The following is a 70,911-nucleotide window of genomic DNA, read 5'->3' on the forward strand; positions in this document are numbered from 1 at the left end:
TTTATTTTTAAAAATTAAAAAAATATTATTTTAATATATTTATAAGATATTTTGATCAGATAAAATCTTGATTTCCAAATTACCCTCAACTATTCAGCTCCCATACAAAAATTGAAAGGAGATTGGCACTCCAAGTCGATGGAATCGTTAAAATCTTGCCCGATTTCAGAAGATTCTTGTATAATTTCAGCGAAGCTGGATTTTTATGTAAACTTGCTCGGAAGTTGGAAGTCACGACGGTTCTTTTCGGAACAAGATGATGGTTGATTCTTTATATGGCTGGGTTGAAACTTGAGACTAGGGAATCAGACCGTTTTCCATAATTAAGACAGCACAACAATAATTTTACAAGACAAAAACCCAGTTGTGTTTCCAGAGAGAGAGTTCAGCGGTTGTGTTCCGGTTAAAGGCACCATGATAATGGATTAACTTAAAAGAAGTGCAAGCAAGGAGAACCAAATTTAAGAAAGTGCCTCGGACCCAGAAAAGATTCCAGTAGCCCAGTTAAGCTGGGCCCATTATCTAACACATGTTGCCTCGATTTATTTGCGTTGGGCCCGAGAGTTATGATCTGGGCACAGCATAAACTTTACGGTTGTTCTTGTATTGTATTCAGAGCCATGATCACCTCTCTGATTGTTGGCCCAAATACCAGACTCCAAAGAGTCCATCGTATCCATATTATATCGGCATTTTCTATGATCGACCCAGAAAACAACCGTAGGGGCTCGAAGGCACCTCCAGTCTACAGTGTGACATGTAACGGAGGGTTTGGAAGATTAATAGTAGTTGTATTTTTAAAGTGGTTTTTTTTTTTTTTAGAAATATATTAAAATAATATTTTTATAATTTATTTTTTATATTGATATATCAAAACAATTTAAAATTATTAAAAATTAATAATAAAATTTAAAAATTTACAAAACTCTTATTGAAACACAATCACAAACATCTTCATGTTTCTATCATCGCATGTGGTTTCAATTTGTATGAAACAAAATTATCTGAATGGTTTGATCAAACTAATCCTCGATGAAAATTTTATTGAATATCCACTATTATTCACGAGAAAAAGTTTAGAAAATTACAGCTAAACATCAGTGGTTTGTTCCCATAACTGATATAAAGACCCGACACCAACCCTTTTCCACGAGATTTTTATTTTATTCTGCTTCTTATTTTTTAAAAAGATGTTTTAATAAGAATTTTGTTGGCCAGCATGACATGACATTCTGTGAGAGCACTCATAGCAGCATGCTTAATTCTATTTAGCTGGAGAGAGACTTAGCACTTGCTGTGCCCTGTGTGTTAGTGCTGGCTTTGTATGAGAACTTTGAATCCCTGTTGGATTGGCCTGGTTGGTTTTTTCCCTGAATTTTTCTTCCGGTCTAATATTGCAAGGTCGGATCGGAGATGAGAGTCCGATCAATCCTTGCAATGATGAGTCGGTGATGTGCTTTTATAAAATTATGTCTGAAACCTCGTTTAATAACTTATATATATATATATATGATTATTTAACACTTCATTAAAGGAAGATGGCTACTTTGTAAAATAAATTCACCATTTGCCCCGTTTGTTTGTCGGCAAGTAATTTTTTTTTAGAAAGTGAATTACGAGAAAGTGAATTATTTTTGGATATTTGGTAGTGTAATGAAAAATTTGGAAAGTAATTTTTCAGAAACCACTTTCCAAAAAACAAATACACTCTTTATATTTTGTTATAGGCTGAATTTCTTGGTATAACATACAGTCTAAGCATTGTTATTGAGTTCTTACACTTTAATGTCTATAACTCAATTCATCTTATTACTAAAAGGAATATCAGTTATAATACCCATTATCCAAAAAAAATCCCTTCTGGTAGCATTGACCTTTTATCCCACTACTTCTCTCCACAAAGAATCCTTGCAATGCTGAGTCAGTGATGTGCTTTTATAAAACCATGTCTGTAATTATTTAACACTTCATTAGAGGAAGATGGCTGCTTTGTGAAGTAAATTCACGGTTTATATTCTGGTCATAGGCTGAATTTCTTGGTATAATATACAGCCCGAGCATTGTCATAGAAGACTATATAATATACAAACACCATGCTAATAATCCCGAGGGGTGGTGGGGGGCGACAAGTTATATGAACGTGCGCCAGGCTTTTAAAGTGGAAAAGTTCATTGAAGCCATCAAAAGCAAGCCATGAGACATGGGCAAACACACATGACTTTTGTTACATTGTTTTTTTTTTTTTTTTTTAATGCTAATAGTTCACAGCTCAAGCTGAGATGTTAGAGAATGAAAGAATCTTATCAAACACCTAAGAATCATAAAAAAAATAAAAAATTATTGGAAAGAAGAGCCACAGCAGATCTGATAATAACGTTGTTCTGCAGCAGCTACTCCCTTCTCCTTTCGTTATTGCCAACTAAGTGCCTCCCTCTTATCCAACCCTTTTAAGGCTTTCACCTGTGCCGGCCGTACCTATTCGACAGCCAAGCAAACTGTCTTTGTAACATCAGTTTATATTTTTATCATATAGTCTCCATTGAGCATATATAGAGCACCGTTTGACCATAATGGAAAAGGAGAAAAATACTACGAGAAAAATAATAATTCAAGGTATATAATTCAAGGAGACGTTGAGCATGATGCCAACATCGCTACTATTATGTAGAATATGTTTGTGAAGGTGATATAAGTTGTTTTTTAAAACAATAAAAAATAATAATTTTAAATTAAAAAAAAAATCTCAATAATACAGTTAATCTTCAAGGCCAAACACCGCTTTAGCCTCACTCCACTACTCTCAGATGGCTTCGATTTTTCTCTGTCTGAAGCCCCTTTTTGTACACTAACCTTATCATCTCTCTCTTTTTTTAAGTTTTTATACATTTTTTAATAAATCTCCGACGTACCAAAACTAAATTTCTTTTTAACTATTTCAAACATGAACCACTGCACCCAAAATACGGTAAATAATTTATTTTTTGGCTTGCCATAACCGCTAATCAGAAGGCGTGGTTTTATCTCTATGAAACGACAAGCTGGTCGTTGAAGTAAATTCTTCAAGAAGCATGAGGTGGCAAGTGACAACGAATCAAACAAAACTTATAAATTCTTAACGACAACGATCAATTTGTTACTGTAAACACCAACTAGCATGCGGTTGTCAAAGAGGGCATTTTGGTCTTCTTGTCACGTGAGTTTCTAGCATGCCAGTTGTAAGTGGGCCCCACTCAATACGTAGGCACGGGATGCGATGATTCTTTTGTTTACATTGACTAAGGTTGATCATGTTACCATGTGAAGCAAACACAAGGGGCTGTAAGATCATCGTGTACAGCTAACGTGTATGGAAGTGTATGTACCTGCGTTAGGAGGAGCAATGGATGGGGGTTTGGACATGATAGTTGGGACCGTTGTCATGGGACCCGCCGTGTTTGGTGGGAAGATGTGGGCAGCAGGTAGGCCCACCGCCTGTGATTGATGGAAGTGATAAAGAGGGTACATTGGCATCAATGTATTGGCACCCACCATAGCTTGCCCTGGATACACCTGAGAGAAATGCCCATTCATGTAGGACCCGCCGGTGTAGCTTAGCTTCTGTGGACCATCCATCACAGCAATACTACTTCAGCTCATAAGAATTGTAAGACTAATGAGAAGGGGGGAATTTATGTTAATGGTTGGTTCTCAGGAAGTTTTTCTGTTGGTTTTAGAGAGAAATTATTTTAAATTTGAGAATTTCAACTCAAAATTTAAGCAGATATCTCATTAATTAACTGAACTTTCAGCTCATGATCAATATTTAAGTACGATACTGAAGTAATATTATTATTGGGTAAATACATAGGAAGCTAATTTAATTACTGGGATTTCATCAACTTGCATGATTATTCATAAATCATCACAAGAGTGTAGAACCACTTACATGATTGTAACTGATATCTGTGGCAATGTAAGCAGGAGAGTACCTGAAATTAAGAGGTAACTACAGCATAAGGCAAAGTCCATCTTCCCATTTCATACCACAAAATTAAGAGCCATGAAGCCATACAAACTGGATTACCCATAAAAAGGAACGGCTTGGTGATGCTGATGGTGAAATGGTGACGCTGCAGCTGACCCTGCCGGATAATACCACTGGACGTGATTTGCTGGCGGTGCTGGCGTGGACCTCGGTCCAGCGATGATGTTAGGTCCTTCATGATTAAATTTAATTACAGATATTAGCAAGCTACACATGATGCTCATGTTTACTAACATCCCATTGTGTGTTAGAGATTTATTTCTCGTATTTATGCGTGCACCATGGTCTTTTTTGCCTTTCGATGAAGAGTAAGTTTATATATACAAATTAATTAATTGGAAAATTATACCAAAATTTGTTGTTAATATGCAATGAAATTAATGCAGTGGTTTTGTAAATTACTTTTATATGGTAAGTGATAATACCATGCATCAGACGTTCGTCATATTTTTAGTTTGCCAAATTTATCAAGCATATGTGACTGTCCGTGTGTACAAGGACCCGGCTTTGTTCTCTTTCTTCTTAATTTCCATATATATACCTGAAAAGGAAATATTCCTTTTCAAGGTACATGTTTACACACATATACGTTTAAATATCCATACCTTGCTGAGGAGGGGCCGGTGTTGAAGACCTAGGGCGGCGTGCACCAAGGGAAGCCAGGTTGCAGTTGGCACGGCGGCCATTGATGATGGGTGCAGCATCCTCGCAAGCCTTATTTGCCGCTCCAGCCTCCTTGAACGTAACCTAATTGATTAATACAATCACCAGAGCTAACATTAGAAAAACAGTAGTAATTGACAGTAATATATGATCTTTATTTTCCTAAAATGAAAATGCAGTAGTGAAATTACAGTGAAGATTAATCAAAACTTACAAATCCGTAGCCCTTGGATCTACCAGTGATTTTATCAGAAATAATCACAGCCTCCAAGATCTCACCATACTTTTCGAAATGCTCTCTCAGGGCCTCTTTTGGTGTTTCCCACGCTAACCCTCCAACAAACACTTTGGTCAGAGTGGTATCACCAAACTGCCCTACACCGTTGCTCATTGTCATTCTCTTACTAGATCCCTCCGCAAAAATTTAAATTCGACGCACTATACTCCAAACCAAAACTTTTATCTATTTTCACGACGAAACGTGTAATTTTTTTGTGCTCAGGGGAAGAGATAGAGTGGTCAGTGATCAAGAATGGATATTTAGAAGGGAGAAGAAGAGAGGGAGGGAAATATAAGGAGGAGAGTGAGGAGGAGAAAGAGTACAGGGTGGTAATGGAATAAAAGAATACAAGAAAAACAATGGAGACAGAGAGGCAGACAGATGGACTAACTGGTGCTGAGGCTATCAACAACGTGATCACAGTACTAACATATATACATAATAGCACTTAGCGATCGACGACACGTCGACACCCTTCTCTTTAATTAGACAACCTCTGTATCTTATCTCTTGGCCAATGACTGGATACTTAGCTTTTAATATGTTCTGTTTTTGTTGATATCATATTTATTAAACCTGTCAATTTAGATTGAGTTTCAATATAAATTTATTTAAAAATTAATATAACCAAACCCGAGTAAAATCTAAACCATTCAATTTTAATTATTTTTTAAATTTTTTATTCTAAACAATGGCGTTGCATTCTAAAAAACAAGATGATATCTAGGACTGTAATGATATATACAAAATTTTAATTTTGAGCTTGATTGTTTTTATATTTTAAAAGTATTTAAAAAATAATATTTTTATTTTTATTTTTATTTTTTTTGTTTCAAATTAATTTTTTTTATATCAGAAATAATTATAAAAATAAAAAATATATATTATAAAACAATTTCCAAACATAACTTTACAGAACCGGTTGAGAGATGTATATTAAGTTACTCGCGCTCACTCTTACGCGCATCGATTAATTAAGAATGTATGATACGCCTCGTATATATTATGGTTGGATAGAACGTGATCTGAGAATCTTTCCTACTGCATGCCCTAGATTTGATACGTTAATCTTTTTACTCTGTTCTTTATAATTGATTTTTTTTCCACAATATAATTTTAAAGCCAAATACAATGCTAATTATATTAAACAAGGTAACTTTAATTTGCATTAAAAATAATTAATCCCATTTGTACCATGCGTGGTCGTGCACAGAAAAAATAAAATTTTATTTCATACTTTATTTAGAATATTTTATTCTATCCAACCCTTTTATAAAAAAGTATATTTTCTTTTCTTATCAATGATTTGTAAACTTTTTTTTAAATTTTTTTGGAGACTTACCTAAACACTTGAATTTTTAAATTACAATGACATATATATATCTCGAGACTTTACTTACATAATTTAAGTTTTAAAATTGAGTTTTTCATTGACAATTAAAATTACAAATTTTTAAGTCATTAATTACCAGCTGTTATTTCATCGGAAATAATTGTATGATCTATCTGTAATTCGGATAGCTGAATCATATGGAGGGGCAGGGAAAGTGCAAAGAGAAAAGAAATTAGAAGAAAAACTCAAATTGCTAATATGACGGAGCGTGTTCTGACGCGTGGAGTCGGGTAATATAAAAGGGACAAAAGACAGCTAAACACCGTACATGGACTGAGAGAGAGGGTCCGACAAAGTTAACGAGCGCGTCGTGCAGTCCTAAGAATTCCAAGTCTGAATTTGAAGGGAGGTCGTTAGGGACAATAATAATCAGCCACGTTGCTCTGCAACTCGCTCTCATTACCCAAATAACCTTCATGCCTTGCCATATTCAGTCAAGCTTGTATTAACTCTCGAGGTTAAAAAGGGAATATGAAAAGAGAAAATATATTATTCCTACAAGTACAAAATATAAGATTAATGTTGGATTTAAATACACAATATAAAAAAGGCTGCCCAAATCACTATATAACTACGGAGATTTTACAAGAGAAATGGTGACTGGAAGTCTTCTTGTTGCATCCAAAAAGGGAAATATAATATCGGGATTAGGCTAATATGGACAAAAAATGAAGCTAAAACTCACAAATACAATAATAAAGGGAGAGCTTGTGGGTGCAAAATATGTATTAAATTGAGGGATATATCTAAAAGAATAAAGGACTGGACAGTATTTTTCAAGAATTGAGAGTGTCAGGTCCCCACCCCTCCGCCCGTGCTTGCAGTCGCATGGGGAGATAAAACTCAGGCAAGGATGTCACATACGCACGCCACATTCCAGGGTGGCTAATATGGCTTCTGCCTTCATTTGTGTTCAGTTTTTTCAACCATGAAAAAAATAAAAATTAATCATGGGCTACGTGTCAATGACTTGGTACCCATGGCTGGGAAGCACAAACACCGAGTATATACAGTACCAAACCACCAGCGGAGTAAGTCTCTATCCGTGGGCTTTTATCACCCTGAACTTCCAGTACATAGATAATATTATGAAAAGATTTTGGAAACAGCCAAATGGTCAAAGTCAGAACTCAGAATTCCGACTATGTAGATTAAAAATAACTGGGAATTAATTTAATATATAATTTATATTATTTTTTAATATATAATTTTAAATAAAAAATTTTAAACTTAAAAGTTACACAAACTCATATTATTTTATACATAATTTTTATCAAATAAATAAAGATAATAATATTCGAACTCATGACCACTTGATCATAAAAACTCTGATATCATATCAAATAACCAATTTAATTCAATAAATTAAGTTGTTAAATTTCAAAATATAATTTTCATCATTTTTTAAGATAAATCTCGACGGGAAAACTGAATCGCCTCCACCACCACTCTATCAATACAAAATATGCACAAGCTGCACTGAGGGTCTTGGCCTGGCGGTGGGAGGGGCTTGTTTCCTTCCGCTGCTCCTGGGTTCGAGCCCTCATGTGCACGCCTGTCACCCCTGCGGTGTCTTACATGCCCACTGGGTTTGCAGGGTGTTCAGTGTGTCGTGGGATTAATCGTGGTGCGCGCAAGTTGACCCGAACACCCACGTAAATAAAATATATATATATATATATATATATATATATATATATACAAGCTTGTAGCCAACTGGCTGGTGTATCCAAGTGGGTTGGAAAAAAAATCATTAAATGTTTAAAATGAAAAGTACGGATCACCCCTCCTAACTATATCCATGCCACTTATTTATTTAATTATTTATCAGCTTTTCATATTTGTTCTTTGTGTTTGGGTCGGTGACGGTCAGTAATTTTGTTGAACTAATTAACACCTTACGCATTACATCCGACTTGGACGTTTAAATCAATCGGAGTATCTTTTTCCTAGAGAAGAAGTGAAGAACGTACTGATACTTCAAATAAAACCACTAACGGATACATTTATAGGCGATGCAACCACGTGACAACCGTGTAGATTATTATCTGTACAGTGTTGCAGGTTTTGTTTATGGATTGTACATAGAACATAATAGATTCAGCGTCTAAACAATGGTAATCAGTACCCTAATCCTCAACCCTTTCCCTTTTCTCAAACTGGCAGCATGTTCGAACACTGCTTGGTTTAAGCTCGATTTGTTGGGTTCATGATCATGGGGTCCCACAACAAATGTCTTTGGTGTGAAGCTGGTTGTGCTGTGCAAATTGTTTTTGAGGTGTTCGCATGTTTGTTGTTAATTCGGCAGGAGAATCTAGGAATCGTAGAGATGATTGGCTGCACGTAGCAACCTACCTAATTAGAAACTTTAATCAGCTGGTTACATGGTATAGCACTTTGTTTTTCTTCACCGCGTACGTGATTAACGGGTGGTTTCGCTGAAAAATCGAGGCGCTGATTGAGGGGATTTTGACGATCTCGTACCGAACATGAAATGTCTAACATGTTCGGTTTATTTGTCTCCGTAAGGGATTTCGAGGTATGTATGCCTGGCAATGTAACGTAAGGGCTTCTATGAAAATATACAAGAACAACTTGGATTTCTTTAGATATTAATACGTGAGTGACAAGTATGCAATTTTCTTTGTCAACTTTGTAATCAATCTGTTTATACATCCATTTTAATAACAAATTAAAAATGTTCGCTGATTTTCTGTGCCAAAATCAATATAATGTTCGATGAGCCGCAGCTCTCCTTTAAATCTCGATTTTTTGAAGTTTAAATTCTTTTACTACAAGAAGTAATTTTACTAGTTACATAATAACATGCCACTGCCAAACAGCACTCAAGTCTGCTGTCATTTGGCCCACAACAGCAGGGTTTGTTTCCTTTGGTTTTCAACAGATCACACACAGTGAAAGCCCTCGGTTTTGCGATGGTATGGATTCCGAGGTTCTGACGAGGTGAAACAAAAGAGTAAGGATAAATGAAACCGAAAAAACCATTTTATTTGCTGTCATATTTGTTGGGGTCTTTATTGATCGTCGAGTGGCCACCACAAATTCCACATCGATGACCCTCGGGAAAAATTCGTTTTTTTTTTTTTAATTTTCTTTATATATTATGAATTGTTTAAATTAAAAATGTTTATGATATCACATATATATTCTATGTTATTTCTTGGTTATGCAAATCATTGATATAATTGTGAAATGATTTATATTTTAATTACTACTCAAAACGTTGTTATTTTTAAATTACTATCATTGACATTTTTTTAGTCACTCATAAATAAATATCACTACACAATATATATAAGTTTTATTATTTAATTGATTGGTAATAATGATGATAGCTTGTATTTACTGGCAACAATTTATGAAACAAGTTGTTTGTTTTAAAAAGTGTCTAAATGATTTAATAAAACAGTTTGTAACGTGTTTTAGTTTTATAAGAATATTAAACATATATTAGTATAGTTTTGATTGAAAAAACTATGAATTAATTGAGATTTTAATCATCAATAACCTCTAAAAAGGTTAGAAAATAAATGTCTACAACTAGCAATCTAATTGCATACCATGATGACCAACAATGATAATAAGTAGGTGGGTCAGATGTAAGAGCTTGAGATCAAGAGATTTACTTTTCCTGTAGTCTCAGGTTCAAACCCTGTAGTTGTTAATATGATGATCACTGGAGGCTTATATAATCGTTAACTTTAGGGCCCGTTGGATTAGTCGAGGTGCGCGCAAGCTAGCCTGGACATCCACATTAGTAAAAAAAATTAATGGTATCTTGAAACAATCTTAAATGAATGAAAACAAAAAATAGAATCTTTTGATTGTTTTGTTGATTCACTCTAGAATATACCATCATATTCTAAAGTATACCAGCATATTCTAGAGTATACCAGCGGTAATATTTTATTTTCATAGTTAATTACTTGGTTAAAGTAAAGGTGCCGTGTAAGAGTTCATCGTTTATAAGTTATATTATAATGATATTAATAAATTAATTATCACTGTAACATGGAGCTATGACAACGTGGCTTTAATTAATCTCGAATTCACTAACAATTAATAAAATTAAAAAATCTCAATTTATTTTTCATCGTTAATTTAGTTGATAATTACGTTAATTTTATCATCTGATTTTGTTCCGTTTTATGTGCTAATAACAGCATGAAGTATAATTCAAAATGCTTAATAAAAATAATAAGAACCAGAATCGAATCGAGTAAATATTTTTCGTTATAGTTGATGAATGTCGAGTTCACCTCTTGAACTCGTCAATTTTAAACCACCCTTCGATATAGCGCCTCAATTTGAAGGCATTAATTACTATCAATATCTGGCTTCCAATTTTCCAGCTGCTTTTACAGCAAGCGCGTGTCTAGTAGCAGTCAAGCGATGGAAACAAGAGAATAAAAGGGTCTGTGCTTGCAAATGCACTTTGGGTTCAACCAGCACTATTCCACGTGAGGATTGGCAGATGTTAACTGTCTCACTAGCTCTCACTCACTTCCCTGAATACTACAACGTGGCCAGCTGTATAGCAAAGGGGCTATAACCCTGGTTTGACCATGGAAAAAACAGACCAGACAGTACTGAATTTGATGAAGATCATCACTTTATTTTGGTTTTGGGAGTAAATTATGGAAGGAAGGCCAGGAGTATTGTGTCAGCAGAGACGAGATATTATGAACAAACATATGAGGATGACCCAACAAGGGGTGCTGGTGATGTTAGCTGGACCATTTCTGTGCGTGAGTTGGCAAAGAGCAGACATGGAGACACTTGCCTCTTCTACTAACATGATTGTACGTTTGACAAATGGGAATAATATCTCATGCGTACATGAATCATGGGGTATCAGGATTAACCTAACACAAGATGTAACCAGCAAGAAAAAAAAAAGGCGTGGTCTAGGTTCAAGTATGATCATCTTTTATCTTTATAAATCAATCCATCAACTAATATTAAAAAAAAAAAAAAACAAAATGACACAATAATTTGTGGTTTTCGAGGAAAATATAGGATTCAAACTCATTTTTTCATCCATTTGAACAATGCCGATCATCCCAAACTAGCGATAGAACATGTTAGCTGGATTTCCCAAGTGAATAAACGATGAAGTTCAAAAGGTTAATTCAGAATGAATATTTCGGGAAACACATGACTTGTTTGAGTTGTGTTGCAATAATCCGAGAGTCAAATGGATTTAGTGTAGTCCAAAGGACACATGGAAAAGGAAAGATTTTGAAAGGACGCGTAGAAGAAGAAGGATTCTGTGTTCGAATCATATTCTTGTAGCCTGAAAGGTTTTCAAGAATATAAACGAATTAGGGCACGGCGTGGGTTGGTCTTAGGAGAGGGGGGTTGATCAATTGTCTACACACAGAGGGCAAGTGGGAGGTGGTGGGGGGTGAGCTGGCTGCCTCGTGCAGGCAAGAAATGATGGTCACGTCGTGGGAAGAGGTGAGAGATGGAGACATTGTGATGCAATTTCAATGTTACCGGGCAACAGAAACACTATCCAGCAGACAATTACCATTGGTTCTAAGTTAAGTTCTGATAGATGAAATCTCTCAATACAAGCAACCTTTCCAAAGTTACAAGTTGACAGCAAAGAATGATTATATATTGAAGTTTAATTTATCTTGTAGTTATACATGGTAATAGAAATTAATTAATTATGATTGTTCTTATTTAATTTTTTTTGTTTATCTTTCAAGAAAACTGCCATTTAGAAAATTATATATATGGAAGAATAGGATTGTTGTAGGTACTATGTGTTTCTGAAATTATAATCCTTGTTTGGTGTGATGCCAATATTACAGTGATTCCTTTAAAAATGGTGTGAAGCTACTTATTATCGATAATTCCTGTTATTTGTAACAATTAATATTCGTATTTAATAAAGTATTCTTTGTTCATTACTTTTTTTTCTCTCAAATCTGTCCACACACAGACAGAGCTATATATATATATATCCTACTGAACCAAAAATCCATCAAGCTAGGAACGAAAGTTCACCACATTGGATATCACAAAACATTGCGAGGAGGCTGTGTTTTGTTCTGTTTTGTGTTTTTTTTTTTTTTTGAGATAGAGACAGCAACAAAGCGTAGTATGATATTATGATTGTGACTCTCTCATTGTAAGATTGTATTATCACTACTCACGTGCGTGTAACGTGTCACTGTATGTGTCACGTGCTACTATGTGTGCTTCTAGGTGGCAGCGATCGAGTTCATTGATACAAAAGCGTCTGGCACTTGCAGCTGGTAGGTTTCAAGTGTTGTGTATTTGGTAGGTGGCATATGGACAGTAGCTTTCAACAACACCTAATTATGCACAATAAAAAGGGACCGTGAAAGCACAGAAATTTGAGTTTCTCAAGCACCTGCACCGCCGTGATAAATTAGCTTTGAAATGGGATTGGACTTTAACACAATAAAACGCCAATTCTATTACTTATATGATTGACTATGGAAAAAAAAGAAAAAAAAAACTAGAGAATTTTCAGCAGGTGGCTTAAAATCTGAAGCAAGCTGTCTCTCAGCGATGGCAGACAGAGATGCAGGAGAGAACTGGAAAGAAGCAGCATGCCATTACAGTATTGCACCATGCTCGACTAAAGCTGTACGAGACCCCCACATAAAAAAAGTGTCAGCGGTCGAAGTTCGAGATAAAGGTTGCAAAATCAAAACCCACGAATAATTTTTTTTTTTTTTTTTAGATTCGAGGAAATCCCACCCTCTGAAAAGCGTATTTTATGGGCCCAGATGAGCGAGTAAAACCCTGGCTGTCCCAGGCTCTTACAAGAAATGCACGTCCTGACTCGAACTCGAGACCTGCTGTGCAGATCTCAAACTCTTTACCATCACGCTACGCCTTTTAGAGACACTATCAATAAAAAAAAAAAAAAATACACCCACCTTGCAGTCGAGGTTATAGATAAAGGTTGCAAGATCAAACCCCCGTGGCTCAACATTACAGTCGTTCGGTATTTGAATTTTTAGACGTTCTCTTGAAATATAATTGTTAGTAATGTATTTGTTCTGATTGGTTTATGTAGAAAACTCCTAAGAAATTTAAATAAGTTTATTATTTTACTATTAACACCTAAATTCTTTAGCATCCAATAATAAACTTAATTTTATAAAATTATACCTGCTACGTAAAATAATAAGATTATCAACAGATTACATTATATACATGTGTACTAGCTATTTGAAATGTTATTTTGTTACGGGTAGAATAGTTTTTTAGCAAAAAATTAAATATGTAGTCTTTTCCGACTCATGATAAAAACAGATTCTAATTATAAATTGAAAAACTTATGAATGCATTTAATTAAATAAAATAAGAATTATTTGTTCCAATAAATATAAAAAAAATAAAAGATTAACATGTTTATCCTACTAGCTTTGTGGCTTGTTGGATAATTTTTTTTTCTAATGTAAAAGAATGAAAGTGTGCAAGTGTTGTTAACATTTTTTTTTATATTAAGAAAAAAATATAGTTGTTAATCAAAAGGCTAGAGCTTGCATATAATAAAATAAAGCAAAAATTATATGGGTTAATATATATATATATATTTTGTTAAAGCAATCCAAATTAACAAAAAACAACTATAAAGTTTTTAATGCAATGGCGCATGCACTATATCAACTTAGCTTTTAACATAATAAAAAGATAAAACAATGTTATGAGTGTTTTATTATGTCATGATTCTTTTTTAAAATATTATATACACTTTGATAAAATTTCAAATTACCCTAAAAAACGGTTCATAAACTCAGAATCAACACCCAAACAAAAATTTTACCGAGCTCAAATCTACTATTTTAGACAATATAATGGTCAAATAATATATATGTGAGACTTTTTTCATTAAATAAAATTTATTAGCGCCATGATTGATATTTTTTATGGGCTAAATCGTTGTTAATCAAGACTTTTTCTTTTTATTATCAGAGTTTAGTGTTTTTTTTTTTATCTCATATAAGAGATTAAAAAATAAAAAGAATAATTTATGAATCACAATTGAAATTTTAAAATATTGAGCAACCGTAAAGCTATAGTCTAAAATGTAAGAAGACCAAAATGAATATTTATATTTTTTTTAAACGACAACCCCTCTTCTTCTTAATTTTTACACTCTGAGCTCCTCTTTTTCAATTTTGACCATGCCTGACATTGTTTTTATAAATTGGGGGCATAAAAAAATATGATTGAAAAGAAATAAAGTTTGAGGACTAAATTAAAAAAAAATCAATATAAATTGCTACATAGAAAAAACTATGCATTTTAAAAAATTCACATTCCCTGTCTTGGAAATGTAATGCCCTGGAAAATGTTGGATCCGATGGCATTTAATAATCTTCTTAGCATAACAAACACAAATATCCTTCATTTTTAATGTTGCTTGATATGAAGGATCTTAAAAGACCATGTACCCAGCACCCTTATATGTATTTTGTATAGTTCTTCATAGCTTTAATGTTGCATTTGATTATTGTTTTCAGATAAAAAAGACGGAATTAGTATGGATAAAAACATGTTTTGTTGGAGATATAAATAAATAAAAAATAGTTTAAAAACAATTTTAAAATGAATTTTTATAATTTCAAAACATGAGGTATATAAAAAACATGTTTTTAGAGATAATAATTAATAATTTTTATTGTAAAATATCTTTGTAAAAAAATTTTAATTTCAAAATTATCTAACTAAGACATGTAAACATAAAAATAATTATTATCATAATTTTAAAATTCAACTTGAGATAAGGTCCAAATCTCGGGGCAAGAGGGTAACCACATCAACCTTTGACCTAGGTTAACCCAATTGGTTTTCTTAAAAGGATCAAAATAATATTGTTTTGATAAAAAATAATACATTTTTTTTAAAACAAATTATGATTTTTTGAACCATGTTTTATTCAAAGTTGACCAGATCACCAGATCACTAGTCGACTCAAGTTTCTAATCGAGTTAGGCTATGTCAATTCTTTCTTTATTTTTTCATAAACTCAAGCTGGTTCAAACCTTGATTCAGCCAAGTCTCATGTTAGCCTTCCTAAGTTGATGTCCAAATTTTTTAACTAAAGTTATTACATATTATTAATATCAACCCTAAATATAAACTAAAATAAAATAATAATATCTACATGTTTTAAAATATATAAATTTGATAATAACACAAAAATAAAATAAAATAGAATTATATTTTATATTTAATTATGTATATATCCATCATCAATCAAACATAATACACAAATAATTAAATGTTTTATATATCTTTATCAAACATAATTTTATTTTCATTTCATTTTATCTCCATCTCCTATTACCTTTTATCTTCTCTATCCCTATTACCTTTTTTTTGGTTTCTTCGCCATGAAGGTGTCATCTTAGTTCCGGGATTACAAGATGCTAAAAACACCCTATTGTTCAAGATTGTTTTTGTAGTTGGATGTAATTTATAAAATGTTTTTTAAACTGTGCTATTCAATAATATTGATGTCAAAAAAAAAATATTTGAAAAAAAAAACATTTCAATATTTTTTTTAATTAAAAAGCATTTTACACCATATTATCAAACAAACAAATGCCCCACGGTAACGTTATTTCAATAAATCAATAATGAATTCATTCAAAATCATACGAAGAATTGTCGACAATAAAAGTTCACTCAAAATCCAGGAACCACAGGAGTTCACAGGCAAAACATCAATGATGAAAAGTGACAGATCAAAGATCCCTGTTTCCAGTTTTTAGTCACTTTAAGGTTTGGTAGTGATGCTGACTCGTTCTCGAGGTTCAGGATAGGTCCGTAAATTTGACAATTGACAAGCATATAACATGGTACCACTCTGAAAAATCAAAAGCTGACATCATCGGCTTATGAGGTATGGCGTCAAATGCTCCAAGAAATCATACTTGCAATGCTCGGAAAAATATATATTTGAGAAAACAAATTTACAGAAATTAATCTAACTATTAAAACTGCACTGATGATGAAGGCACCAACCAAATTCAAACCACCCCCAACAAACAACCAAAAACCAAAGCCACCAAAATATATAGGGCACTTTGGTTCCAATCAGATCAACTAATGCGAGAGATTAGATTCTACAAGTGTTGGAACTAAAAAGTTTTACCAACGTTACAACTTACAATTCACTGAATTGACCAAAGCAAAGCCAAACCCTACTCGTTGCCTGGCATGGAAGGAAGGATCATATGCTGTCCCTGCACCTGCGCAAGATGGCAAGAAGCTCATAAGAATACAGGCCACAATTGCAATTTCACCAAGCCCCCTAATCCCCTTTCACCTTAAAAGAATGGGGGGAAAGAGGGGGGAAAAAGGCATCTGATTTCATTTTCCACATTGCTTATTGACACATCTATCTATGAGGAATGGAACATGATAACAAGGAAAGAACTCAACACCAAACTAGCTACACCCTTCGTGTAATCAAATCCTAACTTGATCCTAATAATGCACACACATTTAAGACAGTATGAATGTATGGTGGCAAAAAGGCCATCAAAGAACCGTCATTTGTAAATGAAAGATAAAAACTACATGCATAAAAATCAATAACATGAGGTGCCTAATTTTTGTTCAACTCATTCAATTAACCGAGCAAAAAGAGAATACTGGTTCTTCACATGCCTCATATTTTCATTCCAATACATTGATGCACATTTTTCATGTTTTGTTCATGCTACGTATCAAAAGAAGATCTTAAAATGAAAATATCAACTGCTTTGCATTGTTCACCATCACTCTTGAAACGGTCCTGGATAGATTAGAAAGGATTAATCCGTTTCAATGAGAAATACATGACCTTTAATGCAAAATCATTAGGATGCAAAGTGTAGCTCTGTTTTAGAGATTTCTGAAGACCACCATTTAAGACAGACACTGACAAAGATACGATTCCATCATCAGGCCAAATATGATCTTTCACGTAATTAAAACAGGTCTAAAAAAAACCCATAGTCAACCATAAGTTATTCCAGCAAGCTGGAGCACTGATAAACAATGCTAATACAAGAAAGTTAATCATTTGATGTCCAAGAAGAAGTGGAAAATTGGGTAGGTTTTACTTTAGGCTGCTAGGGGCTCATCATCTGCATGTTAAATGTTTACCAGACAGCAGTACATTATCGTTGACTGGCTGCAAGGTTACCATTATTCAACTTGAATCAAACAGACTTCCCCACGTCCTATATCATGCTTAGGGATAGCTGAAGGTTATTATTTTGCTTCCGAGACTCTAGAAATAAGAAATATTTTCATGGAACGATTGAAGACAAGTAATTTGAAACTGTCATTATCAGCAATGACAACCTCAAGCCCCTTCTCCAAGAATGGGTGTTCAGGGGTGATTTAACAAGGATAATGGGAAAGCACTGGCATATAATTAGAGGCGCCAAACCAATTCTTACAGCAAGTTACAGTGAGTAAATGGATTTAGGGCAACCCAGTGTTGTCACAAGGCACCCGGGCACTAGCTTAATCCCCGGAGGTGAGGCTGAGGTGCCTTTCTTAGCCTGGGGCAATGAAGTTAGAAGAGGCAAGTGCCTGTCCATGACAGGCACGCGATAAAGGCGTCGCCTGATGAAAATTATGTGAAACTAAGGATTGGTTTGAAGAGGCGTCTCTTTGATTTCTTCTTTTATATATATATATAAAGACTTATGTTTTGTCTTGTTTGTCTCTTTTTCTGGTCTTAGAAAAAATTTAACAGTAGTTTTGTAAAAAATATAGATTGAGGTAAAAAAAGACATAAAAGTTAAAGACGAAGAGAAACAGACTTGAAAGTTGAAACAAGATGAACAGAAACAAACGTGAAACACCACCAAAGAAGAAGTGAAAGAAGATTCAAGAGTGAAGACTGAAGAACAACAGAGGCATTCCTTTATCTTTTTTTCTTCTGTCATCTCATCTTTTTGTTTCCTAATTTCTCTCTTCTTCACTTTTTTTCTCTCTCCATGTTATTCCTTCTCTCTCCTGTTATACTGCAGAAATTTCTACTAAGTTATATCATATATAATATTGTACATGTAATTTTTTGTATCATAAAGGTTGAGCGCCTTGGGCATTTTCCTGGCTTGATGCTTTTTAGCGCCTTTCACCTTTGACAACACTTGGGCAAGCAGCCCCCACTTTACATATAGAAACCTTCTAGCATTAAGTTTAGAAAACAATAGGTAACGCACCCAAAAACATGGATAAAATCCATAAATTGCTTCAGATGCAGAGACACCACATAGCACTGCAAATGTGGTGATAGCCTGATAGATATATCTTATGAGACCTAAAAAACCAGGATTCCCAACAATCACGTACAGCCTGACCCTAGTAGCAATTTAGGCATGCATTCTTTCATTTTGTTAACAATCAAATGGTTGAAAATTTACTTGCTTGCAAATACATACAAGTCACTGTGTTGTGGTGATTAAGTAACTCCCCAGCAATGATTGGTTTGGACCAATATATTAAAAGATATTTTTTTCCTTCTGAACCTTACCTACGCCTCTTATCAAAATGATTGTGAGTAAATACACGTGTAATTTCCTAAAGAACTTCCCCTTTCACTCAGTGAGCTTTTAGCCATCAGACATCGGTCACCCTCTTCCTTCCCTTTTCCTCTTTTAAGTATTGGTTAATTTTACACTTTCTATATCAATTTGTGACTTTTTGACCAATCAACATAATTAATTTTTTGCCAAGCATTTAGTCAAACCTGTTTTTCCTATCAATCCAGGATTAAAAATATGAGGATCTTTTGGGGACAAGTGCAAACAATGCTACATATAATTTTTTTTTGTGAAGAAAGAAAAGGACTAATTATTCTTGCATAATATGCATGTTATTTATATTTGACCCCATGACCGCAGTTTTTGAATCCAAGAGCAAAGGAAATTGCATGAGCAATTAATAAGCAGACAACCAATTCAATAAATCAAGATTTACAATCCTCTGATACTATTGATTTAAATATTTAACATTTGACTCTATATTCCATTAGGTTTAAGAATATGTGCTTGTTTGTGCGTGCATGTGTGGAATAGAGGGGGGGGTAGTGAGAGAGGATTACTTGTGGACTCGTATAGTTCATCGATCCTTGAAAAGCAAACTGACGTGGTAGTTCATCCAGACACAACAAGAAGACAGTATGGTGAGCTAATGAAACTTAGTAAGGTCAGAATAATCAACCTCTAAAGCATGATTACAAACTTACCTGTGCATTTTGACCAGGCAGACCTCCAACTGCATCCCGTTTAGAAGATCCATCTCCACCTCTAGCAGACCCCTTTGCATCACCCTGCCAAAGTTGCTAAAAATATAAGTCACAACTTTATAGAATTTTTTTCTTGAAAAAATATTCACATAAAAGGAGGTTTTACTGGAAAAAAAAGCAATAAAAGAAATAAAAAGAAAGAAACAATGCTTCAATTAGAAAAACGTTTATTACCTCCAACTGTGACATGGCAGTGATCCAATAAAACCAATCGGTGAAAGAGAAGGAAAGAGAATAGTCAGATGATTAGATTACAAACCAACCTATATGTAAACAAAATAAATCATAGACAAGAAAACAAACTAATTACCTCCCGGTACCTAGCCAGGTACACCTTAAGTGGCTCAATATAATCCTCAAATCCTAACGTTGCCATTGCCCACAACAAATCATCCCCATTGATCGTCTTCCTCTTCTCCTTCTGACACTTATCACTCGCCCTAAAGAAAACAACATCCAATAACATTTCACAAAACCAGACCCTCAGTGCAAGAACCCTAATTTCCGAAGGCACAATTTCATTGCACAAACTAAAACCTCAATTCACAACTACATTAATCAGAAAACAAGGGAAAACCATTAATCCCAGGCCACCCGATCAGATAAACAAAAGCAACATCTCCAAAATACCATTGCATTTCATAAAGCAATCAATACCCTATTCTCCAAAACCACCGATAACAGTTCTACACAGAATCACACTATCTCTATGATTACGATACACAAACAAAGGGCAATCGTCAATAATCAATACCACAACCAATCAACTCTTTCACTTACTCGCTGGTAACAAAGCTAATGAACTCAGAAACACATTCCTGAACAGTATCCTTAGCATCCTTAGCAATTTTTCCATTAGCCGGCAACGCCTTCTTCATGATCCTACTTATATTAGCAATAGGCAGGTATCTATCCTGCTCTCTCACCCCTGACCGCGGGCTCTGCTCACCACCACTCTCGTGGCTCCCCGCCGCCGGACTGGTCGGATTATCGGCCATCTTACTAAAAAAATCTAAACATTGATTACAAAAGAAAACACACCTCGTTATTTCAAAATTCAAAGCAATTATAAACTAATCACAAACATAAAAAATTATCTCCTAATCAAACCCTAGATTACACGTATAATAAATTCAAATACCACACAACACGTTTCTATACGTATACACGCACGAATACGGACACGAATAGGTATAGGAGACAGAAAGTATATAAGAGAGTGGAATTGAAGGAAATCGAAACCCTATGAGAGGTGGGTTTTAGAGAGGGAGTGGAGGTTGTTAGTTATTACCTGGAGAGAGAGGGGGGAGGGGGGGGGGAGTGGTTTTGTATTTGGCGCGAGAGTTGGAAGGGGGGGGAGAAACAGAAAGAGAGAAATTTTTTTAGATCTGACGATGGAGAAGAGAGAAGAAGGGGGAGAGATGAAGGAGATAGCAGTTTGTGATTTGCCGAGTTTTATTTTGATTTTCTTTGATTGGTTTGGCTTTATGTTTATCTACACCGTTGGTTCTACGTTTGTTTGGCTGCCCAGTTTTAAGTTTTGCGGGTCCCCTTGTCCTGGTCCACACGAAGTCACACGTTTCTTTTATTCCTCTCATTTTTTAACCCTTTTTTTATTTATTTATTTTAACTTGTTAAGTTTAACAGTTAGATAATCTTCGACGCATTTTGAGTTGATTATTTATTAAAATATTTTTTATTTAAAAATATATTAAAATAATTTTTTTATATTTTAAAAATTATTTTTACAACAAACAATCTAAAAATATAAAAAAAAAATTTAACAAAAAAAATTAAAATTTTAACAAAAAGCGGGTTAAACAACCTAGCTAAACACATCCTTTTATCGTGTGCTAAAACCATGGTTTTTTTTTATCAAACAAGTTGTGTGACCCGTGCTTCATTATGAGTCGGATAAATTTTTTTAATAAAAAACAAAAAATAAATATACAAGCTTTTTAATTTTTTTAAATCTAAATGTAAATCAAAAGACTTATGAGAGTTATTTGTGTCAGTAAATATAAAAAATAAAGTGTTAACAAGTTTATTCAACTTGTCTAACTACAAGTCGAATAATTTTTTTTTAACGCAAAAGAATTATTGTGTAGGTATTTTTAATGCAATTTTTACATCAAGTAAAAATATAACCGTGAATTATAAAGTCGATACTTACATATAATAAAAATCACATACATTAGTAAAAATATATAAGATTTCAAACTAATTTTTAATATAGTCAAAAAATAAAATAATATTATAATGATACAATGAAACATTATTTTTTTGGTTCTTGTGGAATAAATTTTTAAAAACAAAAGGTGAAAAGAAAAAAAACATTAAAAAATAAATTTCAAAGGAATAAAAAAAACAAAAAGAATTGTATAAATTGACTAAGTATAAAAAAATAATATTTTTTTAAAAAATATAAAATATTAAAATCATGAATTTGACTTGGAGGTAATAATTTTTTAAAAAACAAACTATTATAGGCTGCTCCGACGTGATTTTTGACACATAATTTGACGTGTATTTTTGTGGAGTTTAAGGATTTGGAGAGAAATCGTGGGTTCGAAGGTAAGAGGATTTTGACGGAATTTGAAAGTCGTTGCAAGTGTCGGACACAGAATAAGAGAAATGCTGTGTTGTCATGTGTCCGTGTGGTGGTGTAAGAGCCTGAATTGGATTCGAGGAAGGTGTGGATGGGAGGTGTGTCCGGAGGGTGGAAAACGATGCCGTTGACGTAGAGCAATCTCGGGTAGGGCTGAGCATTTTCGGTCCGGTCCGGTTTTGGACCAAAATATATAACCAAACCGATTTTATTTTATTTTTAGTTTTGGAACCGAACCGAACCGAAAACCGGTTCAAACCGATTAATTTTGGTTCGGTTCGGTTCGGTTTTTTCCCCTTCCAAACCGGTTCAAACCTAAATTTTTATACTTGCTTCCATTTTCCAAAAAATCAACTCCAATTTTCGTTTTGTTCTCCTTGTCCAGAAGTTGAACCCAGCAAAAAAATACACAAAACAAAAGGATTTGCCTGCAAAAAAACAAAGAGAAAATCAAAAGTTATTGAAATGTAAAATCATCAAAAAACATGAAGGAGAAGAATACAGATCTGAGAGATGAGAGACAAGAAAAGCATCGATAGCATTGATACAGAAACTGTTGAGAGTGCAGAGTTTTTAGATCTTGGTTTCGCTGAAATCCCAAGAAAACCCTTTCATGGTAAGCAAAACGGGTGCAGGGATGTTTGGTGGTGGTTGTGTTGGTATTGATTCAAGAAAACCCTTTCATCACTAATTGATTTGAAGCTAGGGAGAGACCAGAGATGCTAAAAAAAAAAGGAAAGCAAATCGAAGAGGACAGAAGCCAGCACACACTCAGACAGGAGAGCCCAACAAGAGGGAACAAGTAAGAATGGCAAAGATGCACAGGATAATAGGTTTTTGAAAGAGAGATTTTTGCTATCTAAGGAGAAGAAGACAGATTTGAGAGTGAGAGACAGAGAGCAGGGAAGGGGCGGTTGAGAAATGAGAATGTTGAAATTTAGGGTTAGAAGAAAATATGGTATTTATACTTGTTTTAGAGGGAGGGGGCGGCTGTAACCTGCTAGGGTTAATGGGTAGAAAGCGTTTTTTTATTTCTAAACCGAATCGGTTCGGGTTGTCAGGTTTAAGCATTACAAAACCGGAAACCGAACTGAACCGGACATTTTTCTAAATATTTTAATCGGTTTAATCGGTTTTTATTTTCGGTTCGGTTTTTTCGGTTAATTTTTTTTCGGTTTTCTCGGTTTAATTGGTTTTTCAGTTTTTTTGCTCACCCCTAATCTCAGGCTTGTCATTCTTGTTTCTTAGAAGTTTTTGAAAATCTCAATTTTGGTTGGAATAAATGCCAAATGTAAATATTATCTACTAATTCTGATTTTGTAATTCAACCTTACTTTAGTTGTGGGAAATTTTATGGTGATGGAAGAGTAAGCAGTAATATTTTATTTGATTATTTTCTGAAGTTTAGAAAAATAAAATGTACGATCTATAAAAATAATAAAAATATCTTCACTTTAAAATATAAATGTAAATAATAATTAATAAAATACAACTAGTTATTTTTTAAATACTATAAAAATTATCATTAATTAGTTGTGAAGTACTAATAATTATTCTTTAAAAAACTACATTATTAGTGATGTGGTTATAACAAATTTTATTCATACTATCATTTTGTTATTTTAATTAAAAAAATAGGAAATTGTTTTTCTTGATGGATAGATTTTATTGTTTTTATAATATTGTAACTATGGGATAAAAAAATAATTTTTAATAATCTTTTCAAAAAGACAGATAAAGATAAACACAAGAGAAAAAATTAAAAATATATATATTTTTAATAAAATTAAAAAGATAGAATTTTTATAATTTTTTTATCCATTTAATTCTATCCGATATTGTAAATATATACCGTAGTTACAAACTGAACAGCATAATTTTTTTAGCTAAGATTAGTGAACGAGTCCAAATCTATCTTAAGTTTAAAAGGAAAAATAAAGAGAATTTATTTATACATGCAAATGAAAGAAAAAGAAAAAAAATAAAATAAAATTTGGTCCTCATTGCATTACTTGATGTATGTGAGATTGGAATTTTGATACACCGCACCCTGCAAATCTCCAACCAAGAATATCCATTTTGGACGTTTGCCATTCAAACCCAAAACGGAAGCTAAAACAAACATACCATTTCTGCAACAACAATGGCAACTCTCCAAAAACATTCCCCTTCATTCTCTATAGTCACAACTCAAATCCAACAACTGTATTCTTGCATCTCTATAAGAATACACACAGACACCACTGTTGATTTCCCCATTTTGTCTCTCATTTCTGAGAACCAAATCACAGTTAAACAACCATGGAATCCTCGGCGGTGCCCTCTTCTCCCTCTGTTTTGAATTCCATGGTGACCCCGGAAGAGTTCAAGATTTTTCACACCATTGACAGAACCCTCTATACTAGACTTATTGTCAATCTTGATCGCGACCCCGCAGAGTCCATGCAAGTTATGGCCTTATGGATTTGGCTTGAAAAGGAGGCACGTGATAATTTAGTGGACAAAATGTTGTCATTGCCTGATGCCCTTATCAATTCTCTAGCAGATGAGGCTGTTCTTTGCTTGAATTGCATAGAGACCGACCGGTTCCACTTCTCTCCAGAAAGTATGAACGATAAGGTTCCTTTGACCCAACAGTTGACAAAAACTGGCCTCTCCCTTCGTTTTTTCCATGACAATCGACTTGGTATTCTTCGCGCGCTCACAAAGATCATCGACGAAGTTTGCGCAAGAGCTTTCGAAGATATTTCGCGACAAGTGATCGAAAAAAAGGCTGCTGGAAAAGGAAATAATATTGTTGCTGAAAATGTTATTGGTCAAGAAGGGAACCCTTTGAATTATTATGGTCCAGCGATTAATCCTGTGCTGTGTTATAATTCTGCTGCTGCAGCTGCTGGTGTTTATGGTCTGGGGATCAGTACTCCCCAATTCATGGCGCCTAATATTGGAATTTTGCCTGCTTATGACCCTTATGATCTTTCAGTTCAGAGGCAGATTACGAGTACTGAGAATATTGCTGGAGTACTGAATCGTATAAAGATTATTAATGGTGATCACCAGGGAGAGAAGGACGTGTATGCTGATAATAGGACTGTTTTCTTGACGTTCTCTAAAGGGTACCCTATTTCAGAAGATGAAATCAGAGACTTTTTCACCAAGTAATTAATCTCTCTATCGATCTCTCTTACATGTCTAGATTTCTTATGTTATAATATAAAATTTTGAGAATGCAAATTCTTAAACTTATCACATTTTCTAATTAAAAAAGGTTTGACTACTTATTATCATTTAATTTCTGGTCACAGGAAGCATGGAGATTGCATTGAGGCAATTTATATGCAAGAAGTCTCGGCAGAGGAGCAGCCACTGTATGCACGCCTTGTTGTAACCTCTGCTGCCGTCATTCACAGCGTTCTTCAGGGACAAAGCAAGGCAAAGTTCACCATTAATGGAAAACATGTTTGGGCCAGGAAATATGTCCCCAAGAATCCTAAGTCGTCGTCTCCACCAAAGTCACCAACATCACCACAGCCGACCTCACCCGCCGCTGAACCATCATGCGTGAACTGAGTTTGATTATCATTTTCGTGTTTCGAGATAAAAAAAATTGGATTTATATTTAAATTGAGTTTGACAGTATTAAAATATTTATATTCTATTTATTATTTATCAAATAAAATAATTATTAAATTAATACCAAACTTTGTTATAAAATAGCTTATGAGATAAATAAATAAAAAGAATTTTAGCTCACATGAAAAAGATAAAAGATGTTGAAAGAAAAATTTAGGGGAAAGCTGCACATTAATTAAATCTCTATATTAAAATAAACACCTAAGCAATGACATGATAGATTTGATTCTTTAATTTTAGAATATGGTTTTAAACATGATAGATTTTATAAATCTATTTATTTTAAATTTATAAATGATTTTGGTGTAATAATATATATTTATATAGATGACATGATGTTAATGATACGAAAAAATATCTAACCTCAGAATTCAAAACAAAACACTTAAATAGGGTAGATATAATTTTAGGTATAAGAAAAAAAAACAGTGAGGGGTTTTCTAGTTGCCAATCTTATTATATTGAGAAAGTTTTTAAATAAATCTAATAGTTCGAATATCAAATAAGCAAATACCCCGTATGATATTTTTTTTAAGTTGACATAAAATATTAGTAGATCAATTGCTCAATGGAACATGCTAGTGCAATTGGTAACTTAAACGTATATCATGCATTGTGCAAGACTAGATATTGTTTCCGCAATGTGTAAATTATCTAGATACACAAGTGATGAGGTATCGATCATTAAAAAACAATTACAAGAGTACTTGGTTACTTGAAAATGATTATAAATTTTGGATTATTTATAATAATTTTCCAGCTATACTTAAGGGTTATACGGATGTTAGTTGGATAACTACTGCAAGTGATGATAAGTCAACTTCTATATGAGTATTTATTTTAGGAGGTGATGTTATTTATCAGGTTTCAAAAAAACAAACATGTATAACTCGTTTTACAATGGAATCCGAGTTTATAGATCTTGCAGCTATGAATAAGGGAATGACATGGTTGAAAAATATTATATTAGATATTAAGTTATGGTCACAATCGATGTCATCTATCTTTTTATGTTGTGATTATCAAACAACTATGCATGAGGCATATAATAAAATTCATAATGAAAAATCTAGACAAGTCAATCTAAAACATTAATATACAAGGCAATTAATTTATGATGAGATAATTATCATTGTGTATGTCAGATCTTGTAATAATTTAGCAAATTCTTTCACTAAAAATCTCTCAAGTAATTTAGTTACAAGTATTCATACATGACACCTCTAGCCAAGTTATTCAGTTAATTTGTTTCAAGAGTTGCCTTTTGAATTCTATAAACATATTGATTAAAGAGAAGTTTCTTTAAACTCTCTATATATTTTGGTTTTAAAGAGTATTGTTTTTCTTATAAATATTAATTTGATATTGACAGAAATTAATTAAAAAATAATCTTATTCTTTCCTATTTTTTCTTGATAAACTTTGTGAAATTTATAGAAATTATTGTATATAAGTTTCAAAGCCTTGTTATATTCTTAAAATATATTACTTTAATCATTTGACAAAAACAGATTTAAAGTAATTAATATCCTATAATAATCTTTACGTCTCAAAGTTTATTTACTATACCCACCTACCTACGTAACATCTATTCGAGTCATTTCAAAGATCATATTCACTTCCAAGTCTGAAAAAGACCCATGTATCCCACTAGCAAGGCAATAATAAAACTGAGATCAACAATTTAATGGACCCACCACTCCTGTAATTTAACCTTTGCCGAAATATAGCGTTGGGAGAGTAAAAGATATGCACGCAAGAGCCCATTTTCTTCACAAGGTTACAAGTACCGTTGCATTCTTCATGGGCTAAAGCCCACTTAATGGTTGTTAGGCTAAAGCATTGGTCTTTATTCTGCTGCATGTGTTAAGGCAAATTTCAATTCATAAGCTTAGGCCTATTAGAAAGCAACGTCACAATTCAAACATTACAGACAAGCCCAGCCCATTTAAATCAGAGCAGCCCACTAAGCAGAAGCCTCATTCTCATGATTCTCAGTGTTCTGGTACTTGAAAAACTTGGTACATAACAGGTAGTACCCAAAGTTCACGAACGCTATCGCCGTCAACAACCAAAATACATAATCTAATCTCCCGTCGTTGATGTTATCAGGCAACCATCCTGTAGACCGGCGTACCGAATCGATTATTGCTGTGCTTAGGTAATATCCAATCGCAATTAACAGTGATATCATAGCAGTAGAAGTGCTTCTTAGCGACGTGGGAAATTCTTGGTAATACAAGGCAACTTGTCCTGGAAAATGAAAAGCTTCACCAACGCCGATCACGAATAACGGGACCACAAGCCAGAGACCTGACATCGGCACGACTGAGCCGGGTGGTTCACCGTTAAGGTGATGGGTTCGAACCACACGAAGCCTCCTTGTCTCCACCAAGGCAGATCCCACCATGGCGAATATGTTAATGACATGGCCAATACCTATTTGTTGGAGGGGTTTCAGTGATCTTCGAGTCAAATTTTTCCACATTGGGAGCAAGAAACGATCGATGATGGAGATTGAGAGTGCTGTGGCTAAAATGCTAAATACCAGGAATGACCCAGCTGGGATTTTGAAGTGCGGTCCAAGGTGCCTGTCCATGGTTAGGGCTTGGAGGACTGTGAGGCTGTTAATCATAGCTATAGTAGTACTCAATAAGATACCGCTAGACCACAGTGGCATGATTCTGATCAGGGTCTTGAGATCCTCAACTTCCTCCACTGTACATAGCCACCGAGAACTTGAATAGGAGCCGTCTGATTTTCGGTCATCTTCATATCTTAGCGCTGCACAATTCAAGAATCTGCGTGGAAATTATTGTCGTCTACTCAGTTTTTTTCATGAAGAAAGTTAGTGGAAAGTCAGAGGCTCTCACATTTTATTTGGACTTTTACATATATTAAACAGTGAGGGTAGGTAAAGAGTCAATGTTGTCCTCCTGCACCATTGCTAAATTAATTGGAGAAGAATCTCTAAAGTTAATATACAGAATATTTCTTTGGATTTTTCACATACCGACATACGATACAAGTTAACTATAGAGCATCATCATGAAGAAAATTTGAAGTGGTGAATCATTCTTCTCCAATTTAACTGGCTGAATAAATAAATAATTATTATTTTTTTGTTAAAAAGAAACTGCATTTTTTTACTTCATTATTACCACTATTATTTAAATAACTATTCCCTTGCTGAAAGCCATGAAAGCAAAGTTAAGCACCGAACCACTACTATTTAAATTTATTTAATTATTTAATAATTTAATTAATTAACTGTATTCCATGACAATACTGTAGAGTGGAGCTAGCGTACCTGAGACTTTCAGTTGGACTGCTAATCGCCTTTGTGTTGTCTCCGTGAAAATAACCCTGGCTTTGAAAAGTTTCCAGTTTCCTTCTTTTTCTAATAGCTGCAACCAAAACACGAGCAATGCCCACAAAGGGACTTCCCTTGGGCTTCGTATGGCAATAAAACCTTTTTCCCAACAAAAACACGGCTAATCCAATGGCATTAGCAACAACACCAATGCCAAACCCTAATCCCCAGCTCACACTGTCCTGAACGTAGATGATAGCCGTCAAGCTTATGGCACTGGCGAGGTACAGAGTGAAGAAATACCAACTAAAGAAAGTTCCTTGCTCATTTGGCTTCTTGAATTGGTCTGCTCCCATAGTCGATATCGTGAAGCGTGTGCCTCCTACTCCTAAGGAAGCTAATGCTAGCGCCAAGTAGAGTACTGCATATTGAAGCTTTGATGGGGCTTCACAAGCAAGTGAACCAATCACACATGTTGGGGGTCTCAAGGAATGGATTGTAGATGCTAGAGTTAGCATGATCAAGCCCTGCAGAAAGTTGCGTTAAAAATCATAAAATGATCAGGGACAGAATTTACAGTTAAGGAAAAATTTATAAACATCCATATAAAGATTTCAAAAGAGAAAAACAAGGGCGAAAACACAGTAAAAAAAAACCCCATTATGCATGCAGACTTGCAAAGAACAGAGACTCACCAGTAAAGAAACAAAGGCGAAAACACTAACGACATAGAAGGAGCTGAAGAAAGAGTCAGCAATGACAGCCCCAGCAACGGGAAAGAGACTGTAGCAACCAATTATGATATTGTTGATTTGAGTAGCATTAATGCTCTTTATGTTCATTACAGTTACCAAAAATACTATCAAATTCGCTGACCCCGCTCCGGCTGCTAGTGTAAGACCCATCACAGCTCCTGTGTACATATGCTAAAAAATTAGAAATATTGCAATATCAGTAAATATAACGTTTAAACAGCATAATTAAATTTAACTAGGAACAAGAGTTGGGAAAAATACTTAACCAAAAGAGATTAAAGAAAGGAAAGATTCACCTATAATGAAAGGGAAGGTAGTCCATCCTCCTCGTTTGCTGTGCTTCATTGATGGTGCTTGGTCACTTGGAATGGAGGTGGTTTGCAAGGATTCCATTCTCTTTTTTTCTCAAGGCAGTCTCGGAACAGGGCTATAGTTATGCTGGTGAGTGTATATGCTGTGCTGTTGGTGGCATGACATCTACTTGGTTTTATACTGGCGTGAAGCTCACAATCATGACCAAAATAAATATTGAAATTGACAATTATTTGTCAAATTATAATTTAATTATTTTAAAGGTTTAATTAAAGCAACCCTGTCCCTCCCCCTCCTCTACCATTCATATTAAATCACAAGTAGCGTTAAACAATATCTGAGTGGTTGGGATATCAATATCTCGAAAGAGTAATGAATTAATCACTTCTCTCCCGCTCTTTTTTTCTAATTAAGAAGGTAATTTTTCTGTAATTAATATAATTTCGATTTATTAGAAGTACTTTGTACGTAAGACAGATTGATAATTAATGTTTACACTTACTAAGTGATGATGAGGATAATACATAAAGTAGATTATTATTTTTAAGTCAAAACTACTGCCCCCTCTTATTTAATGCATAAATTGACAATAAATACAGGCCACAACAAATATAGACTGAAGAAAAAGTACTGACCTACTTATATAATAATGCACAAATCAAAACAAAAGATATACAGACTGAATGAATAACAATGCACAAACCAAAAGAAAAGGTATATGGGGGATTAATTGATTGATTCCACTTATATCAAGAGTGGAGTTAGCGTACCCGAGACTTTCAGTTGGACAGCCAACTGCTTCAATAGGATCTCCACATCCATGATAATAATTCTGCTGGCTTTGAACAGTTTCCACTACCCTTCTTCTCCGAATTGCAGCAGCAACTACACGTGCAATGCTCGCGAAAGGACTTCCCTTCGGCTTGACATGCCGATAAAACTGTTTTCCCAGAAAAAAACACAGCTAAGCCAATAGCATTTGCAGTGACACAAATGCCAAATCCCAAACCCCAGCTAACACTGTCCTGAATATAGACGATGACGGTGGAGCTGGCAAATGGTAATAGCAACGTACAAGGTAAGAAAATACCAACTGAAGAAAGTTACTTGATTATTTGGCTTATCAAATTGATCGGCTCCCATTGTTGCAGTTGTCAATCGTGTGCCTCCAAGTCCTAGAGAAGCTAGTGCTACTGCCACACAGAGTACAGCATTTTGACGGGGTTTCACAAGCATATGAACCGATCAGACATGGTGGAGGTCTCAAGGAATGGATTGAAGATGCAAGGGTTAACATGATGCCACCCTGAAAATTTTAGTAAAATTATTGAGTGGCATCTTTAACTTATAGAATTAATTAATAGGAATCTATAATTTCTTTTTATTGGTTAATCAGATCATTATGTAATCTAGCAGATAATTAAGGGGTTGTTCAACGTCGTTAACGTTGGTTAATTAAAAACTTATTTATTTTGGAATCTTATGTTAAGCTAAAAAAAAAGAGAGAGAAGCAAGACCGACAACTTCAATCATATTCATAGTTTTTGAAAACCACTCTTTCCATTTTGATAAGTGTTTGAAAACAAATTGTCGGATTTATATACCTGGGAAATAAAAAACACCGATTTTTATTTTGTCTTTAAATTTTTGAGAACATAAAACGAAAATAGTAGCGAAGGACTCCTAAAACTCACCACTACAGAGCAAAGAAAACGGCAGTGATGACAGAGAAGGAGCTGAAAACAGAGTCTGCAATTATGGCTCCACCATCTTATAATAATAACCAAGAGTATTTACTTGCTGCATCTTATAATAATAACCAAGAATATTTACTTTTTGTACAGCTTTTTTTTTTTATATATAATAATTGAGATATTATTGATGGAAACAGTGTACCATTAAGACTATAATAAATTATAATTCAAAACAAATTAAGAGATATATAAAAAAAACGCATTGACAAGTTTCTAAATCAAGAACGCGTCACTTACTAGTTCATGATAAAATACTATTAAAGCTTCTAATTAAATCATTCCTTGTATGTAAAGTTACTGTTCCAAGCCTTTAACAAAAGTGTAAGATTATAGAGAATGAATTGAAACTGCGCATTTCAATCTAACATCTCATCCTTAAAGATTAGCTTGTTTCTTGTAATCTAAATACTCCATAAAATACCATACGATAATATCATTAAGCATTAATTTGCCGGAACTTGCTTTTTTCTATATCCCGTCATTGGTTGATGATTTGATCTATTTTATTGGGAATGCACCAAGAAATACAAAACTAGGTCTGAAATTATTGCAACAATCTCCACGTGTGGTAGCAACGGAGAAAGGATGATTATCATGTTCTGTTTCATGTTCATAAAAGGGACATATTGCTCGGCGAGGATGTATTAAATGATGGCGTGTTAGGAAGGCTCTAGTACACACTCTCTCATGCAGTAGCAGCAGCCATATGAACATTTCAATGGAAAATCATTTTCACAAGAGGTATGAGTAAGGAGAGTTTCCTAGATAAAAGATGTTATCAATTAATTCACTTTCGAACTTGTTCATATCCAGCAAGCATGAAAAATAGATGTGGATAGATATCTTTTAACATCCCACCACATGATCTTTTATTTGTTCAGAAGTGGATGTGCCTGCTATTACCAACTCGTTTTTCAAAGCCTCTCCAGCTGGAAAGTTTGTGCTAATGAGATAATTTATGAATTGTCATGTGACTCATGTTCCTGAAAGAGAGGGATGAAGTACTGGTAGGCCATTAAAGAAGGAAGCCTGACACTTTTACTGATAAACTCTTGCTTTTTTATACTGGAATGTGTAGGATCCGCAAGTTTTATACGTGATCCTAAATCTTTCCTTATAATTCTAATTATTTTCAACTTATTTATATAGTTTTTGTTATTCCTTAGTCTTTTTTTTTATTAGATATCTTCATGTAAATTGATAGAAATATATTTTTAATTGAGAAATCAAACCCACTTCATCTGTTAAAAAACAAATCTGAAAGAAGAAGAAGAAGAAGAAAACAACATGTTAAAATTTATTTATTTTCATGAATAATTCTTTTCAGTATATCAGGTTAGCTGGAAATCAAAATCTGTTATATGTACACCGAAATCACTATTAACGGGCAGAGATAAAATGAAGGGAACTCGAAAGAAAATCTTACAGCAGGTGCCAACTTATGCTGTGCAAACCTTTCAAGGAAATTGTATCTCTAGACATTGATTTGATACTAAAATATTTAGAACACATTAAATCCTGACGTCTTGAACAGACCAAGAACAGATATACAGATTTAAACACTAATCGAGCCATCTGTCGGGTTTCCTGTTTTGCAGAATTTCCTGTGATATGCGCTGCAAATAGGAAAAAGAAATCATCGTAGCCTAAGGGCACTGAAGTCAACTCTCTACCACTAGCACCAAGGGGGCAATGAAAAGGACTTTCAATAAAAAAAAAAAAAAACATGTCAAACGTGTTGATAGTGGTGAAAATGCATTAAAGAGGAGGTGGTGGTGGTAATTTAATTTGTGGGTTGAAAATGTCAGAAAAATACTTTACAATAAATTTTAATATTAAGTTAATTTTTTTTTTAATAAATATACTAGATTTATAGATTAAATCTAAAATATTTTATACAAAACAATAACACACTTACTAACATTTGTTTATATAATAATTAAAATATGTTATTATTTATGCAGATCCATTAAACTAATTAATGAAACCGAAACAAATCTTCAAGTTCATATTAACTTACTAACATTTTCTATTTTTCATCAATGAATAACTGGCCTAGATCTATTTCAAAAATAAATAAAAAATACAACGAATTATATCCACGAGGATAAACAATATTAATTGATGCATGGTAGTAAAATTAATGAAGGTTAACTATGGTATTGGTGCTGGGAAAAGTGACCAATATATATATTAATCAAATTCATAACTTTTTTTCTTTATTTATACAATTAAAAATAGGATTACTTTTTTATATATATGTTGGCTCACACTTTGAAAATAAGCCGAGGATGACTTTTTTATATTTTTTATACCTAATCACTTATATAACCTGAAAAGTTTTAAATCATTATCGCTATTGTTCTTAGTTTATATATGGGTTATAATTCAATAAACAGGAGGAGCTGATGACAATGGATCATTGACGCCTGTCCATGGTGAGCACAATGCCGGTAGACCACAGTGGCAAGATTTGGATTAGATTATTGAAATCTTCCACTTCCTCCACCGTACATAGCCACCAAGATCTTGCATTCGATCTATCCGTTAATCTGTCTCCTTCAATTTTTAGGGCTGCACAGTTCAAAAATCTGCGTAGAAATCATCTAGTCTTAGCAGTAATATACCAGTGTCTTAATTCCATGATCATTATCAAAATTGGTAGGACTCCAGCATTGGAATTTATGCAAATTAACAAATTAATCGCATTGGCAATGCCTTTCATGACCATCACAGGCCACATAATCCATGCATTTATGTATATGATAAATTAGAAATTCCAATTCATATGCTAATAATAATTTATTAAACATAGATGGTTACACAGAGCACTAGGTAGTTGAGTTATAATTGTCATAGTTTTTAGATCCGACTCGATTCAAGACCCGGTTCCGGGTTTTGACCAGATCACCGGGTCGCACGGGTCAATTTTTAAAAAAAAAATTAAAACAACGTCGTTTTAGTAAAAAAAACTTTAAAAGTCAACGAATTACGACCAGATTTTTGACCAGATCTTACCAGATCAATCAAATTACATTGACTTTTTCACTCTTTTATTTTTTTCAATTCAATCCAGTTTTATTCCCGAATTGATTGGATCTCGAGTCGATCATTGAGCTGGTCAAATTTTAAAAGTATCATAATTATAATGCACGTGAAAGTTTCAGTTGGACAACTGGCGGACCTATTAATGTCTCCGTGATAATAATCCTGTCTTAGAAGACTTTCCAGCAGTCTTCTTTTCCAAATTGCTTTTTTTTATATATATATATATATATAATGATTGAAAGTATATTGAAAAGGCTATTAAATTAAAAGTCAAAGTAAAATACAGGAACAAGATAAAAACAATACACGAGTAATGCTCACGAAAGGACTTCCCGAGGGATGAGAATGCCGATAAAACCATTTTCCCAACAAAAACAGTACTGCTAAGCCAACGGCATTGGAAATGACACAGATGGCAAACCCTAATCCCCAGCTAACACTATCCTGAATTTAGATGATTGTGGTGAAGCTCATGCATGGCACTGGCGAGATATAACGCAAAGAAATACCAACTGAAGAATGTTCCTTGGTTATTTGGCTGATCAAATTGATCTGCTCCCATTGTTGCAATTGTGAAGCGTGTCAAGCCCTAGTGAGGAAAGTGCTATCTAGTGCCACATATAGAGAAATGCATATTGAAGCTGTGATGGGGTTTCACAGGCATGCGAATTAACCAACAGCACATGGTACGGGTCTCAGGGAATGGATTGCTGATGCTAAAGATAACATGGTCAGTGGTCACGCCCTGAAAAGCTAAATAATATGATTGAATGACTTTACTAACTACACACAAAGTTATAATTAAGAATGTTCAAAGCTTCAATGCACGTATTTGAAATTAAGTAATGGTGCATTTCAAGAATTTAAGAGGGTTAAAGGATCATAATATATGAAATTAATCTGGTGATATTTATATTGATTTATGGCCGAAAAACATATATAAATCCCTCTTCACTCGTAAAAAAATCATGAGCTTAATTAATACACAAGGTAAAAGGAGCTGTTCATCTTATTAATAGCTTAACTGATAGTCGCTTAAAAAAAATTTAGTTGGATATATTGATTTTCTGACAATCCTCAAGTGTATTCTCGATCCCACAAAGAATAGTATCGTTTTCTCTTTTGCTCCAAAATACATTTTCTCCATGCGGTTAATTTGCTCCATTTTGAGAAAACAGATAGCTTGGGGACCTAGTTGAGATTTAGTAGATAGTTGGGAGGTAACTGATATGCGGTTAATTAATTTGCTCCATTTTGAAAGGCGGCAATATTATGCAGACCTGGAAAAACCTGCAACTCACCAGTACAGAAACAAAGGCAAAAACAGTAATGACAGAAAAGGAGTCGGAGATGATTGCTCCGGCAATGGGAAATAGATTGTTGCAACCAAAGATGATATTATTGAATTGAGTAGCGGTAATGCTCTTGCATGTTGAACACATTTATCAAAAATACTATCAAATTATTTAATTTGACCACCCACCGGCAGCTAGTGTTAAGCCCATCACTCCTCCTGCTTGCATGCATACTTGCTCAGAATAAGAAATCATATTTCCATGCCATGAAAATTAGAAAACATTTAACCAAACAAGATTATTTTGGTGAAAAAAAAAGAGAGAAGTAATTAAATAAATCCACCAAGTTATTAGAAAGAACGGTACTGATTATAGGATAGAATGTACCTATAACAAAAGGAAAGGCCGTCCACCCCCCTCGTTTACTCGTTGTTGATGATGGTGTTTGTCCATCTTCAATGGAGGTGGTTGCTACGGATTCCATTATCTTTCTCACGGAATCCCCTATGCTAATTGCTATGCAGATTGGGGTTGCCATGTGCCCATTATTTATATCCATATAAATCAGCACCGCCATAGTTATATCTTAATGATATTTAAATATTATTATATGAATATTTTTAATTTAATAATATGTTATTGAGATTAATTTTGTTTTTGAATTTATTTATTTATTTTTTTGTAATCAAATATAATACTTCATTATAATATTTCAAGTTTATATAAACTTGTTACTATACAAGGAACAAATATAAAAAAGAACTTGATTTTCTTTTTTTTATCTTTTCTTAATTTTTTTTAAAGATTTAGAGGGTTTAATTATATACTAAAAGTATTATCATTGTATGAAATAAATAAATATTTTAAAAATAATATTTTCACCATCTTTAAACTATTTCTTTATTGATTTCTATTCAATTTCTTCAACAATATCAAAATAAATTAGTGCCACAGATATTTTATTTGTCGTAGTAAAGTATAATTATACGCTCCAGTTACTTGAGTGATGTGAGGTGATGTCACAACAATTGTGAGTTTTAACATTAATAAATATATAGCATTAATAAATGTAACATTTTAAATAAATAAAGTGAAAATCTTTTTATTTTTTTTTATTTTGAAAGGACAGTAATATTATCTATCATCAATTTGCTTATTAAAGAGAACATTAAACACAGCGAGACAACCACAATCAAAGGCCTGCGATAAAAGCTCTCGAGATTAATTTAAAAGCAATGCCTACTTCATATTAAATAAGCAGCAATGGTCAATAATCCTGCAAGGGAACAGATTCTTTTATGACAACGTGTAAAGGTACAGCAGCTTATTCTTCAATTTCTTATATTCGTTGATCCATCAACTTTTAAAATCTTACAAGGGATTAGATGCCTCAATCACTCCAAAAATAGCGTTAGTTTTAATTTATTTTTAAATATTTTAATTTATTAAAAATAAACTCATTTTAAGGGTTTCTTTTACTTTGAAATAATGCACTTCTGCAGCCATGGAGGAAAAATTGTTGTGAAATCTCCGGTGGCTTTTACCTGACACATGAAAAGGGCATATATATTGGATATTTGAAACCAAGGCTGAGCCATTATGGCTCCACAAAAAGCCAAAAACTCGGTAACATATACAATCCAAATTTTATTTACAATTTGGAAAGAAACAAAATCGAAGGTTATTTGAAAGGAAAAATCACAGCAAGTGCCACCTTCATCTGTGCATCTCTAGACATCGATGCTACAATGATTAGAGGAATTTAAATCCCGATCTCTGAACAAGATCGAAAACGGATATAATGATTTCAACGCTAATCAACACAATGATGAGCCATTCCAAAAAATCTGATTTCCTGTTTTGTAGAATTTCTTGAAGAAAGCGAATATTATGCTGCAAAGACGAGGAAAGACATCACAGTAACACTATAGTTAAAGTCAGCTTTCTAGCACTAGCAGCAATGGTGCAATCACATTAATTTCTAACAAAAGCAGTACCTCAACAAACTTCAGCTTAAAATCAAGACTCGCAAATCTCTGAGTTAACTCGAATTCATCTCTGAGATATTCCCATATCTGAGCATATTTGGCATCTTTCCAAGCTATGTCTGATCTGTTGAAACCAATGAAGTATTTTTTTGGAGTTATAGTAAACTCATAACAAATGAAACAGAAAAAACAGAGTGAGAAAGAGACCGAATTTGCTAACCCTGGTTAAATTAGAAATTAACAGTAGGATTAGAACCTTTCTAATTTATTTCCATTTTCAGGTGGCTAAAAATGTCTCCCGAACTTGGGAACGTCTGGTCTAGCGATGCAAGTAGAGCCATCACCCACTATGCGTCAGGCACCCGGAAAGACAGAAGTAGGTGGTTGGCCCCAACAGCAGCATGTGTAGAGACAAAACAACAACTACAGCACAGTAAACAGCAAATGACTGCAGCTTTTGAAGTCTCTGGCCCTCGTTCCCTTTTCTTCTTACTATCCATTACCACTTATGGTATAGCCTATCCTCAACGACCCCCGATCACATCTTCTCCTAGAAGGACCTTATAGTGTGGGGCCTCTACCAGTCCAACCAAGATTGGATTGGGCCAGGAGGTTCTTGAGCTAGTTGAAATTTTTTTGGCATTCAGGATGCATTTGGTTTCCAGAAAAAAATAGGGAAAGGAGGGGGGAGTGAGCTTCACCTTGTAGTCTAAATGACATCTTTCTATCTTTTACACATCTACATTCTGTGAACTTCCATTTGATATTAGTCAATTAGCACCATCATATATATATATATATATATATATATATATATATATATATATATATATATAAAAGAGGATAATGAAAGAGAAGAGATATCGTTCTATTCTTTATTTGGATGTGCAAATACAACAAGAAATAGATGCTAAGAGCACGGCTTTCTTCACATATCCAAGCAAACAAAAACTTTTCATTTTAATTTCTTTCTTGATTTTTCTTTCCCTAAACCTTAATATCAAATTAAATTGGAATCAGCAACAGAAATTAATTTAGTTCACTCTGCTCTATCTAGTCTATTAACTAAGAATAGGAACAATAAAATAGCCACAATTAAAATGAGAAAAATTAAACAGTTTCCCTTGCAATGGCCATTAAAACCCTTACCTCTCAAAAAGCCCAAGCTTTAGAATCACATCAGCAAGATTAGAATTGGCCTTCCCCACTATTTGAAAAAGCTTTTTGCTGTCCATAGAAAATGTTCCAGTTTTTTCCATCCCACGATTTATGTCAGTAAATTCAGCAACCATTCCATCAACCTAGAGAAGAAGAAAAGGTTATAAAACATAGTCATGAACCTTACACATGTAACACTTAAAGAATATCATGGTTCAAACCTGGCGTCCATAGTAGTCAAGAGCTATACTTTGACCAAGAACACTACCAATCATCCGTATTCCATCAGTGTTCAAGAACTGCAGCATAATGTAATCCAATCCACCTTGCATCCATGTGTTTAGAGTTGGCTTCTCTCTCACCTCATACTCTTGCAGTTGCGAAAATAGAATAAAGTTCAATAAATGGCAAAACGGTAGAGCATGATAGATTAATAGCATGAGAGAGAAGGTAAAAATAAACTAAAGAGACCACACAATCAGATGCAAAAAGAACTGCTCTCCATGGTATAAAGTCAATATATAGTATCCAATGAATAATCAATGCCAACATTTCCACCAACAAAGTATTTCTCTTCAATAAGCTAATTGTGCATCTCTTCTGTTCTTGAATAATTAGTTTTCAATGACAATTAACTCATTTCTTTTTGCATCCCCATTGATGCATTAATCAACATTTTTCACAAATTTTACAAGCAGAAGCCCTTACCTTCATATTTTTCATTACTTAATGCCCACTGCTGGATAATTACCTTTAGCAATAATCTCATTTAATAACCCAAAAAATCCCCTATCTTGCTTCAATCAAACAGGCAATACCGGAATAGCTATTAATGATACTATGTAATTTATGCGACCAGATGTACAAACAGTATGCATGTGATTAGCCGCTTCAACGGGATCTTTTATCCTGGTCCAAAAAGAAAAAATAACTTTCTTCTATATATTATATACTCGAACTGCCATATCATCACCATCATGAGAAAATGTATAAATATACTAATTGTGCTTCAGCTACCTTGATTAAATTATCTCAGATTTTGGAGCAATCTCTAAAAGGTAGAGGTGTAACATTGTGGTTTTGAAAATCAAAATAAAAACAGTAAGAGAGCTTACCATCCTTCCTCGTTTCAGGGAGCAATCCTGAGGCATGCTTCCTTACAAGGTTCAGATATTCATCAACCTCGTGTTCACGGACATTAAACAAAACGATGGATCCATATTGGAACACTACCATGTAACAGCAATTACTTCCACTTATGCAAGAGCCCAGACCCTGAAAACAACTTAAAATCACCTTCAGCAATACCTTCAAACTGATTTATCATTAAAGAGAAGCATATGGGTTACTCATACTATGATTAACAAGAGAATAGATTTAATTGCACAGTAAATTGCACCTATCCTCTATAGAATGCAAGGGAAAAACAGTAGACTTCACTTTGATAACAGCAACTTCACCGAGACAAAAAAATCCATGATTAATTCAAAACAAAAAAAAAGGAGCAATTTAAGCATAAACACATTGACATCGACTTCACATTGTTCATTTCACAATAAGATCAACCTTTACGGATTCGATACAGTAAAAGAAGCAAGACCCCACTCTGCTCCCGTAATCCTCTAACTCATTCCAGTAAAACAGGCAACTTCAATGAATGTGACGACACTTACAGGTGCTTGAGAGAGGTTCCCAAACTTAAGAACAACATAATTTGTCATTCGCGATGTTGGTGGTATAAAATTTTTCTTGTTCTGCTCCACTAAGCTTTTCAAATCCACACTACAGCAAAAAAAAAAAAATTAGCTGTTAAGTTTAATTTAGAACTGCAGAGAATAAAAAAGAAAAAGAAATCGAAGTAACAAAACTAAAACCTAGTAGAGAATAAAAAAGCGCGAACAGGAATGGACTGCCGAGCGTCCTCCTCGATATTCGTGCCTTTACCACCATCACCGAGCTCCGAACACGTCACCGGCTCATTCCAGCCCACAGCCGTGTGCTGCTGATTTGGAGCGGCGGAGGACGAAATTGAAGAAATGCACCTCACAGGCACCAAATTACGACCGCGGCCGAAAGCAACACTATTAATGCAGCGTGTAGTGAAAGCGAGAATTGGAGAGGGGGGATAGGGGGTTGATGAGGAGATAGTTAGGGTTTCGGAGAGAGAAAAAAAATGGAGAGATTTTGGTGGTTTAAGAGGAGGGAGGGAGGGAGGGTATTGGTGGTGAGAGAGGAGGACAGTACGTACAGGTAAGCGGACTGTTCTCAAGTGAGCATCAATGGTCCGCCACATTTTTTGGGGTGGGGGTAGAAGAAGGGAGGAGAAGAGGGATTGAGCTTGGGTTTTGAGGGTCCATCTTTGAAGATTGGTCTGTTTTGTAAAACAAATATTTTGTAGATAGAAAAATGGTACTTTTTTTTTTTTTTAACTTTCATAGAAAAGAAGTTCCTTGTGAAAGTGATTTTACCGTTTTTGACATGGTTACTAGACTGTTGTTTTTTTTACAGTTAAAAAATATATTTTATTGAGAGGAAAGCGTTGTTTTTTTTAACATTCATAGAAAAAAAAAACCTTAACCTTGTTCAAGTGATTTTGTTAGTTTTTACTTAGTTATTAGACTCCACACGAGAATGACTTGAAAAAAGTTTTTGTTGGATAAGCTATTGAGTCATTAGATTAATTTTATTAAAATAATTTTTAAAAAAATTACTGGAGAAAGCATGATTGGGTTTGATTAGATAAATCAAATTACTAAAAAATTTTATCAATTAATTTTATTATATTAATATTTTTTAATTTAATTTAAAACTTGGTTTAAATGGGATTTTAAATCAAAAATTTCTTATTATAATTTATAAATTAAGTTTAAAAAATAATATAAATTATATTTTAGATATCGCTAAACCAGCTAGGCTTTAATCTGAGGTAAATTAATAGCAAATAGAGAACGAGATGCGTTTTTTACCAGCTTCTGCCCTCTGACACACTACTCTGTCTATCCTGGAAGACAAGAAGAAACATCCAAGTAGTGATATGAATTCATTATCTTTCTCAAATGTTATTGAAATCAAGAGAACTGGGTATATTGATGTAGAAAACGTTTTTCTGAAAGCTTAAACTACTGATAGTTTTATGCAGTTGTAAAATATTTTATCATCAGTTCTTCGCTAGTTTTTTTGTTATATTTCTGTGCGTATACATTAGCTTATAGAGATTTTGTCCACTGACTGATAATTGAAAACGTTGCTGCAACCTGAGCAAGTTGAAAGCATTGCTTTGCAGGGCTACAGCCTATAATGGTGTAAATTAGTCTGAGAGTGACCACTTCATTGAAAAATGACGAGGATTCGGAATCCTCAACGATTTCTCTTGATGCAGCTGAACAGATTGTTAGCATATCTATGCTTCATGTTATATTACAAATCAAAATAGTATCAACTCCAGACTCCAATTGATTCAGTTTTCTTGCTCGCTTAATTTAGCACAATGGCAAATGCACTCAAGGTGTTAACGTTAATTAGCTCGTATAAGAGTAGTAAAACGAGGGGTTGGTGGCAGATGTGGTGAAGGCAGCAAGTCGCGGGTTGTTGTTGGCGAAATGGTTCTGTTGGTTGAATGGAAGAGTAGCTGAAGGAACAGTTTTGGTCGAAGAAGAGAATCCTGATGATGCTGCAACACAGAGCTGTGGCATTGTAGCAGCAACACTGTTGCTGCCATTTATCTGCCATGGCCAGCTTGAGAATCTCGGTGGAGAAACTGCTTCAAACCTCTTCTCCGGAGTCCTTTCCTGCAGCATATGATCAAATCAATAATAGTACAAAAACTAATATGAAAAATATCAGCACCGACAGTTGATATTAAAAACATTTCTTTCAATTGAAGATGACATGTAAATGAGCAGGAGCCCTATAGACATTACATTTTTTGGAGATTGGAAAAGAAGCACCTAGTTACAATGTCACAACTGGCATGACACTACTTCCTAAAATGATGTCCTCAAATATCATAAATGATAATCGATGGCATTTTGATGTTTAGACTACGAACAAAACAATGGTCATTGCCGTAACACCCGGTGAGTATTTGTGAGTATTTCATATTGTAGTGCAATGTATTTTTAGCTTGAAAATACATCAAAATATTTTATTTATTTATTTTTAATATCACAACATTAAAATCATCGGAAAGCACTAAAAAAACACTAATTTGATGCTTTTTCATGTCAAACACAATTTTAAAACGCCCTCAAACATAGTTTGAAATGCATAAACAAACACCTGATTAATTCAAAAGCAGTTTCTTCGTTCAAATATCCAGGCCAATATGTTTTTTCAGATGCTAAATTTTATGGAACAGTTTTTCTGCTGTTGTCTGTTAGTTATTCTTGGAAGCTAAATCATCTGTAAACGAAGAAGGGAAAATAAATAGAACTGAACTACCTCATAGCTTGATGCTAAACCAGGGAACATGCCAGACCATGTCGGAAGGTTCCTCGATGCTATTGGTAGACCATGAAGCGTCTCTAAACCCATACGTGCAGCAGCAGTGCCCTCAGCCTTCTATAACACAATGGGGTATCAATTACCAACAGCTATATTTACAAACATTTTGAGAAGAGAACGGACTAAAACCAGCCACATGTATTAACATATGCCCAAAGAATGACAAGAGCAACGAGAACAAGTTTAACAGTGATCATGATAAAAAAAATAAAACAAAAAAAAAAACACCAAGTTTCGGGCATCTTAGAGAGAATAATACCGCTTGTCTCTCTTTGATGGGTATTTCACAACCACCAAAACTACAATGGCCATCTCCCAAATTGTCATTCCCCTTAGGATCATTCGTTGGCTGAGAAATTCCAAGGCTCAAATCAAGATTGTGGCCACTTCCTGCATTCATATCAACAGAAAATGCTATATTAATAATCAACAAGGAAAAACCTCCGTCCCTTTACAGTATCATAATGGTCTATTTGTACCTCCATAATTCGTATCGAAAACCGTATCTCCTTTATAAACGCTAGGCTCGAAATTGGTTACTGCTTCCCTTCCATTGCAGTTGAGGGCTGCCTTGTCATAAGCCCTGGATTATAAGAAAATGAAGGTGGAATTATGTGTTAGGGTTTAAAAATTATCCAGATATGAGTAACAATTAGAATCAAAGAGATCAAATTCAAGATCATAAGGACCTTGCAGCTTCTACTTCGCTGTCGAATAATCCAAGATAAATATACCTGATAATCAGAGAAAGTGTTGCCTGAGCATTTTTCTCTTCGAAATAGACATCTTAAATCGTGTTTCTTGATTATTAAGTTTTTTAGAGTCCAACTGAAGTATACAACAATGCTTATCGAGTTTTGAACAATTACATGTCCTAAAATCATTTCATAATAGCAATTTTTTAATTTTTTTGTTCAGTTTAAGGGTTCTCACTTCTTTCCAAGGAATTGCCCCATTCGAGCTTCCCATCTGCCACATTTGTGAAGAGTCACACCTCTGTATTTTGAGCTACCTCGTGAGAAACCGGTGCTTTGGCGACGAAGGATGTGAACAAATTCTTCTTTGTTAAGGTTTTTCATCTGCATATCAACCAATATTGCAATTAATATCCACAACCACCCCCTCACCCAACCAAAAAGAAGGAAAAAGATAACAATTTATGATTAAACAGAATCCCCACCTGCTTCATATCTTCTTCATAATCGCTTAGATTAAAGTTGATATCTGCATCAACTCCCCGAAACTTAATTGCTGCTCGATCGTATGCCCTGAACAAATAAGATCCAAATTCAGGAAAAAAAACAACTCCATTTAAAGCAGGAACATGGAACAAATTAGGTACACTTTCTCATTTACTCAAGACAGGAATTACTTCGAACCATAAGAGAGGAAAAATAACAAAATTCCTACCTTGCAGCAGTATGAGCAGTGTCAAACCCACCTGTTTACGATAAAAAGACGAATAGTTTATGAATTGTCTTCATGAATACATCATAAATTCAAGATCGCATCCAAAATTAATATCTTGCCAGAAATTTCAGTCACTCCATGAGATCATCCATTTACTTACCTAAATATACTTGCTTCCCACAATCCCTGTACCAATTAAAAAAAAAATCAAGATCATTGAATAAAATAACCAGGCAACTCTCTTCAACACACGCATAAGAAAAAAGGAAAGAGAGAAAGAAAACAATTAACCAATTTAGGAAGGCAACAAATCTCATTAGCAAATTCATGCACACTCACCAGATATGTGACTCCCATCTCCCAGTTCTCCTATAAAACGTCACTCCTCTATACTGTGAGCTTCTAGACCTTGGTCCTCTCCTACTCTTCCTCGCTTGCTGCTGTTTTTGCTGCACAATTCTCAGTTCTGCCTCCCCACTAGACCCCATCTGTGAAAGCTTCAACCACTGTGGTCTTGTAGCTGTTGTTCCAGCCAAGCCCGGCTGCAAATTAAATTCCAACCCACTTCTTTGAGGAGAAAGTTGTTGGGTAGTGAAATCACAGTTTGGGTTTGTCTGCTTTGAAGCATCAATGGTGGTAGTGCTGGTAAAATTTTCATCTTTCTTCAAGATATCAAAAATGAAAGCAGAGTTACTGTTGTTTGAGGAGTTTTCATCTTCTGTAGTGTTGATAGTGGAGGAGTTTGAAGCGGCTGAATCTTCCATTTGACGAGTCCTCGAAGCTTCTTCTTCTTCTTGGTGATGGTGGTTCTCGACATCAACAATTACCATCATACCATTCTTGTTGTTATCATCACAAGATGAATCACTATAGGTGATACCAAGATTGAGATCCAACATGATGCTCTTTTCTTTAGCTTATGTTATGGTTCTTACTTATTAGTGTTTAATCTTTCAGAGAAAATAGCCAAGACAAGCAAAACCCATTCCAAAAATGATTTCTTGTTCAAGAAAACTCAGCAAAAGAGGCACATGAAAGTGAACAGATTAATATACAAACAATTTTTTTTTTCTTTTGGCTGAGGAAAAGAGAAATTGAGAGAGAGTTTCTTGAGCGTAACGGATGGGATCAAAAGAAGAAGAGAGACTTGAAGAGCTGCTGGTAAGGTGTGACCAGGAAACCTTAAAGAAAGTACATTTGAAAGACAAAGAAGGAAAGAAAGAAGGCAAGGGTATGTGAAGGTAGAGGAAGAACTGCCTGTCTGTCAGATTATAAGGACAAATGGGGAGAGAGAGAACGGCCTGCAATGTTGTTGTAAAAGTCCCTAGAGAGATAAGAAGTTAAAGAGTTTGACGATCAAATGGAGAGACTAGATGGAGAGAGGCATCTGTCTGGCTTAAAGCCGAAGGACGGGGAGAAAAGAAAAATAAGAGAGCGAGGAGGAGATGGGGACGTGTAAACCGTGAAGGGTAATATTCTTGCACCTACCCTTGTGTTTTGGGATGCCTGTTATAGGTGAGACCTGCGCTCCAAATATTTTTCACAGATCTTAATTTTGCTTCCTTGTCGGCCAATCCCATTTTCAGTTCCAAACATGATTATTACTGTTTACTTACATTTACTGGTAATTAAAATCATTTATCATTTGAAAGACTTGGAAGGGTGACAGTTTTTAGTTAAAACACACCCATCCAACCATAAAATTTATTTATGAATTTTATCTTTATATGGGAAAGAGAGTGTGAATCCTATTCTACTAAATAATTTCTCTTATTATCTGTGTGTAGTTTCTTCACTGTCGTTTTATGTAAATAAGGAGGGAATATTTTATAATTTCTTTTTTTTATTATTAATATAGGTTTCCGGATCAGCTTGCGCGTACCTCGACTAATCCCACGAGTCCTAAAATTAATAAACATATAAACTTTCAGTGACTATTATATTAGCAACAACAAAACTCGATCCTGAAATCATATTTCATAATTTCTCTTTGAATGGGAACTTAACTAATAGCCATTGTTACTATTATTCTCTTTGATAGTTCTTGGTTTCCATATTGAAATTCCCATACTTAACAACAACAAATTCAATTTCAAATCATTTCCCTCAATTGAGAGAAATTCAAATCATTTGAAACAAAACTTAATAAATCAAGTAACAAGTCTTGAGTCGCTCTACCTTTTTATTTTATTTTATTTTTAGATTAATATGGTATACGAGTTAGTTTACGTGTATCTCGACTACTTCTACGGGCCCTGAAGTTAACGATCATGTAAGCCTTCAGTAGCCCCGAGACTTGTGAAACTCGAATTGGTAATCTCTGGAGAGCAAATTCAAACCTTTTTTTTTATTATCAATACAAGAGGCGGTGTACTAAAAACAAAAAAATTGATTCTACCGGTGCATGAGCAATTAATAAAAAAGAAAAAACTAAATTCTTTAAGGGTAAAATTATTTTTTCATTATAATATAATTATTCTTTTAAAATTATATGATGTTAGATTGATAAATTCGTTTTATTTTTTACAGTGAAGTTACTAATTTGACATTAAAATGGAATAATCCAATTCTACTATTCATGCACATTTTTTTATTTTTTTATTTTTCAAGCTGATGTTTTCTTGGTAAATTAATGGAGGACATGATCTTTGATGGACGTTTTTAGATGAAGTTGGGAGAATAGCAGTCGAGACAGGAGAATTTTGAAATAAAATAAACATTTATCAAATTTCTTTTGGAAACTGTAATTAAATAGTTTGCTTGCGCTTCACTACGAGACGACTCGATTTTTTAAAGTGTGAAAAAATGATGACAAGGCGCTCTCAGTGTATTAAAAAAAAATCACAGCTTCACACCATAAAAAGAGAACGGAAAAAAAATATTCAACATCAATCCCTGAGAATCCAAACAATAAAAGATAAAATCAGAAAAAAATCAATAAACAAAATAGATAAAAAAAAAATACTTGCAAACTCGGGTTATGAAATTAAAAAAAAACTAAGATTATGGATTTAATGATAAAATTAAAAATAAATCAAATTTTAATAAAGGTGTCAAGAATAAAAATTTTAAACCAAAATATCGAGGGCCAAAACCTAAAATATCATTAAATATTGAAATGAAGGGCCAAATTAAAAATTTCTAAGTCCACATATTCACAAAAGAATCCAAAATAAAAATAAAAATCAAATGAGTGAGGACCATATTTTAAAAAAAAAAATAATCAAAATTAAAATACATCATTTGATGCTCAAAATATTCAACCCAATAGATTGATTCGTAACCCAGAGGACCCGAGGAATAGGTTGGCTTAGGTCTCAAAAGTATTTGGAGTAAGGGACGAAAAACATTTGATGCTTTTATTTAATTCAAAAGCAAAAATCCTCCTAAAAATCTTAAATTGAACAAATACCGAAAACAAAAAAATGCTTTAAGTAACACATGTTTTTTTCAAAACGAATGGAAAATCTCATAGGAATTAGAGTAAAAAAGAAGTAAAAAAACGTTTGAGGATAAACATAAGACAAATGAGCTAAAAAAAATCAAGTAAATCTCGATGAACTTTCTAAGCCCAGGTTAATCTCATATAGTTATAAATCATTTCATTTCAAACCTAGACTCAACTAAGAAGCTCAATATAAAACAATTTCGATGTTGAACGGTGATGTAAATTAATTTAATTAAAAAATATTATTGTTAAAAGATCAAGATCTAACAAAGAGCATCAAAAAAACCTAGGCAATACAAGGCTAATTTAATATTGAAGGATAAAATAAATTAATTTAATTTAATTAACAAAAAAAAACATTTTAAAAGAGGTAGATCTAGCAAACACAAAAAAAAAAAACTTGAGTCAAACCAACTTAACTTTAATAACTCATGATTTGAGATATGAGACAGAGATAAACCTCACAAAAAAGAAATTAGAACAAATTACAAAACTCAAGGCTCAATAAATAAAAAAAACCTTCATCATTGTCGAACCGCACTAACTAGGCTAAACACGCCACACGAATAGCTATACCACCACCTGACTCATCGGATGACATGACGATCGGTGGATTTTAGACATTGTAATACATCCCACATGCCGCTCGTTTAGCCGGGGGATGATGACGTGTTGACGCATGCGTAGCACATCTCAGCCTTTTATATTGATTTATTAATATTTTAATAATTAGAATTACTAAAAAGCTCCCGAGACTGAGATATCGATTGTTTTTTAAAATATTTTTTTGTTTAGAAATTCATTAAAATATATATATTTTTATTTTTAAAATTTATTTTTAATATCAATACATCAAAATATAAAATAAAAAAAAAATAAAATTTAATTCTAGTAAACTTCTATTTAGACTGCACTCTCAAACAGGGCTTACATAGCTTGTTCTTAGCAAAACATGCTCCACTTTACAAAATAGATATATAAAAAATGTACCTATTCATACAAAAATAAATATATATAATTTCATAAAACTCGATCGTATCATCAACAATATTATTTTCAGTACATGTGTCCGGTTTTATTCATAAATTTTTCAAGTTGAAATTGTCGTATATTACAATTTTCCAAGCAATAAATATCGTAGCTCAACTTGTAATTAATAAAAGGCCGGTCAGCAATGTAATGAATACACACAGCTTGTCTTTGCATTACGGAAGGGGTGTTTGAGAGTAAATTTTAATTTAATTTTTTTTCTTTTAAATTAATTTATTTTTAGTATTTTTAAAAAATAAAAAAATATTATTTTAATATTATTTTTTAAAAATATTTTAAAAAATAATATGACTGCTAACGGAACAAGAGCGATATACTCTCCAACAACCTCGTTTTGTCTTTTTTGTCTCGTGAATAAAATCTAAGTCATACACAGAATACATCAAGCTTCAGCTAATGTATATACGTTGCAACAAATAACAGGCTTCAAAAATTGGACGGGGAAATCGTAGCCTGATCTAAAAAAGTCGTGCTGGATAACGTTGACCATTACTATATCTGGAACTTTTTTCGTCATTCTAGGACCACTCAGTCTTGATTTATTTCTTTTTTCAGCTGTCGTAACAAATAAAAGTATACATATCACGGTCCCCATATGATATAAAGACTGGTCAATAAATCCAACGGTCGGGGCCGTTTTATCCTCGCTGTTTGGTCCCACAAAAATCTCAAAGCGATATCACTTCTTTGTTTTTGCAATTCAGTTTTTTTATAATATTCTTAAACTATTTTTTTATTTAAAAATGTTAAATTGATATTTTTGATATTTTTATTAAAAAATAAAAACTACCGTTTTAATATATTTTTATTTAAAAAATATTTTTACAAAAACACCATGTAATTTTATAGTCTAACTATATAAGAGATTAAGTTATGGTAAGCATGTTCTGAAATGTATTCCCATTCGCTGTCGTTAATCAATTAGATGGTTGAAAACTTGCATTCAAATATAAATTTAATAGTAGCTATTTTAGCCACAGGATTTGGAAAGCATGAACTGGAAATAGATGTGCACGGGAGAGTATTTTAATGGATTTTAGCCCTTGCATTTATAAAATATAAGAACACCAAAAGCTTACACTAATAGACCGTTTTTTCTTTGTAAGCGTGCTTCTCGAATTCATTTTTTATTAATAGGATGTTTGGTTTAGAGGTGGTTTTGGTTCATTTTAGCGGAATTTATATAAAAAACATGTTTTTAGCCTTTAAAAATATAATTTATATTTTGAAAAAATTATACATTTTAAAAACATCACCATACCTCCGAGCCATACACGTTTTAAAACCCATTAACATCCATTCTTCTAGTCAAGTGGGATTTTTTTTTGACGTCATAAGGTTCAAAGTCCTTTTTTCTCACTCCAGCTCGTATTCCCGTGTATTGTTTTTGGAACACATGACTCTCATGATTATTGAGGAAAATAGTATTTTCTATGTTTATTTTAAATATTGTTTACTGATATAATTGATAAGATAAATAAGAAAGATCAAGTATGAAGGGTGTCATGATTTATTTTTTAGAAAATCTAATTAGCTAGTTTGTAATATAATAACGGTTATTTTTTAAAATATTTTATGCTTGTAAATATCTAGAAATAATATTTTTTAATTTTTAAAATTTATTTTTATATTAACACGTCAAAACAATTCGAAAATAAAATTATATTATTTTTTGATAATTGTTTTTTTAAAAAAACACTCGTTTTACCATACAGCGCGATGGCATCCCTAGCTTGTTTTCATCTCCTGTCATAATTTTTATTTTTTTCATAACTGAATTGAATTTCTTGCCTGCACGATATTACATCGCTCGATTTTTACATTATATCGAGTAACATAAGTTTTGCCTTTTCGAGGAGTAAAAGGTGGCATGGAAAGGCTGAGAAAAAAAAGACGAAGAAACAAACAGTGAAAGTAACTATTCTGTCTTGTCCGGTCCTTTAAATCTCTGACTTACGTGTCATCAACGGTAGAGGGAGTGAGGGCTACTTGTGTACTCTATGCTTAGATCAAAGGCATGCACCCCCACCCTAGTCGTCTCGTTTTCAACTTTCCATAAACTTTTTATATTGTTTTATATATAATTTGTTTTTTTATTGAGTTTAAGAGAGTCGTAGAGTAATTTTAATATGCAAAACATCTCATGATAGTAAAATATTATTATCAAATTGGATGCTCTTAATTTCAAGAATAAAAAGATAAATTACTTATATTCCTGGAATTTTAATGACAAGCTAAACATGACAAATGGAGAAAGATGAAAACAATGTCAGGGTGTGAGCGAATAGACCGAAGAGTTTCTCACTTTGAACCACGAACCACGTGGAAGATAACTTCTTCTTTTTTGTTCTTAAAGGATCCAAAGCGAGTGCCTCCTCTCATCTACGAGAAGGCAAATGCTTGTACCATCCTTGGACCACAAAATTGCACATTTAAAATTACTTCCTGACCCACCTCCAGAATAAATATACAGTTATTTTTATTCAATGATGGGAGGCTTTTATATTTATTTTTTTTGTCTGCTACATGAAATTCTCCAAGTATTAGTTGCTTTAATCGGGAAAATCACTTGATAAACTTTTTTTTTTTAGATTAATGTGCGTGTTCGGTCAATCTGTGCGCACCTTAATTAATCCTACGGGTTCTGAAGTTAACGACTCTATAAGCCTTTAATAACCCTGAGATTTGTGGATTCGAACTGGTTGCTTCTAAAAAGCAAATTCAGAACCTAACCCGTTAAGTTTCATTTTTCAAGATTAAATCACTCGATAAACTTTAATTTTACAAATACATGTTTTTTATCTGAGATATTTCTTTTTATTTTTAACATTAAAATATTAAAATAATTTAAAAATATGAGAATAGTACTAATAAATAATAAATAATTGTATCGTAATAATAATGGATTATCGCAGCGAGTTGCCAGGTCTGTGTCCTGAAAATCTAGATGGATCTTTTCATTAAATACTTGGTGAAAGATTTTTTTCCTTTTCTTTATTATTTCTAAGGGGTGGAGAAGGTGTTAAGGTGGCATACAAGAAACGAGGGGAAAACAGACAAAAGAACTGCTCCAATTCTTCTTTGTCTTATAGTGATAGACAGAACTGCCCTTAACGAAACAGCACATGAATTTCGTTTTTTCAAATGCCCAAACTATCCTTAGGCCTACACTTCTCAGACTTTAATGCTTCCTGCAAAATTGAAACACCCAGAGCCCCATGCCCCTTTTCAGAAAAAGCGCGTGGCTTTACATTTCATTATAATTCATAGATTTTGTGAGACAATGCCCAAGAATTTGACGGTACAACCCTAACAGAGATGTTAACATGCACTCAGTCAGACCTTTTATACACGTTTCACCTTCATGGGAAAGGAGGAAGAAAATGACAGCGTGGGAGATAATCAACCCTCGATAGTTGTTCCTAATAGAGAGCTGGCTCCTATGAAGGCAATCAAAGTTGCCTTTCCGAGAGCAGCTAATATGTTATGTGGTTGGCATCTGGATAAAAACATGGAAGCGTCGTTATTTTGAAAATCCAAGTGATCAGGAGACATTTCTATCCGATTGGATGAAGTTGATAAACTCTCATGATGAATCGTTATCTGATGAAGCTTGGCGTCTGTTTGAGGTTCAAAGTAAAGAATTTGTGCTGGTTCTTAACTACATCGAAAGAACTTGGCTGCCATTCGAAGAGAATTTTGGCAGTTCATGGACTGAAAAATACGCACACTTTGGGAATTGAGTCACCTCATCAGAGTCTAGGTCGCTCATTGAGTGCTAAAAAAAATATTTCACATGGTGATTTTTGATTGGTGAGAGGCAGATCGAATTTGCCGGGCCAATGAAAATCAACTTCAACACTTCAAAACAACTCTTATCATGTATTGTTTATCATGGAGAATAGGTAATATATCATTTTCTAATGACAGTGATGAAGAGAGTCCAGAGAACCGAATCAATGAGCTTCTAGCTACAATCTAAGTATCAATTACAACTGCCTTTGCCTTTACAGAAGGTAAATGTTTCGAAGACAAATTCCCCAACCCGTGAATGCTTACTTATTAAATAGCAATATAAAATCATTTTTGTGACTTCAATTTAATTAAGCTTTTGTGTCATATTATATATGTGCGCAAGTTCATGCCTTTTATTTTCAGACGTGCTAATTAAAGTATATATCCACACTTGAGAACCTCAAGTTGTTGTGCTATGGAACTGTGTATGTGCACAAATCCATATTTTAGCCCTTCAATTTTTTTCAAATGGTTGCCGTGCTATATATAATTCTATGAGGTCTAGAACTGTACTTTTAACTGTTTGGTATGCTAAGTAGGCATGCTTGACAACCCCCAGTTGCTGTACCATAGAACCGCCTCTGTGATCGATATTCTAGCTGCCATGAGGTTGTTAAGCATGGCGCCATGCTACCTGTAATCAACTAAATTCTCGTTATTGTTTAAACTCTAATTAATCTCTAGCAGCTATAATTAGTCTTTTTTGGTCCATAGTTATTCCTTTTGTACAGTACGTTTTAAGAGAATGTACGTAACTCCTGCACTGATTTCTCTGGGAATAACTCAATATGTTCAGCTGATGGAGTTACCTTTGAGGTGTTTTATTGGCTCGTGTCAAAAACAACAGCCTTGCGACTTCAAGTAGAACAGGAGAAGGAGAGGGGGGTTTCGTTTCCACGCACGTAAGGTGAGGTTATTTTAGACATTTTGAAAAGGTTATGACATGCATGGACATATGAGAGGCATTTATGTCAAATCCGAATGAGCCAAAAAGTGTATTGGAGCGGCACCCAGACAAAAGAAAAACCTTGGAGGGTATTTTAGTAAGATTGTAAGCAGAAGCCAACCACCAAATGTGTGGAGAAGAAAAGCTGAGCATAGAAAGAGAAACCTTAATGGAGACAGGGAGGTCTTGTCATTTGTCAGTGATAATAATAATGAAAACCAGACCAATCAACATCGATCAGAAAAGGTGAATAGCCTTACAACCAAATCTGGGCCGTTCACTTTCCCCCATCTGGAAACAATAGGAAAGAGCAGTGGAAGGACAGGACAGAGGTGATTGGCTTCAAAAAGACAAAAAAAACACCAAGAATCTTTCGTATCTCCTCACATAGAACCTTTCCTCTTTGGGGTAATCCTTGTTAAGTACCTTAAACATCACATTTATTGTATTCCTAACACCCCATTGGTCCCCCTCCCACCCCATATTTGGACTGCTCTAGCTCCCAAATTAAAAAATTACCACATCTATATATACTATTTGGGTATATTCGTATTGAAATTAGCCATGACAAGGACTCTTTAATCTAGTTAATTACACAACCTTTGATAGTCACAACCCACAGAGGTTACACGTTGACCATCTGTATTTATTTTATCTGATTTTGATCAATGGTTGCACGGAAGAGCTGCCATGGAATTAAACCTTTATTTAAAAAAAATCTCTATCTCGGGCCACATTGCTCACCTAATTTGAAACCCAAGCCGTTCCTCTCCTGCTGTCCTTCAAGAAAGGAAACCTTGATTATCAACTGATTAAATATTTCGCTCTCATCAAAACTAAGAAATCTGATTATTTGTTTTGCAAAATAAAATTAATTGATGGTCCAGGCCAGACAATTTCTTTCTCTTCTTTCAAGATGAAAGTTTTTATCGTGTAATATTAAATTTTTTCTTGACAATCTTTAAAATAATAATTTTTTATATTGATGTCATGCATTTTAAAGAATTTAATCATTTTTTCTAGGTAAAAAAATTATATCTTTAACCACTTGGCCAATCCCTCAAAACTATACAAAACAATTTCAATTACATTCAAAGTCTTTATATACATTACTTTGAATGCATTGAGGTTATATATACCTGCCTGATTTATCCAGAGACGGGTTATAAACTCAATCCGCTGCTTGTTTTTTATATGTTAGTTATTTTTAAAAATATTTTTTACTTGAAAATATATTTAAATAATTTTTTAATTTTAAAAATTTATTTTTAACACAAGCACATCAAAATAATTTAAAAACATAGAAAAAATTTAAAAATATAATTTTTTTAAAAAATAATTTTTAAACACAAAAACAAGAATTGACATCTATTGATTTTTTTTCTAATTCTGAAAAACAAACAAACAAAGTATTTATTAATTAGATGCGACAGCTAAAAAATTGTGGGCAGCTCAGCGAGATGTTAATACTGTATTAAAAGCACCGCAAGGCCATGCCACCTGTTTGCAGTTTACACAGCTACCTCTCCTTTTTCTAGCCAAAAAAAATCAATAAAACTGAAGAGGATTCGCCAATTTGTATTTATCCTTCCTTCCTGACCTTTTATTATTATTATTATTATTAAGTAATACTCTAAAATGCGTGGGGAATCACTGTAGCTTCCCCACGCGTTTCACTTATTAATATATTATATTATTATAATTATTATATTATATTATAATTATTATTACTATCCTTTCACTTATTAATATATTATATTATTATAATTATTATATTATATTATCATTATAATTATTATATTATATTATATTATAGAACTATCTTTATTTTTTTTTGTTTTTTTTAATAAATTTTTTTTGTTTAATTTAGTTTGTTAATGTTAATTTTTTTATTTAGTTATCAGATTTTCATGAAACGGATCCCGAGTTTGATGGATTAACTTGATTTGACGAGTTAACCCATATATTTTTTTTTTTAATTAATTTTTTTCATTTAGTTTAGTTTGTTGATGTTAAATTTCTTTCTATTTAATTATCAGACTTTCATGACACGTATCCTGAGCTTGACGGATTAACTTGGTTTGATGGGTTAATCCAGTTAAATCTAGGTAAACCCGTCAATTTTTTTTCTATTTAGTTATCAAACTTTTATGACGCGAATCTCAGGTTTTACGGGTTAACCTGATTTGAAGGGTTAACCCAGTTAATTCAGATTTTTTTTCTTTTTCTTCATTAGTTTTTTTCTTCATGTTGGTTTTTTTTCTTTGTTTTTTTCTTTTTAATTAATCTATTTAATTATCATATTTTTATGACACAACCTTATAGCCAGACCCACATCCAATATTCTTGGGTCCGGTGTTGCAGCCAGACTTACTTAAACTTGAATCATACAAGTTTAATGTTATTATTAATATTATAAATATTACTTTTAGGTAAGACGTTGCAGCTAAACCCAAGACTTTTGGGTATAGCTTTGTAGAAAAACCTAAAACTTTTAAATCTTAGTTTTTTTTATATTTTTTATGAAAAAAAAAGACCTCCAACATCACGCGGGTCATGTAACTAGTTATTATTATCAAACTATGTGTTCCCTCTTTTTTTTCCAAGCAGATTTATATCCTTAACCGTGTGGCACGTGGCTATTCGTAAATTTATTTTGGGTTGAAATCAATAACGATTGAGATTGTGAGAAAAATAATAATTTCACGAGCATTTAAAGGATGGAACCATATGTGAGATTAATGATTATATGGCGTTTCAAGAATTTGAAAATCTTGAAAACTTGAAAGGTTATTAATTTAATATTTTTAAAATAAAATTTATCACATTGAAATGTATACTTTACTTTCCATAAATCACACGGTGTCTTTCTAACCCCACCCTCCACTCCACCCCCCGTTTTATTTTATTTTCAAGCTTTTTTTTTTTTGAATCCACAATCCACATCAAATCTTTGTTTTATTTTTTATTAACATGTGTGTTCGGGTCAGTTTGAGCGCACCTCGACTAATTTCACGAGCCCTAAAGTTAACGACTATATAAATCTACAGTGACGATCATATTAGCAATCACGGAGCTCGAACTCGAGATGACAGGGAGAGCAAACTTTTTGGTCCCAAACTCTCAACACTAGGCCACCTGCTATATGATTATCTTTGTTTCATCCTTGAATATAGAAGTATGGGTCATGAATGAATATCAAAAATTGATATTGTTCGAGAAAATTACCCCGGTGATATCTTCACTAGGTTTAAAAAAAATCTAAAAAATTTAGGATAGTAAGTGGGTTTAATTATTTAATATCTACTATTCATCTTCCTACTAAAAAATTAAAGTTTGAATTTAAGAAGAAACATTAAAAAAATGAAATTATATATATATATATACACACACACGTTCTAATTAGATCAGAGTATAAATTATATAGTCAAGATCCAGACATGATGAACCAAGTCTTTATTTGGTGGTACCATGTTTACAAGTTACAGCTCAAGAAGCAATTTTTATCCCATCTTTTAGAAATTTTGGAGTGTCAAGTAGATGACTTCCTTCTACGAAAAAGAAACATGACATGCTTAAAAAATATATATAAAAACTGATCATGAGAGAATCATATAAAAGTTGGGTATAATAAAAGCATATATTCCCCAACTTTTATAATAAGCTAAAAGTGACGTTTAAATGCAAATATTAAAAAGACCAAATTGAGCGGTAGTTTATGTTGCTGAAAACCTATCTTCTTTATATATATATATATTGGATAAACCTAGTTGATCATCTAATGTTATAAAACCAACTCATCAATCAATTTTCTACGCGTCACTAAATTTGTCCACATCGTGTCATGATTGATGCATTATTAATTATATCATTTTATATATAAATATATTCATGTTTTTAAATATAAAAATATTTGCATTTCTGATTAATGATTTGTATATATTTAATGATTCGTACAAAGTTTTATTGGTTAATCTATAATATTTACCGGTGTACGCTAACCTATATTTGTTCAAGATTTTTTTTATAAAATCAGCGCGCTAAACATAAAAAATTAGTAACATAATATTGTTTTAAGAAGTTACAACGAAATAGCACAACTTAACAATGTCGTGTTTTAAAAATATAACATGGTTAAATTTTAATTTTTTATCTTAAATAGATGAGTGGTTGGATCCGTTTCTCACAAAAACTATAATTTTATGAAATTTTTCTTTCAAATATGTTTTACGAGTCATAATTGTCTTTGTCCATCTTGTAAAATAAAAAATAGACTGCAATTAAAATTTTAAAAAATTATTGTTTAACATAGTAGCGGATGATTCTAAGTAAACAAGTGTAACTTTGTCATAATTAAATGAGGTTATCTCAAAATAGATTACGTGGATAATATGACAAATGTATTTTATAAAACCAATGAGACATGTCTAAATTTAAGAGGAAATCTTCTAATTTTTTAAATCAATCGATCGATTCACAGATTTTTACAAATTATTCGACCAATTGAACTAGAAATAATACAAATTGACCATTTCGCGTTTCTAAACTTCAATCAAACTCTACTATTTTGTCAAAACCTTTTTCTCCCATATCAATTCGCCATTTTTTATTTATTTTGTGTGCTCATTAAACAATTTATCCAATTTTTCGTTATCTAGATCGTCAAATAATCACCACCCAATCATTGGGTTCCGCGTAAACAAAATACCTTTTCAAAACAAGATAAGGTGCGGTGGCATTGCCGGCAGCACAGAAAAATGCTGGTTCTCTTCTCCCATGCGCTCTTCGTGAGCCGTTTGTTTTTGCGTGGCTGGCGCTGGACTGTGGAGACCGGGGAGATGCGACCGTATACGAAATTCGCACGTGCACCACTGACTACTGATTACGTCACTGCTTAGATCAGAATGATCTTCTTTAATTAATTGATGTTTGACATAAAATAATAGATTATTCAATTTATAGGCCGTGTTATAATAATCTAACAGTTCTTAGGTTCCTATTATAAAATACTATATCGTTTTAATTAATTAAAAAAAGTACGATGACGAGAAATACAAGTTTATTGTCGCTAGAATATGCCATGTAAACACTTGATTCCAGGTAAAACTAAATTTAGCATCTGTGAGCGTCACTCAAAATTATTTATTTTTTATTCTCTTTCTAATAGTGACACGACAATTTAATTTGAATATGTATTGCTATCGAACTAAATGAGTGATTTTTTTAAAATAATTATTTGATAGTATAATAAATATGATATTAATATTATTAAATTTTATCCAAATCTAGCTCGAGATATATATTTATACTATGTAATTATATCTATGTAGAAAATTTATATTTTTTAATCAATATAATATACATATTGATATAAAACACACGCATGTGTAATATTTATTATTTTATCATTTAAGATATATATATACACACACACTTAAAAAATAGATTATTATTATTGTTTTATTTTTTGTTGAATATTAAACAACAGTAAAACCCAATAAATAATACATAAATATGCAATTTCTTCGCCCGGTGAGTAATAAGTAGAATATAAATTTAGATTAGAAACCTCATGACTCGTGTGCATCCATTACAATCTCTACTTTCGAACACACGAAGACGGTAGGCAAGATGCTTGTATTGGCATGTCCTGTACGTAAAGGTGGAGTTAATCCATTAGAAGATGAAAATAAAGTCGGGTATTATGTTTTGTTTCGTATTTTATACGTGAATTACAACGTGGCCGGAGACTAAATCTATCTTTCAAATTAATTCGTCAAGAAAATGGTCAGAATATTTTACACCGAAAGAAATTGATGATAAAAAACATGAAACATACCACTTCCTTTTAACTATGTGAAAACCTCGGTGTCTTTCCTAAAATAACGAGTGGTTTTAATTATCTTTCGACATTTTGTGTGGTGAAGAACAGATAGAACGTACGTGTGATGATCTTCTTGGGTGGTATTCGAGATCATATTGTCATTATCTATCTACATTTCACGGAGAACATGCGGAAGCAAAGTGCAACGACGATGTCAACCTTGATGGTTAACAAGGAAACACTTGTCACAAATCAAAAGGTATTGTATTTTTCTTTTTTCCCAACAGTTGACCAGTTTAACACAGGGATGAATTTGACTACAAAAAACATAAGCGTACGAGAAAAGGATGAGTATTACAAATGGAGACCTGCTGCATCCGACACCTACCTTCCACCTTTAAACTTTTTGCAATTTGGTCGACTGCAACAAAATCAGTGTTATTAAACCTAGTTTACGGGTGATTTAAGACGCTGTTCAGATTGGATTTCAAGAAAAGCAAGTAGACCGGGGTAGTGTTTTTTGTCTGATTGTTTTTTTTAGTGTTTTTTATTTAAAAATATATTAAAACAATATATATTTTTTATTTTCTAAAATTTATTTTAATATTAGCCCACTAAAACGATGCAAAAACACTAAAAAAAATAAAAGAAATTTTAAAGATACTGTTTGACCGCAAAAATAAACACTAACTTGATTAGAGTTTTGTAACTCGATAAAATATGATTTGATTTTTTTAAAACTATATTATTTTAATTTATCAAAATTAATCATAGCTAACTTAGATTGGATAAGGTATGGTACGCTTGAACAAAACAATGTCATGTAGTTGTAAGTTTTGACAAAATAGAACCATCTTGGTGGTGGCCTAGTGGTAAGAGCTTGGGATTAAGATGTTTGCTCCCTCTGTGGTCTCAGGTTCGAGTCTTGTGGTTGCTCATAAGATGGCCACTGGAAGCTTATATGATCGTTAACTTCAGGGCCCGTAAAATTAATCGAGGTGCACGCAAGCTGGTCCGAACATCCACGTTAAACTAAAAAAAAAAAAGTTTTGACAAAATAGACAGTAACGTTACATGTGATTTGCTAAAAAGAATTTATTAGAGAGAGTGGGTTTTTCTCGTGTCCTATCCTCGTTAAAATATTCGTGTAAATCTTGTACGATAGATGATTCTCTTGTGGTAAACGTGGTGGTGACTCTTTAACTCACTGTGCCAAAAGCGTACGTGGTAAAAAAAAAGTTTTCAGACAGCAATTTTCCCACGTCAAGATCATCATTGTCTTGTGCGGTCAGATTTAATTTAAAACTATTCTTTTTAATTCCAAGTTAACGTAGCTGTACCTGTACTCAACTTAGAGTCCACAACGCATACCTAATTTTCTAGCTTTTGCAGCGTCTAAGAATAAATTTTAAAAAATTAAAATTTTCTTTTTAAAAAAATTACTACCACGGGTTCTACACGCGCTCGAAGTTCGACATGGTTGAAACGCATGGGTTCGATGGCATAAAGTTAAGGGGTAATTACATGTCAAATCCCATGATTGATATCCTAAATCACCATAAATTAATCATGACAGCAAGAATCAATATACGAGTCGAGATGAGAACAAAGCCAGAGAGGGTCCCAAAATGGGCAAAACCATGAAGTCTTATCCATCACATAGTGTTTCCTGTCTCCTATCATATCTTGTCCTGTACTTATCTTTTATCATCTTTCCTTTCGAGTTAAGGGTGGTGTCTATATCTGCTCCGAGCTACAATCCAAGCAGGAAAGAGAAAAGAGAAAAAAGATAAAAGAAAAAAGAAAAAAGAAAAAGGGTTTCGGTTGAGCAAGTGGGGCAAATAATTAAAGATATTGGTTTAATAATAATATCACCGTGTTTGCTGCTACATTGTAATTACATGATTGAAGGATTATAATATTAATTTGGTGTACTTGTCGGCAAGGGTCCGAGGTTTAGAAGGTTGCTGGGTGACGTGGCATCTTCCACTCCTTTCGTAAAAAGTCTTAGCTTATAACCACCACTTTTTGGTCCATTTTCATCCTGTATTTACCAAAATGGCCTCACGGAGCACGTTTTCTGACTGCCAGCCGTCCACGTGTGGATATACATTCACCATGAACCGTCCGTCAGCGAGTGTGAATGTGTTGACTGCTGCTGCTGCTCTTGCTGAACATGTGCAATATACATTTTAACGTCAGTCTAATTTTTATAGAAGAAAAGGGTTTCCCGAGGTTGGTCTGTGAGGAGAGAAAAAGGAGTTTCGGCAAATAATTACCGAATATTAAAGGGAAAATCAAGCACAATTATATCGATGATTCGATATAAAGTAGGGACTTGGTTAGACTTTTGATTGCTATGCCTTAAATCATTTTCATAATTTTAGTTATGACGTGGCCTTAACTCGCTTAACTATATCGATAATATAAAAAACACCATAGGTTTTGGAAACTTTATTTATTTCGAAGAATTGAAAGGAAATCATTTATTCGAATTGATCAAGGCTATCATTGAGAAGAAGTCGAGTTATCTCCATGTTATATATTGTATTTATTATTGTAGTAGTAGTTATTTTTTGAAGTATTTTTCATTTGAAAATTTATTAAAATAATATCTATTTTTATTTTTTAAAATTTATTTTTGATATTAGTACATTAAAACAATAAAAAAATATTAAAAAAATTAATTTGAAGGGAAAAAAACCACATTCAAAACACAAAAATAAATATGATCTAAACTTCTTTAATGCATTGAACTGATTTTTATGGGAGGAGTAAAAGTTAGATTCTTATCTTGATTGGAAATCTTTCGAGGATTTATGGGTTATATATATATAAAAAGGAGGTAAACTTAATTAATTTTATTTCAAATAAAGAATTAACATATATACAAAAGGAACTAGATTAATTTGGTTAAGTAAAAGAAAATCACCTGATGGAATCTTGATTTTTCATTTAATTTGAAGGGTTAGCATTAAACTAGCATAATATAGAGCGCATTAACACAAAGCTTGAGAGAGTACGATTCATCTTAAATGACGAATTTGGCGGTTCACGTGGTGTTGCTATCAGTCACCACTCACCTATGGATCGATGTGCAAGAAATTAACTGCACCGTACGTAGGAAAACTCTTCCTATTTTTTTGAAAAGAAATTAAAGCTTCACATAATTAATAACCCAGACGAGGAATTCAGCGTCATTTAATTAATAGCTCAGACAAAGAACTCATAAGTCTTCGTCGTTGCAGGAGAAGCTACCTCCTCGAATGGATCACTTACAATGCATATGGTGTTTTTTTCGTGCATGGACAACAACCCCAGCAGTAAACGCCAAGGCCTTGTTGCTTATTCTACCAGAGCATAAACGAGCTGCAAAGTCTTAGCATATACTATATCTTTTGACATGAACACGCAACATAATCACTCCATCAACGAAAAACTTGATTGAATGAGCCAATGAGGTCCTCTTGCTTTGCTTGATTTTCTAAATAACAATCAACTTATTGTGGTGTCCGCAAGCTCTGCAGTATCGGGAACTTATTTTTCGGACATCAAAGCATGATTACAAGATAAATTATCTGAGAGATTTCAGTTCGGGATCAACGCGTGGTGGCTTTCTGCTCTTCGCAACAGCCACCCATACCTCAATGTTGCTTTCGATAATCCGAGAAGATTTCTAGTAAATGATGTAAAAATGTGTCTATACTTGCACAGTGATTTAAGTGAGAGACTATGCATGCACTGTTTTTATTTATTTTATCCTTTCCATGTTCATTGAATCTTATTTTAAAATATGATTAATAGCTATGAACTCATACCCTAAGAAGCAGGGAGTCGAGCTCCCAAAAAGAGGGGCATATATACCTATAAAACACCGAACTAGATCGATGCATATAAACAAACACAAATGTAAAAAAAAATTAGATAAGTAAAAAAGAGAGAATCAAATATCAAATAAAAAGAAATGGTTGTCGCCGGTGAAATGGCAATTTTTTTGACCAGGAGGCTTTTGCTCAGAGAAAAAAGTTGCTAAGGTTTTTAACGACTTGAATGGAGGTTGAAGAATTTTTAAATTGGTATAGCCAAAAATATATATTAATTCGAGGACCCAAAGCTATTGAAATATTATATAATGGTGATTTTTATTTCTTTTTTTTAAATAATAATAATAATAATAACGATATAGTATACTATGTATGTACTATGTCAAACTAAAGTTTTGAATCCTCTCCAATAATGGTTGTATTTACGAGAAAAACAACAGCTATGGACAAGGGCGTGGAGCCAGAAAATGAAATTAAAGGGGCAAATTAAAAAAATTATTCAGGAGGGTCAAGATTTTATTTTAGTTTTTTAACTAAATCTATAAATATTATTAAGGAAGGATTGGAAAAAAAAAAACATTTCCCGGGCCTGCCTGCCCCCTCCCTCCCCGGTCACCGTCACTGACTCACTGGCTATGGGAAATTGCATGTCATCGGATCATGTAATTAAACATGTGAAACCCGTTATTTGACACCCCTAGTTGAATACGTGTGGTTTATGATTTTCCTCCGACCAAGCTTTAATATGGATCATGATTTTTTTCTGCCGATCTGTAAGTTAAGATTTGATATAGTTTTTGTTTAGTTTTTTTTTTTTGTTTTTCATCTTAAAAAAAACATTAAATTAATATATTTTTTAATGATTTTGATAGATTAAAGTTGAAATAAAAATAAAATAAAATAATATATTAATATATTTTCAATTAAAATACATTTTAAAAAGGTATCATTAACAAACACACAAATAGATGATATCAATGAGAGGATGGCTTATGATTGCTGTCTTGAAAACGATTCCATGAAATCTCAAATAGTACTGCCGTATCTGTGACTTCGTCTGGTTGTTGCGGACCTTTTCTCCCATCAGTATTATCGCAGAAATAAAAATTCGACGTCGGAAAATTGACAAGATAATATGTTTGGATGGTTATTTTTTAAATTATTTTTTATTTAAAAATATATTAAAATTTTTTTTTTTAAAAAAATTAGTTTTAATATCCTAAAATTATAAAAAAAATAAAATTAACTTAAAGCAAAAACAAAAATTAAAAATTTCAAAAACATTTTTTAAATGAAAAAAAAATACATTCTTACCTCTTCTTCTTCTTCTTCTTCTATATATATATATATTACAAACACCCATGATTTACACGATTTTAATTGTTTGTCTCTGCATTGTAGAAAAAACAAGCACCAGAAATGAAATAGCGTGGATCACGTGGAAAAAAGAAGGGAGCGGACTCCTTTTATTATTGTTTTTTTTTTTTTTTAATTTAGCAGTTAAAACATGCACTTAAACTAAGCCGACCTTTTCTATCTACTCAATTAAATGCTATTTAATTTGCACTAAAATTAGGAATAGGAGATTCGGGAGTAATTATCTTCCTGGATAACAAATTAAATGCTCCAACTCAACCCACCAGTCCATTTAATTTAGAGTAACCTTTTTCCGGAAAAAAAACAATTCTGTCAGTCCTTTTGATTTAGCATTTTCTACGATGCCTTTTGGTCTCGAAATGTTATTCTTTCCGCAACAACTCCTAGGAATTTTTGTTGTGATTTCCGCAATGATTTTGTATTAAGTATAAAACTAAAAGGAGGAAAATACTGTTTTCCCGTGTTTATTAAGACGGTTGAGTACAATAGTGATCTATAATTTTATTTTATTTTGTATTTTTATTTTTATTTTTATTTTTATTTTTTTGTTTTTTTTTTAATTTAATTTTTATACGATGTGTTTTTAGAGATTCAAAGTTGTTTTAATTTATTTTTTATATGATTATTGTTGTGTCTAGAAAATATCTTAACATCGCGATATGATCTATTTTTAAAAAAGTTTAGTTAAACAAAAAATGATTTCTAAAAAAAAAATAGATTATTAAACTTTGTGAAGTCAATAACCTAATTTGCGAGTTTGACGAGGTAACTCTAGTTGCTCGATTCGCTAGTTTAGCAGTGGTTTTTCTTTTTATTATTTAAACTCGATTATGTGATTGTCTATTTTTCTTTTTATCATATAGTTAAAAAAATATTTTTGAAAAAAAATATGTTATTAAATTTTAAAAAGTTCAAGGGCCTGTTGACGAATTTAGCGATTTAACTTTTCTTTCTTTCTTTTTTATTTTATTTTTTTTTGATTTTATCCTTTGATATTGGATTGGTTGAAAATTGAATTTTATAATTTGTCTCGTTTCGTTTCCGATGATGTTATCATAGTGTTACAAAAAAGTTTCAATATTGATTTGACGATCGATTTTGCAATCGTCTATTTTTGTTATTATATAGTTAAATAAAAAATAGTTTAGAAAAAAATAAATTATTAATCCGAATATAATCCATTAGTTTGCGGGTTTGACATGTTGACTTGAGTTACCTGATTCACGAGTATAGTGAGTTTACCCATCAAACTTGATATATTTATTTTTTATTTTTTGGTCATTTAATTTTTCTAATTGTTTTTTTTATTTAATTCTTCTTCAATATTGTATTGGTTGAGAAATAGAATTCATGATTTATTTTTTTCTACTTTCTATAAGGTTATTACTATCTCAGACAAACATCTTTTTTAGAGTTAGTACTCGATTTTACAAGCATCTAATTTTATCATAAAATCAAATAAAGATAATTTATAAAAACAATAAAGTTATTAAATTCATTGAAATTCATTACCAGGTCACAGGGTGACCGAGATCAATCCAATCTAGTATCGTTTTAGTATTAAAAATATTTGTCGTCTTAAAGTTTTTTTAAAAGCCATGCTAGTTTTTTATAATTCATCCAAGATGAAAATTCAAGCACATCAAACCATTTTATTAGATTTAATAATACTAAAAAAGAAACTCAATACTCTTTAACATTTTTTCTTTAAATTTAGAAAAAAAATAGTGAAACCATTACCTCATACATGTTTACATCAATTACTCTAAAATCAATAAACTAGACATTACTTTCAACATTCGATGGCAAGAAGTATCCAATCATCACCGGAGTTCACGATATAGATTACCGATACTTTTGAAAATGTTAAAAAAAAATAAAAAATAGAAGGCTGAAGGCTCGATTGGATTTAGTTTTTCCGTTTACTGCATCAATGCATCAAATTCATATTTTACTGTGTGATGCACCGGAAAAAAAAAATAGAGCTTCAGTAGTTTTTGTATTTTAAAAATATTATTGATTAAATTTAAATTTTTTTATTTTTTTAAAATTAATTTTTCATTTGGGTTTTTTATTATTTTGATGTGTTGATATTAAAAATAATTTTTAAAAATTAAAAATTTTTATTTTAATATATTTCAAATAAAAAAACTTTAAAAAATATCACTTAATACTCTTACAATCATCTCCAGAATTAGTAATAGGTCTGAGATGGGACTTGCAAGTTGGGCTGTCCCATAAATCTGCTGAAAATAAATAAGAGCCGTAGAGGGGCTCCCACATTTACTGTTGAAGAAGAGGCACGCAATCATCAAACTAGATTAACGCTGTCCAATGATGTATTTTGATAATGTTTATAGTGACTATATTGTCGGAGAACCAAATTCCTAACAAGAAAGCTCTTATTGCTTTGCTTTTCACTTTTTAAAGGAAAACCCTCTGTTCCACTTTGTGTAATAACCACCTTGGACAAGTCTCCAGGAAAGTACCATTTAAGGAAATATTTTAATCCGGGATGTTCCACTGGGGATATTTTACTCATCAACTAGATCAGTAACTGGATAATTTATACATTTTCCTACAAGAAAGAAAAATTGTAGCCTTTGAAAAGGTTACTCGGAGATGTACATCTCTTTTTAAGAATAGGGTTTGTTCCTCCCAAGTTTTCAGTTTCCAGAGTATTCTACTAGTTCACATTGCTTTTCAGTCAGGCATCAGTCTTGCTTGCTCCTAGCATGCAGCTATATCGTAGATATTATATTATCGCTCCTAGGGAGTAGAACTTGAGGGTCTACGAAAACCCACTCTTTTCCATCTTTGAGAATGAGAACTTAAATGGTACGAGATATATATATATATATATATATATATATATAAGTAATATTTTTTTATCAGAAAGTAAAGAGCGAAGATGAGTTTTGGTATCTGATCGCCGTTGCCTTAGATCCTGCTTGAAAGGAAGAAACGAATAAAAATGTGGGGTAAAGTGGATGAATTCGATGCTAGGCTACTCTTACGTTTTTGTTTTTATTTTTTAATGCTCGTCCAGCAGTTTCTTTACTGTTGCGCTATTAGCATCACATTTACAGTACAAACTCCAAGGTCATTTCATTAACCATGATAATATCTCCTCGTATCTGCCGCACTGTCTGCGGTACTGGCGAGAACCTGATCTAGAATCTGAAATCACAAATAAAAACAAAATAGATAATCTTGCAGGTTTTGCCTCGAATAGCCAGCAACATGCTTGTAATATTATATGACCAGGACCAGCCACACCAACCTTTGAGAAAAAAAATTATTAACTGACCTGAGCCCCTTGGTTTTGTTGGGTTGGGATATGTGCATGTCAACCTGAGTTACATGGATAACACAAGGTAATTATAGTGGTAAGATAATTTTCTGTATCAAAATATTTTTTTTTAATTTTTAATTTTTAATATAACATATCAAAGTTAATTTTAAAATATTAATTTAATATTTTTTCATGTAAAAATCACTTTAAAAGCCAAAATTCCAGTCCGAAAAAGCATGCGCTGAGGCTCAATCAATAATTGTATCAATGGGCTGGGTGATAAAGCCCATAATAGTTAGCAGGCTGGCCATACTTTGGTTAAATTGCATATCCGGTCCCTTACCATTCGAGGAAAGAGAAATCAATATTGAGACTTGAGAGTCTTGGACGACAAAATTAAATAAATAAAAAAGGAAAAAGAAAAGAGAAAATAGTTTTTCATGACTAAAGAGACCAGTAAAACTAAGGTATGGCATACTTTATCCTTGACTGGGGCGGCATCACACAAACCACGAATCAGTAATACGGCCTAAAACACTGAACAAGACATACAAGGCAGACTTTCACATCTATACAGTGGAAGAAACAGACATGACCAATTAGGAATATGCACATGGCTTTAATTACAACTACACCCCGCATGCATGTCTCAGAACGTCCACACTGCAACCCCATACATAGCAATCCTTTGTATAACTTAGCTCTGCAAATCAACAAACACTCTCAACTCCGAACAAACAAACCCCAGATATCAACCTTGCAAAATTGTCGATAGAGGGGAACAGAATTCTTCCTGCTACAAGGGATAGCTTCTCCACCACCAAATTGAGGATGTGATTGCAATTATCCTTCAGCACTGAACTCAAGGCATAATGCACACCATTCGACACCGAGAGGGAGAACCGGTGTTAATCTATATGTCCGAGTAAAAAAAAAAAATTTCAATCAATTTCTTTTTTTTTTAAAGATCCTTCTTTCTTCTGCAATCGACTCCACTGCCTTGTCTCATAGAAGTTCCAGCAAGTCAAACAAATCACTTCCTCCTCTCCAACATCACCTTCTTCTGCCATGGAGTCCACTACCTGAATGATGATGATGCCGGTAACGTGACCCAGTGCCTCTTCCACTACTTCCTTCCCATGTGCTGCCGCGGCCGGTAACTCTGCTGGTACCACCTGTCATCCAATTCAAAGTCTGAGTCCCCAATCCATTATTCTCCTCCTCCTCTCTATCATTATACTCCAACACCAGCCTCTTGATGTCTTGCTTCTCTTCAAACTCAGCTGCTTCTTTCTGTTTTGTGCTCTGCACAAGAGAGCAATCCCTAGGAATGTACAGCTGCTTTGTTTGTTGCTTATTCCCACGCTTCACAAGCACTTTCACCTGAACATCCTTGTTTCCTCCAGCCTCCTCGTCCTCGTCACCACTTTCCCCTCCAACCGCCCTTCCATGATGATCCTTGGCAGACCCCTCAAACAAGTTCATGGGTATCACCATATTTAATGCCGGTCGACCACGGAGTTCCTGCCTGCGCTGCTCCATGCTCTCCTGCACCCACAATTCAAATAACAGGATTTACAAGGCTTCCCATTAAATTCTTCAGCAATTATAAAGTTCAATTCCAGAATCAATTATTTGCAAATGGCAGCAATCACAATTTCCTCGGCATCTCAAAGTTTTCAAATATCAGTCTCGAAACATTATGTAATTGTCCTCATCAAAATGTAGACAGACAACATCATGACTATTTACCTACAGAGTTTAAAGAGTCTTTTCAAACCGCAAAAAATGTTTTCATATATATACACAGTGCACTGTGGGGGCATTCACATGTGTGCACGTGTATATTGTAATCACTATTCACAGGGAGGCACATGCAATTGTG

General features: G+C 33.3%; 7 protein-coding genes across 20 annotated transcripts in view; 1 reads left to right on the forward strand and 6 right to left on the reverse strand.

Moving 5' to 3' along the window:
* Window positions 1–2,151: 2,151 nt before the first annotated feature.
* Window positions 2,152–5,382, reverse strand: LOC7469768 (probable RNA-binding protein ARP1). Of its 4 annotated transcripts, none has more exons than XM_024606677.2 (6): window positions 4,902–5,382; window positions 4,630–4,771; window positions 4,064–4,196; window positions 3,926–3,968; window positions 3,363–3,597; window positions 2,152–2,475 (listed from the first exon to the last, which is right to left on the reverse strand). In XM_024606677.2, exons 1-6 carry the CDS (start codon window positions 5,082–5,084, stop codon window positions 2,435–2,437), a joined length of 777 nt encoding a protein of 258 aa, XP_024462445.1. In that variant the 5' UTR covers window positions 5,085–5,382; the 3' UTR covers window positions 2,152–2,434. The 4 variants fall into 4 exon arrangements, with proteins under 4 accessions (XP_024462445.1, XP_024462448.1, XP_024462447.1 ...); XM_024606680.2 differs by having other exon boundaries at window positions 3,363–3,622; XM_024606679.2 differs by having other exon boundaries at window positions 2,152–2,495; window positions 3,363–3,622.
* Window positions 5,383–16,310: 10,928 nt separating this feature from the next.
* LOC7469769 (nuclear transcription factor Y subunit B-1) lies at window positions 16,311–21,165 on the reverse strand. 2 transcript variants are annotated; one of them, XM_024606113.2, is made up of 7 exons: window positions 20,982–21,162; window positions 20,471–20,702; window positions 20,001–20,130; window positions 19,865–19,870; window positions 19,631–19,714; window positions 19,487–19,525; window positions 16,311–16,631 (listed from the first exon to the last, which is right to left on the reverse strand). In XM_024606113.2, exons 2-7 carry the CDS (start codon window positions 20,686–20,688, stop codon window positions 16,584–16,586), a joined length of 525 nt encoding a protein of 174 aa, XP_024461881.1. In that variant the 5' UTR covers window positions 20,689–20,702; window positions 20,982–21,162; the 3' UTR covers window positions 16,311–16,583. The 2 variants fall into 2 exon arrangements, 1 of the variants encoding a protein (XP_024461881.1); XR_008059838.1 differs by lacking the exon at window positions 19,487–19,525 and having other exon boundaries at window positions 19,865–20,130; window positions 20,982–21,165.
* Window positions 21,166–24,494: 3,329 nt separating this feature from the next.
* On the forward strand, window positions 24,495–25,868 carry LOC7469771 (uncharacterized). The gene is made up of 2 exons (XM_002311080.4): window positions 24,495–25,456; window positions 25,604–25,868. Exons 1-2 carry the CDS (start codon window positions 24,600–24,602, stop codon window positions 25,866–25,868), a joined length of 1,122 nt encoding a protein of 373 aa, XP_002311116.3. The 5' UTR covers window positions 24,495–24,599.
* Window positions 25,869–27,757: 1,889 nt separating this feature from the next.
* LOC7457890 (protein NRT1/ PTR FAMILY 2.7) lies at window positions 27,758–30,500 on the reverse strand. Of its 2 annotated transcripts, none has more exons than XM_002312007.4 (4): window positions 30,296–30,500; window positions 29,940–30,157; window positions 29,242–29,771; window positions 27,758–28,732 (listed from the first exon to the last, which is right to left on the reverse strand). In XM_002312007.4, exons 1-4 carry the CDS (start codon window positions 30,390–30,392, stop codon window positions 27,898–27,900), a joined length of 1,680 nt encoding a protein of 559 aa, XP_002312043.4. In that variant the 5' UTR covers window positions 30,393–30,500; the 3' UTR covers window positions 27,758–27,897. The 2 variants fall into 2 exon arrangements, with proteins under 2 accessions (XP_002312043.4, XP_024462285.2); XM_024606517.2 differs by having other exon boundaries at window positions 29,940–30,170; window positions 30,296–30,462.
* A 7,540-nt stretch (window positions 30,501–38,040) lies between these two features.
* LOC7469773 (protein RETARDED ROOT GROWTH-LIKE) lies at window positions 38,041–41,928 on the reverse strand. Of its 3 annotated transcripts, none has more exons than XM_024606147.2 (7): window positions 41,429–41,926; window positions 41,228–41,336; window positions 40,670–40,829; window positions 39,776–39,924; window positions 39,546–39,697; window positions 38,406–38,520; window positions 38,041–38,301 (listed from the first exon to the last, which is right to left on the reverse strand). In XM_024606147.2, the coding sequence occupies exons 1-7, from the start codon at window positions 41,845–41,847 to the stop codon at window positions 38,161–38,163; spliced, it is 1,245 nt and encodes a 414-aa protein (XP_024461915.2). In that variant the 5' UTR covers window positions 41,848–41,926; the 3' UTR covers window positions 38,041–38,160. The 3 variants fall into 3 exon arrangements, with proteins under 3 accessions (XP_024461915.2, XP_024461917.2, XP_024461916.2); XM_024606149.2 differs by lacking the exons at window positions 38,041–38,301; window positions 38,406–38,520 and adding exons at window positions 38,878–39,017; window positions 39,098–39,149 and having other exon boundaries at window positions 41,429–41,928; XM_024606148.2 differs by lacking the exons at window positions 38,041–38,301; window positions 38,406–38,520 and adding an exon at window positions 38,878–39,149 and having other exon boundaries at window positions 41,429–41,928.
* Window positions 41,929–42,884: 956 nt separating this feature from the next.
* Window positions 42,885–46,950, reverse strand: LOC7469774 (APETALA2-like protein 3). 4 transcript variants are annotated; one of them, XM_024607681.2, is made up of 10 exons: window positions 45,807–46,950; window positions 45,628–45,653; window positions 45,468–45,498; window positions 45,238–45,325; window positions 44,991–45,136; window positions 44,747–44,791; window positions 44,537–44,640; window positions 44,317–44,447; window positions 43,995–44,111; window positions 42,885–43,342 (listed from the first exon to the last, which is right to left on the reverse strand). In XM_024607681.2, exons 1-10 carry the CDS (start codon window positions 46,364–46,366, stop codon window positions 43,073–43,075), a joined length of 1,518 nt encoding a protein of 505 aa, XP_024463449.1. In that variant the 5' UTR covers window positions 46,367–46,950; the 3' UTR covers window positions 42,885–43,072. The 4 variants fall into 4 exon arrangements, with proteins under 4 accessions (XP_024463449.1, XP_002312046.1, XP_052311001.1 ...); XM_002312010.3 differs by having other exon boundaries at window positions 43,995–44,114; window positions 45,807–46,949; XM_052455041.1 differs by lacking the exon at window positions 44,747–44,791 and having other exon boundaries at window positions 45,807–46,948.
* Window positions 46,951–69,371: 22,421 nt separating this feature from the next.
* The window catches only part of LOC7469776 (regulator of nonsense transcripts UPF2), a 13,020-nt gene continuing 11,480 nt past the window's right edge, over window positions 69,372–70,911 (reverse strand). For all 4 annotated transcript variants that reach the window (XM_024606827.2, XM_024606828.2, XM_024606825.2 and 1 more), the window contains exon 18: window positions 69,372–70,574. In XM_024606827.2, coding sequence (XP_024462595.1) covers window positions 70,080–70,574 — 495 coding nt within the window. In that variant the 3' untranslated portion in view covers window positions 69,372–70,079. The remainder of the gene's footprint in view (window positions 70,575–70,911) is intronic.

Source organism: Populus trichocarpa, chromosome 8 (assembly GCF_000002775.5).
Source record: "Populus trichocarpa isolate Nisqually-1 chromosome 8, P.trichocarpa_v4.1, whole genome shotgun sequence".
Classification (NCBI taxonomy): domain Eukaryota; kingdom Viridiplantae; phylum Streptophyta; class Magnoliopsida; order Malpighiales; family Salicaceae; genus Populus; species Populus trichocarpa.

Bases quoted from the DNA above. Each gene is read 5' to 3' on its own strand.
- LOC7469768 (XM_024606677.2), bottom strand. From the start codon at position 5,084: ATGACAATGAGCAACGGTGTAGGGCAGTTTGGTGATACCACTCTGACC. The intron at 4,197-4,629 runs GTATGGATATTT...TTAATCATGAAG, and splicing joins ACCGGCCCCTCCTCAGCAAG to GACCTAACATCATCGCTGGA. The intron at 3,969-4,063 runs GTAATCCAGTTT...TCTTAATTTCAG, and splicing joins CAAGCCGTTCCTTTTTATGG to GTACTCTCCTGCTTACATTG.
- LOC7469769 (XM_024606113.2), bottom strand. From the start codon at position 20,688: ATGGCCGATAATCCGACCAGTCCGGCGGCGGGGAGCCACGAGAGTGGT. The intron at 20,131-20,470 runs GTAAGTGAAAGA...TGTTTTCTTTAG, and splicing joins ATTAGCTTTGTTACCAGCGA to GGCGAGTGATAAGTGTCAGA. The intron at 16,632-19,486 runs GTAATCCTCTCT...CATCTTGCGCAG, and splicing joins TGAACTATACGAGTCCACAA to GTGCAGGGACAGCATATGAT.
- LOC7469771 (XM_002311080.4), top strand. From the start codon at position 24,600: ATGGAATCCTCGGCGGTGCCCTCTTCTCCCTCTGTTTTGAATTCCATG. The intron at 25,457-25,603 runs GTAATTAATCTC...TTCTGGTCACAG, and splicing joins ATCAGAGACTTTTTCACCAA to GAAGCATGGAGATTGCATTG.
- LOC7457890 (XM_002312007.4), bottom strand. From the start codon at position 30,392: ATGGAATCCTTGCAAACCACCTCCATTCCAAGTGACCAAGCACCATCA. The intron at 30,158-30,295 runs GTGAATCTTTCC...ATATGTACACAG, and splicing joins TACCTTCCCTTTCATTATAG to GAGCTGTGATGGGTCTTACA. The intron at 29,772-29,939 runs GTGAGTCTCTGT...AACTTTCTGCAG, and splicing joins TCGCCTTTGTTTCTTTACTG to GGCTTGATCATGCTAACTCT.
- LOC7469773 (XM_024606147.2), bottom strand. From the start codon at position 41,847: ATGTGGCGGACCATTGATGCTCACTTGAGAACAGTCCGCTTACCTGTA. The intron at 41,337-41,428 runs GTTTTAGTTTTG...TTTTTGCTGTAG, and splicing joins GCTTTTTTATTCTCTACTAG to TGTGGATTTGAAAAGCTTAG. The intron at 38,521-39,545 runs GTAAGGGTTTTA...TGGTTTCAACAG, and splicing joins AAGCTTGGGCTTTTTGAGAG to ATCAGACATAGCTTGGAAAG.
- LOC7469774 (XM_002312010.3), bottom strand. From the start codon at position 46,366: ATGTTGGATCTCAATCTTGGTATCACCTATAGTGATTCATCTTGTGAT. The intron at 44,448-44,536 runs GTACAAATAGAC...ATATGAATGCAG, and splicing joins TTTCGATACGAATTATGGAG to GAAGTGGCCACAATCTTGAT. The intron at 43,343-43,994 runs GTAGTTCAGTTC...CATATGCTGCAG, and splicing joins GTTTAGCATCAAGCTATGAG to GAAAGGACTCCGGAGAAGAG.